Source organism: Schistocerca serialis, chromosome 1 (genome assembly GCF_023864345.2).
Source record: "Schistocerca serialis cubense isolate TAMUIC-IGC-003099 chromosome 1, iqSchSeri2.2, whole genome shotgun sequence".
NCBI classification, from domain to species: Eukaryota; Metazoa; Arthropoda; class Insecta; order Orthoptera; family Acrididae; genus Schistocerca; species Schistocerca serialis.
This window is the reverse complement of record NC_064638.1, coordinates 58,056,114-58,128,202: the sequence shown is the minus strand read 5'-3', so window position 1 is coordinate 58,128,202 and position 72,089 is coordinate 58,056,114.

Below are 72,089 nucleotides of genomic sequence, written 5' to 3'. Positions count from 1 at the left end.
TGTACTTAAGTCGTCATTGTGCCATTTGTATTAAATTCGAATACAATTTCTGTGTTTCATCGTCAATAAGAAGGTCCAAGGGATACTGTAAACCTGATGTGAAGCATCGGAAACTAAAACTAGACTCACAGGAGAGGTTCAAATCATAGAAAGTTAGAGTGTCAGTCCTCTTGTACTTAAGTCGGCATTGTGCCTTTTGTATTAAATTCGGATGCCAACTCAGCGTTTCGTCGTCAATAAGGAGGTCTAAGGGATACAGTATACCTGAAGTGAAGCATCAGAATCTAAAACTGGACTCACAGGAGAGTTTCAAATCATAGAAAGTGAGAGTGACAGTCCTCTTGTACTTAAGTCGGCATTGGGCCTTTTGTATTAAATTCGGTTTGCCATTTCTGTGTTTCATCGTCAATAAGAAGGTCGAAAGGATACAGTAAACCTGAAGTGAATCATCGGAACTAAAAACTGGACTCACAGGAGAGGTTCAAATAATGGAAAGTGAAAGTGTCAGTCCTCTTGTACTTAAGTCGGCATTGTGCCTTTTGTATTAAATTTGGATGCAATTTCTGTGTTTCATCGTCAATACGAGGATCCACGGGGTATAGTAAACCTGAAGTGAATCATGGGAACTAAAAACTGGACTCACAGGAGAGGTTCAAATAATGGAAAGTGAAAGTGTCAGTCCTCTTGTACTTAAGTCGGCATTGTGCCTTTTGTATTAAATTTGGATGCAATTTCTGTGTTTCATCGTCAATACGAGAATCCAAGGGGTATAGTAAACCTGAAGTGAAGCATCGGAATCAAAAACTAGACTCACAGGAGAGGTTCTAATCATAGAAAGTTAGAGAGTGTCAGTCCTCTTGTACTTTAGTCGGCATTGTGCCTGTTGTATTAAATTCGCATGCAATATCTGTGTTTCATCGTCAATAAGAATGTGCAAGGTATACAGTAAACTTGAAGTGAAGCATCGGAATCTAAAACTGGCCTCACAGGAGAGGTTCAAATCGTAGAAAGTGAGAATGTCAGACCTCTTGTACTTAAGTGGGCATTGTGCCTTTTGTATTAAATTCGGATGCAATTTCTGTCTTTCTTCGTCAATAAGAAGGTGCAAGGTATACAGTAAACCTGAAGTGAAGCATCGGAATCGAAAACTGGACTCACAGGAGAGGTACAAATCATAGAAATAGAGAGTGTCAATCCTCTTGTACTTAAGTCCGCATTGTGCTTTTTGTATAAAATTCGGATGCAATTTCTGTGTTTAATCGTCAATAAGAAGGACGAAAGGATACAGTAACCCTGAAGTGAATCATCGGAACTAAAAACTGGACTCACAGGAGAGGTTCAAATAATGGAAAGTGAAAGTGGCAGTCCTCTTGTACTTAAGTCGACATTGTGCCTTTTGTATTAAATTTGGATGAAATTTCTGTGTTTCATCGTCAATACGAGGATCCAAGGGGTATAGTAAACCTGAAGTGAAGCATCGGTATCTAAAACTGGACTCACTGGAGAGGTTCAAATCATAGAATGTGAGAGTGTCAGTCCTCTTGTACGTAAATCGGCATTGTGCATTTTGTATTAAATTCGGATGCAATTTCTGTGTTTCATCGTCAATAAGAAGGTGCAAGGTATACAGTAAACCTTAAGTGAAGCATCGGAATCTAGAACTGGACTCACAGGAGAAGTTCAAATCATAGAAAATGAGAGTGTGAGTCCTCTTGTACTTGAGTCGGCATTGTGCCTTTTGTATTAAATTCGGATGCAATTTCTGTGTTTCATCGTCAATAAGAAGGTCCATGGGATGCAGTAAACCTGAAGTGAAGCATCGGAATCTAAAACTCAACTCATAGGAGATGTTCAAATCATAGAAAGTGAGAGTGTCAGTCCCCTTGTACTTATGTCGGCATTGTGCCATTTGTATTAAATTCGGATGCAATTTATGTGTTTCATCGTCAATAAGAAGGTCCAAGGGATACAGTAAACCTGAAGTGAAGCATCGGAATCTAAAACTGGACTCACAGTAGAGTTACAAATCATAGAAAGTGAGAGTGTCAGTCCTCTTGTACTTAAGTCGGCATTGCGCCTTTTGTATTAAATTCGGTTTGCCATTTCTGTGTTTCATCGTCAATAAGAAGGTGCAAGGTATACAGTAATCTTGAAGTGAAGCATCGGAATCTAAAACTGGACTCACAGGAGAGGTTCAAATCGTTGATGGTGAGAGTGTCAGTCCTCTTGTACTTAAGTCGGCATTGTGCCTTTTGTATTAAATTCGGATGCAATTTCTGTGTTTCATCGTCAATAAGAAGGTCCAAGGGATACAGTAAACCTAAAGTGAAGCATCGGAACTAAAAACTGGACTCACAGGAGAGGTTAAAATAATAGAAAGTGAGAGTGTCAGTCCTCTTGCACTGAAATCGGCATTGTGCCTTTTGTATTAAATTCGGATGCAATTTCTGTGTTTCATCGTCAATACGAAGGTCCAAGAGATATAGTAAACCTGAAGTGAAGCATCGGAATCTAAAACTGGACTCACTGGAGAGTTTCACATCATAGAAAGTGAGAGTGTCAGTCCTCTTGTACTAAAGTCGGCATTGTGATTTTTGTACTATATTCTGAATAAATTTCTGTGATTCATCGTCAACAAGAAGGTGCAAGGTATACAGTTAACCTGAAGTGAAGCATCGGAATCCACAACTGGACTCACAGGAGAGGTTCAAATCATAGAAAGTGAGAGTGTCAGTCCTCTTGTACTTGAGTCGGCATTGTGCCTTTTGTATTAATTTCAGATGCAATTTCTGTGTTTCATCGTCAATAAGAAGGTCCAAGGGATACTGTAAACCTGATGTGAAGCATCGGAAACTAAAACTAGACTCATAGAAGAGGTTCAAATCATAGAAAGTTAGAGTGTCAGTCCTCTTGTACTTAAGTCGGCATTGTGCCTTTTGTATTAAATTCGGATGCCAACTCTGCGTTTCGTCGTCAATAAGAAGGTCTAAGGGATACAGTATACCTGAAGTGAAGCATCAGAATCTAAAACTGGACTCACAGGAGAGTTTCAAATCATAGAAAGTGAGAGTGACAGTCCTCTTGTACGTAAGTCGGCATTGTGCCTTTTGTATTAAATTCGGATGCAATTTCTGTGTTTCATCGTCAATAAGAAGGTGCAAGGTATACAGTAAATCTGAAATGATGCATCGGAATCTAAAACTGGACTCACAGGAGAGGTTCAAATCATAGAAAGTTAGAGTTTCAGTCCACTAGTACTTAAGTCAGCATTGTGCCTTTTGTTCCAAATTCGGATGCAATTTCTGTATTTCATCGTCAATAATAAGGTCCAAGGGATACAGTAAACCTGAAGTGAAGCATCGGAATCTAAAACTGGACTCACAGGAGAGGTTCAATTCATACAAAGTTTGAGTGCCAGTCCTCTTGTACTTAAGTCGATATTGTGTCTTTTATATATAATTTTCGGATGCAAACTCTGTGTTTCATCGTCAATAAGAAGGTCCAAGGGATACAGTAAACCTGAAGTGAAGCATCGGAATCTAAAACTGGACTCACAGTAGAGTTTCAAATCATAGAAAGTGAGAGTGTCAGTCCTCTTGTACTTAAGTCGGCATTGTGCCTTTTGTATTAAATTCGGTTTGCCATTTCTGTGTTTCATCGTCATAAGAAGGTCCAAGGGATACAGTAAACCTGAAGTGAGGCATCGGAATCTAAAACTGGACTCACAGGATAGGTTCATGTCATAGAAAGTGAGAGTGTCAGTCCACTTGTACTTAAGTCGGCATTGTGCCTGTTGTATTAAATTCGGATGCAATTTCTGTGTTTCATCGACAATAAGAAGGAGCAAGGTATACAGTAATCTTGAAGTGAAGCATCGGAATCTAAAACTGGACTCACAGGAGAGGTTCAAATCGTTGATAGTGATAGTGTCAGTCCTCTTGTACTTATGTCGGCATTGTGCCTTGTGTTTTAAATTCGGATGCAATTTCTGTGTTTCATCGTCAATAAGAAGGTCCAAGGGATACAGTAAACCTGAAGTGAAGCATCGGAATCTAAAACTGGACTCACAGTAGAGTTTCAAATCATAGAAAGTGAGAGTGTCAGTCCTCTTGTACTTAAGTCGGCATTGTGCCTTTTGTATTAAATTCGGTTTGCCATTTCTGTGTTTCATCGTCAATAAGAAGGTCCAAGGGATACAGTAAACCTGAAGTGAGGCATCGGAATCTAAAACTGGACTCACAGGATAGGTTCATGTCATAGAAAGGGAGAGTGTCAGTCCACTTGTACTTAAGTCGGCATTGTGCCTGTTGTATTAAATTCGGATGCAATTTCTGTGTTTCATCGACAATAAGAAGGAGCAAGGTATACAGTAATCTTGAAGTGAAGCATTGGAATCTAAAACTGGACTCACAGGAGAGGTTCAAATCGTTGATAGTGATAGTGTCAGTCCTCTTGTACTTATGTCGGCATTGTGCCTTGTGTTTTAAATTCGGATGCAATTTCTGTGTTTCATCGTCAATAAGAAGGTCCAAGGTATACAGTAAACCTGAAGTGAAGCATCGGAATCTAAAACTGGACTCACAGGAGAGGGTCAATTCATACAAAGTTAGAGTGTCAGTCCTCTTGTACTTATGTCGACATTGTGTCTTTTATATTATTTTCGGATGTAAACTCTGTGTTTCATCGTCAATAAGAAGGTCCAAGGGATGCAGAAAACCTGAAGTGAAGCATCGGAAACTGAAACTGGACTCACAGGAGAGGTACAATTCATAGAAAGTTAGAGTGACAGTCCTCTTGTACTTAAGTCGGCATTGTGCCTTTTGAATTTAATTCCGATGCAATATCTGTATTTCATCTTCAATAAGAAGATCCAAGGGATACAGTAAATCTGAAGTGAAGCATCGGGATCTAAAACTGGACTCACAGGAGAGGTTCAAATCATAGAAAGTCAGAGTGTCAGTCCTCTTTTACTTAGGTCGGCATTGTGCCTTTGGAATTTAATTCCGATGCAATTTCTGTGTTTCAACGTCAATCAGAAGGTGCAAGGGATACAGTAGATTTGAAGTGAAGCATCGGAATCTAAAACTGGACTCACAGGAGAGGTTCAAATCATAGAAAGTTAGAGTGTCAGTCCTTTGTACTAAAGTCGGCATTGTGCCTTTTGTATTAAGTTCGGATGCAATTTCTGTGTTTCATCCTCAATGAGAAGGTGCAAGGTATACAGTAAACCTGAAGTGAAGCATCGGAATCTAAAACTGGACTCACAAGAGAGGTTCAAGTCATAGAAAGTGAGAGTGTCAGTCCTCTTGTACTTAAGTCGGCATTGCGCCTGTTGTATTAAATTCGGATGCAATTTCTGTGTTTCATCGTCAATAAGAAGGTGCAAGGTATACAGTAATCTTGAAGTAAAGCATCGGAATCTAAAACTGGACTCACAGGAGAGGTTCAAATCGTACAAAGTGAGAGTGTCAGTCCTCTTGTACTTAAGTCGGCATTGGGCCTTTTGTATTAAATTCGGATGCAATTTCTGTGTTTCATCCTCAATAAGAAGGTGCAAGGTATACAGTAAACCTGAAGTGAAGCATCGGAATCTAAAACTGGACTCACAGCAGAGGTACAAATCATAGAAATAGAGAGTGTCAATCCTCTTGTACTTAAGTCGGCATTGTGCTTTTTGTATAAAATTGGGATGCAATTTCTGTGTTTCATCGTCAATAAGAAGGACGAAAGGATACAGTAAACCTGAAGTGAATCATCGGAACTAAAAACTGGTTCACAGGAGAGGTTCAAATAATGGAAAGTGAAAGTGTCAGTCCTGTTGTACTTAAGTCGGCATTGTGCCTTTTGTATTAAATTTGGATGCAATTTCTGTGTTTCATCGTCAATACGAGGATCCAAGGGGTATAGTAAACCTGAAGTGAATCTTCGGAACTAAAAACTGGACTCACAGGAGAGGTTCAAATAATGGAAAGTGAAAGTGTCAGTCCTCTTGTACTTAAGTCGGCATTGTGCCTTTTGTATTAAATTAGGATGCAATTTCTGTGTTTCATCGTCAATAAGAAGGTCCATGGGATGCAGTAAACCTGAAGTGAAGCATCGGAATCTAAAACTCAACTCATAGGAGATGTTCTAATCATAGAAAGTGAGAGTGTCAGTCCCCTTGTACTTATGTCGGCATTGTGCCATTTGTATTAAATTCGGATGCAATTTATGTGTTTCATCGTCAATGAGAAGGTCCAAGGGATACTATAAACCTGAAGTGAAGCATCGGAATCAAAAACTAGACTCACAGGAGAGGTTCAAATCATAAAAAGTTAGAGTGTCAGTCCTCTTGTACTTAAGTCGGCATTGTGCCTTTTGTTTTAAATTCGGATGCAAACTCTGTGTTTCATCGTCAATAAGAAGGTCCAAGGGATACAGTAAACCTGAAGTGAAGCATCGGAATCTAAAACTGGACTCACAGTAGAGTTTCAAATCATAGAAAGTGAGAGTGTCAGTCCTCTTGTACTTAAGTCGGCATTGCGCCTTTTGTATTAAATTCGGTTTGCCATTTCTGTGTTTCATCGTCAATAAGAAGGTCCAAGGGATACAGTAAACCTGAAGTGAAGCATCGGAATCTAAAACTGGACTCACAGGATAGGTTCATATCATAGAAAGTGACAGTGTCAGTCCACTTGTACTTAAGTCGGCATTGTGCCTGTTGTATAAAATTCGGATGCAATTTCTGTGTTTCATCGTCAATAAGAAGGTGCAAGGTATACAGTAATCTTGAAGTGAAGCATCGGAATCTAAAACTGGACTCACAGGAGGGGTTCAAATCGTTGATAGTGAGAGTGACAGTCCTCTTGTACTTAAGTCGGCATTGTGCTTTTTGTATTAAATTCGGATGCAATTTCTGTGTTTCATCGTCAATAAGAAGGTCCAAGGGATACAGTAAACCTGAAGTGAAGCATCGGAATCTAAAACTGAACTCACAGGAGAGGTTCAAATCATAGAAAATGAGAGTGTCAGTCCCCTGTACTTAAGTAGTCATTGTGCCATTTGTATTACATTCGAATACATATTCTGTGTTTCATCGTCAATAAGAAGTTCCAAGGGATACTGTAAACCTGATGTGAAGCATCGGAAACTAAAACTAGACTCACAGGAGAGGTTAAAATAATAGAAAGTGAGAGTGATAGTCCTCTTGCACTGAAGTCGGCATTGTGCCTTTTGTATTAAATCCGGATGCAATTTCTGTGTTTCATCGTCAATACGAAGGTCCAAGAGATAAAGTAAACCTGAAGTGAAGCATCGGAATCTAAAACTGGACTCACTGGAGAGGTTCAAATCATAGAAAGTGAGAGTGTCAGTCCTCTTGTACTAAAGTCGGCATTGTGATTTTTGTATTATATTCGGAATAAATTTCTGTGATTCATCGTCAACAAGAAGGTGCAAGGTATACAGTTAACCTGAAGTGAAGCATCGGAATCTACAACTGGACTCACAGGATAGGTTCAAATCATAGAAAGTGAGAGTGTCAGTCCTCTTGTAGTTGAGTCGTCATTGTGCCTTTTGTATTAAATTCAGATGCAATTTCTGTGTCTCATCGTCAATAAGAAGGTCCAAGGGATACAGTAAACCTGAAGTGAAGCATCGGAATCTAAAACTGAACTCACAGGAGAGGTTCAAATCATAGAAAATGAGAGTGTCAGTCCTCCTGTACTTAAGTCGTCATTATGCCATTTGTATTAAATTCGAATACAATTTCTGTGTTTCATCGTCAATAAGAAGGTCCAAGGGATACTGTAAACCTGATGTGAAGCATCGGAAACTAAAACTAGACTCACAGGAGAGGTTCAAATCATAGAAAGTTAGAGTGTCAGTCCTCTTGTACTTAAGTCGGCATTGTGCCTTTTGTATTCAATTCGGATGCCAACTCTGCGTTTCGTCGTCAATAAGAAGGTCTAAGGGATACAGTATACCTGAAGTGAAGCATCAGAATCTAAAACTGGACTCACAGGAGAGTTTCAAATCATAGAAAGTGAGAGTGACAGTCCTCTTGTACTTAAGTCGGCATTGGGCCTTTTGTATTAAATTCGGTTTGCCATTTCTGTGTTTCATCGTCAATAAGAAGGTCGAAAGGATACAGTAAACCTGAAGTGAATCATCGGAACTAAAAACTGGACTCACAGGAGAGGTTCAAATAATGGAAAGTGAAAGTGTCAGTCCTCTTGTACTTAAGTCGGCATTGTGCCTTTGTATTAAATTTGGATGCAATTTCTGTGTTTCATCGTCAATACGAGGATCCACGGGGTATAGTAAACCTGAAGTGAATCATGGGAACTAAAAACTGGACTCACAGGAGAGGTTCAAATAATGGAAAGTGAAAGTGTCAGTCCTCTTGTACTTAAGTCGGCATTGTGCCTTTTGTATTAAATTTGGATGCAATTTCTGTGTTTCATCGTCAATACGAGAATCCAAGGGGTATAGTAAACCTGAAGTGAAGCATCGGAATCAAAAACTAGACTCACAGGAGAGGTTCTAATCATAGAAAGTTAGAGAGTGTCAGTCCTCTTGTACTTTAGTCGGCATTGTGCCTGTTGTATTAAATTCGCATGCAATATCTGTGTTTCATTGTCAATAAGAATGTGCAAGGTATACAGTAAACTTGAAGTGAAGCATCGGAATCTAAAACTGGCCTCACAGGAGAGGTTCAAATCGTAGAAAGTGAGAATGTCAGACCTCTTGTACTTAAGTGGGCATTGTGCCTTTTGTATTAAATTCGGATGCAATTTCTGTCTTTCTTCGTCAATAAGAAGGTGCAAGGTATACAGTAAACCTGAAGTGAAGCATCGGAATCGAAAACTGGACTCACAGGAGAGGTACAAATCATAGAAATAGAGAGTGTCAATCCTCTTGTACTTAAGTCCGCATTGTGCTTTTTGTATAAAATTCGGATGCAATTTCTGTGTTTAATCGTCAATAAGAAGGACGAAAGGATACAGTAAACCTGAAGTGAATCATCGGAACTAAAAACTGGACTCACAGGAGAGGTTCAAATAATGGAAAGTGAAAGTGGCAGTCCTCTTGTACTTAAGTCGGCATTGTGCCTTTTGTATTAAATTTGGATGCAATTTCTGTGTTTCATCGTCAATACGAGGATCCAAGGGGTATAGTAAACCTGAAGTGAAGCATCGGTATCTAAAACTGGACTCACTGGAGAGGTTCAAATCATAGAATGTGAGAGTGTCAGTCCTCTTGTACGTGAGTCGGCATTGTGCATTTTGTATTAAATTCGGATGCAATTTCTGTGTTTCATCGTCAATAAGAAGGTGCAAGGTATACAGTAAACCTTAAGTGAAGCATCGGAATCTAGAACTGGACTCACAGGAGAAGTTCAAATCATAGAAAATGAGAGTGTGAGTCCTCTTGTACTTGAGTCGGCATTGTGCCTTTTGTATTAAATTCGGATGCAATTTCTGTGTTTCATCGTCAATAAGAAGGTCCATGGGATGCAGTAAACCTGAAGTGAAGCATCGGAATCTAAAACTCAACTCATAGGAGATGTTCAAATCATAGAAAGTGAGAGTGTCAGTCCCCTTGTACTTATGTCGGCATTGTGCCATTTGTATTAAATTCGGATGCAATTTATGTGTTTCATCGTCAATGAGAAGGTCCTAGGGATACTATAAACCTGAAGTGAAGCATAGGAATCAAAAACTAGACTCACAGGAGAGGTTCAAATCATAAAAAGTTAGAGTGTCAGTCCTCTTGTACTTAAGTCGGCATTGTGCATTTTGTTTTAAATTCGGATGCAAACGCTGTGTTTCATCGTCAATAAGAAGGTCCAAGGGATACAGTAAACCTGAAGTGAAGCATCGGAATCTAAAACTGGACTCACAGTAGAGTTTCAAATCATAGAAAGTGAGAGTGTCAGTCCTCTTGTACTTAAGTCGGCATTGCGCCTTTTGTATTAAATTCGGTTTGCCATTTCTGTGTTTCATCGTCAATAAGAAGGTCCAAGGGATACAGTAAACCTGAAGTGATGCATCGGAATCTAAAACTGGACTCACAGGATAGGTTCATATCATAGAAAGTGAGAGTGTCAGTCCACTTGTACTTAAGTCGGCATTGTGCCTGTTGTATTAAATTCGGATGCAATTTCTGTGTTTCATCGTCAATAAGAAGGTGCAAGGTATACAGTAATCTTGAAGTGAAGCATCGGAATCTAAAACTGGACTCACAGGAGAGGATCAAATCGTTCATAGTGAGAGTGTCAGTCCTCTTGTACTTAAGTCGGCATTGTGATTTTTGTATTATATTCGGAATAAATTTCTGTGATTCATCGTCAACAAGAAGGTGCAAGGTATACAGTTAACCTGAAGTGAAGCATCGGAATCCACAACTGGACTCACAGGATAGGTTCAAATCATAGAAAGTGAGAGTGTCAGTCCTCTTGTACTTGAGTCGGCATTGTGCCTTTTGTATTAAATTCAGATGCAATTTCTGTGTTTCATCGTCAATAAGAAGGTCCAAGGGATACAGTAAACCTGAAGTGAAGCATCGGAATCTAAAACTGAACTCACAGGAGAGGTTCAAATCATAGAAAATGAGTGTGTCAGTCCTCCTGTACTTAAGTCGTCATTGTGCCATTTGTATTAAATTCGAATACAATTTCTGTGTTTCATCGTCAATAAGAAGGTCCAAGGGATACTGTAAACCTGATGTGAAGCATGGGAAACTAAAACTAGACTCACAGGAGAGGTTCAAATCATAGAAAGTTAGAGTGTCAGTCCTCTTGTACTTAAGTCGGCATTCTGCCTTTTGTATTAAATTCGGATGCCAACTCTGCGTTTCGTCGTCAATAAGAAGGTCTAAGGGATACAGTATACCTGAAGTGAAGCATCAGAATCTAAAACTGGACTCACAGGAGAGTTTCAAATCATAGAAAGTGAGAGTGACAGTCCTCTTCTACTTAAGTCGGCATTGTGCCTTTTGTATTAAATTCGGATGCAATTTCTGTGTTTCATCGTCAATAAGAAGGTGCAAGGTATACAGTAAATCTGAAATGATGCATCGGAATCTAAAACTGGACTCAAAGGAGAGGTTCAAATCATAGAAAGTTAGAGTGTCACTCCTCTAGTACTTAAGTCAGCATTGTGCCTTTTGTTCCAAATTCGGATGCAATTTCTGTATTTCATCGTCAATAATAAGGTCCAAGGGATACAGTAAACCTGAAGTGAGGCATCGGAATCTAAAACTGGACTCACAGGAGAGGTTCAATTCAAACAAAGTTGGATTGTCAGTCCTCTTGTACTTAAGTCGATATTGTGTCTTTTATATATAATTTTCGGATGCAAACTCTGTGTTTAATCGTCAATAAGAAGGTCCAAGGGATACAGTAAACCTGAAGTGAAGCATCGGAATCTAAAACTGGACTCACAGTAGAGTATCAAATCATAGAAAGTTAGAGTGTCAGTCCTCTTGTACTTAAGTCGGCATTGTGCCTTTTGTATTAAATTCAGTTTGCCATTTCTGTGTTTCATCGTCAATAAGAAGGTCCAAGGGATACAGTAAACCTGAAGTGAAGCATCGGAATCTAAAACTGGACTCACAGGATAGGTTCATTTCATAGAAAGTGAGAGTGTCAGTCCACTTGTACTTAAGTCGGCATTGTGCCTGTTGTATTAAATTCGGATGCAATTTCTGTGTTTCATCGACAATAAGAAGGATCAAGGTATACAGTAATCTTGAAGTGAAGCATCGCAATCTAAAACTGGACTCACAGGAGAGGTTCAAATCGTTGATAGTGAGAGTGTCAGTCCTCTTGTACTTATGTCGGCATTGTGCCTTTTGTTTTAAATTCGGATGCAATTTCTGTGTTTCATCGTCAATAAGAAGGTCCAAGGTATACAGTAAACCTGAAGTGAAGCATCGAAATCTAAAACTGGACTCACAGGAGAGGTACAATTCATAGAAAGTTAGAGTGACAGTCCTCTTGTACTTAAGTCGGCATTGTGCCTTTTGAATTTAATTCCGATGCAATTTCTGTATTTCATCGTCAATAAGAAGATCCCAGGGATACAGTAAATCTGAAGTGAAGCATCGGGATCTAAAACTGGATTCACAGTAGAGGTTCAAATCATAGAAAGTCAGAGTGTCAGTCCTCTTTTACTTAGGTCGGCATTGTGCCTTTGGAATATAATTCCGATGCAATTTCTGTGTTTCAACGTCAATCAGAAGGTCCAAGGGATACAGTAAATCTGAAGTGAAGCATCGGAATCTAAAACTGGACTCACAGGGGAGGTTCAAATCATAGAAAGTTAGAGTGTCAGTCCTTTGTACTAAAGTCGGCATTGTGCCTTTTGTATTAAGTTCGGATGCAATTTCTGTATTTCATCGTCAATAAGGAGGTGCAAGGGATACAGTAAACCTGAAGTGAAGCATCGGAACCTAAAACTGGACTCACAAGAGAGGTTCAAGTCATAGAAAGTGAGAGTGTCAGTCCTCTTGTACTTAAGTCGGCATTGTGCCTGTTGTATTAAATTCGGATGCAATTTCTGTGGTTCAACGTCAATAAGAAGGTGCAAGGTATACAGTAATCTTGAAGTTAAGCATCGGAATCTAAACCTGGACTCACAGGAGAGGTTCAAATCGTACAAAGTGGGAGTGTCAGTCCTCTTGTACTTAAGTCGGCATTGGGCCTTTTGTATTAAATTCGGATGCAATTTCTGTGTTTCATCCTCAATAAGAAGGTGCAAGGTATACAGTAAACCTGAAGTGAAGCATCGGAATCTAAAACTGGACTCACAAGAGAGGTTCAAGTCATAGAAAGTGAGAGTGTCAGTCCTCTAGTACTTAAGTCGGCATTGTGCCTGTTGTATTAAAATCGGATGCAATTTCTGTGTTTCATCGTCAATAAGAAGGTGCAAGGTATACAGTAATCTTGAAGTAAAGCATCGGAATCTAAAACTGGACTCACAGGAGAGGTTCAAATCGTACAAAGTGAGAGTGTCAGTCCTCTTGTACTTAAGTCGGCATTGGGCCTTTTGTATTAAATTCGGATGCAATTTCTGTGTTTCATCCTCAATAAGAAGGTGCAAGGTATACAGTAAACCTGAAGTGAAGCATCGGAATCTAAAACTGGACTCACAGCAGAGGTACAAATCATAGAAATAGAGAGTGTCAATCCTCTTGTACTTAAGTCGGCATTGTGCTTTTTGTATTAAATTCGGATGCAATTTCTGTGTTTCATCGTCAATTAGAAGGCCCAAGGGATACAGTAAACCTGAAGTGAAGCATGAGAACTAAAAACTGGACTCACAGGAGAGGTTCAAATAATAGAAAGTGAAAGTGTCAGTCCTCTTGTACTTGAGTCGGCTTTGTGCCTTTTGTATTAAATACGGATGCAATTTCTGTGTTTCATCGTCAATAAGAAGGTCCATGGGATGCAGTAAACCTGAAGTGAAGCATCGGAATCTAAAACTCAACTCATAGGAGAGGTTCAAATCATCGAAAGTGAGAGTGTCAGTCCTCTTGTACTAAAGTCGGCATTGTGCCTTTTGTATTAAATTCGGATGCAATTTCTGTGTTTCATCGTCAATAAGAGGGTGCAAGGGATACACTAAACCTGAAGTGAAGCATCGGAATCTAAAACTGGACTCACAGGAGAAGTTCAAATCATAGAAAGTGAGAGTGTCAGTCCACTTGTACTTAAGTTGGCATTGTGCCTTTTGTATTAAATTCGGAAGCAATTTCTGTGTTTCATCGTCAATAAGAAGGTGCAAGGTATACAGTAAACCTCAAGTGAAGAATCGGAATCTAAAACTGGACTCACAGGAGAGGTTCAAATCATAGAAAGTTAGAGTGTCAGTCCTCTTTTACTTAAGTCGGCATTGTGCCTTTGGAATTTAATTCCTGTGCAATTTCTGTGTTTCATCGTCAATAAGAAGGTCCAAGGGATACAGTAAATCTGAAGTGAAGCATCGGAATCTAAAACTGGACTCACAGGAGAGGTTCAAATCATAGAAAGTTAGAGTGTCAATCCTTTGTACTAAGGTTGGAATTGTGCCTTTTGTATTAAATTCGGATGCAATTTCTGTATTTCATCGTCAACAAGGAGGTGCAAGGGATACAGTAAACCTGAAGTGAAGCATCCGAATCTAGAACTGGACTCACAGGAGAGGTTCAATTCATAGAAATTTAGAGTGTCAGTCCTCTTGTACTTAAGTCGGCATTGTGCCTTTTGTGTTAAATTCGGATGCAAACTCTGTGTTTCATCGTCAATTAGAAGGTCCAAGGGAACAGTAATCTTGAAGTGAAGCATCTGAATCTAAAACTTGACTCACAGGAGAGGTTCAAATCGTAGAAAGTGAGAATGTCAGACCTCTTGTACTTAAGTCGGCATTGTGACTTTTGTATTAAATTCGGATGCAATTTCTGTCTTTCATCGTCAATAAGAAGGTGCAAGGTATACAGTAAACCTGAAGTGAAGCATCGGAATCGAAAACTGGACTCACAGGAGAGGTACAAATCTTAGAAATAGAGGGTGTCAATCCTCTTGTACTTAAGTCGGCATTGTGCTTTTTGTGTTAAATTCGGATGCAATTTCTGCGTTTCATCGTCAATAAGAAGGTCAAAAGGATACAGTAAACCTGAAGTGAAGCATCGGAACTAAAAACTGGACTCACAGGAGAGGTTCAATTAATAGAAAGTGAAAGTGTCAGTCCTCTTGTACTTAAGTCGGCATTGTGCCTTTTGTATTAAATTTGGATGCAATTTCTGTGTTTCATCGTCAATACGAGGATCCAAGCGATATAGTAAACCTGAAGTGAAGCATCGGTATCTAAAACTGGACTCACTCGAGAGGATCAAATCATAGAATGTGAGAGTGTCAGTCCTCTTGTACGTAAGTCGGCATTGTGCCTATTGTATTAAATTCGGATGCAATTTCTGTGTTTCATCGTCAATAAGAAGGTGCAAGGTATACAGTAAACCTTAAGTGAGGCATCGGAATCTAATACTGGACTCACAGGAGAAGTACAAATCATAGAAAGTGAGAGTGTCAGTCCTCTTGTACTTGAGTCGGCATTGTGACTTTTGTATTAAATTCGGATGCAATTTCTGTGTTTCATCGTCAATAAGAAGGTCCATGGGATGCAGTAAACCTGAAGTGAAGCATCAGAATCTAAAACTCAACTCATACGAGAGGTTCAAATCATAGAAAGTGAGAGTGTCAGTCCTCTTGTACTTAAGTCGGCATTGTGCCATTTGTATTAAATTCGGATGCAATTTCTGTGTTTCATCGTCAATAAGAAGGTCCAAGGGATACAGTAAACCTGAGGTGAAGCATCGGAATCTAAAACTGGACTCACAGGATAGGTTCATATCATAGAAAGTAAGAGTGTCAGTTCTCTTGTACTTAAGTCGGCATTGTGCCAGTTGTATTAAATTCGGATGCAATTTCTGTGTTTCATCGTCAATAAGAAGGTGCAAGGTATACAGTAATCTTGAAGTGAAGCATCGGAATCTAAAACTGGACTCACAGGAGAGGTTCAAATCGTTGATAGTGAGAGTGTCAGTGCTCTTGTACTTAAGTCGGCATTGTGCCTTTTGTATTAAATTCGGATGCAATATCTGTGTTTCATCGTCAATAAGAAGGTCCAAGGGATACAGTAAACCTGAAGTGAAGCATCGGAACTAAAAACTGGACTCACAGGAGAGGTTAAAATAATAGAAAGTGGGAGTGTCAGTCCTCTTGTACTGAAGTCGGCATTGTGCCTTTTGTATTAAATTCGGATGCAATTTCTGTGTTTCATCGTCAACACGATGGTCCAAGGGATATAGTAAACCTGAAGTGAAGCATTGGAATCTAAAACTGGGCTCACTGGAGAGGTTCAAATCATAGAAAGTGAGAGTGTCAGTCCTCTTGTACAAAAGGCGGCATTGTGATTTTTGTATTATATTCGGAATAAATTTCTGTGATTCATCGTCAACAAGAAGGTGCAAGGTATACAGTTAACCTGATGTGAAGCATCGGAAACTAAAACTAGACTCACAGGAGAGGTTCAAATCATAGAAAGTTAGAGTGTCAGTCCTCTTGTACTGAAGTCGGCATTGTGCCTTTTGTATTAAATTCGGATGCAAACTCTGTGTTTCGTCGTCAATAAGAAGGTCTAAGTGATACAGTATACCTGAAGTGAAGCATCAGAATCTAAAACTGGACTGACAGGAGAGTTTCAAATCATAGAAAGTGAGAGTGACAGTCCTCTTGTACTTAAGTTGGCATTGTGCCTTTTGTATTAAATTCGGATGCAATTTCTGTGTTTCATCGTCAATAAGAAGGTGCAAGGTATACAGTAAATCTGAAATGGAGCATCGGAATCTAAAACTGGACTCACAGGAGAGGTTCAAATCATTGAAAGTTAGAGTGTCAGTCCTCTAGTACTTAAGTCGGCATTGTGCCTTTTGTACCAAATTCGGATGCAATTTCTGTATTTCATCGTCAATAATAAGGTCCAAGGGATACAGTAAACCTGAAGTGAAGCATCGGAATCTAAAACTGGACTCACAGGAGAGGTTCAATTCATACAAAGTTGGAGTGTCAGTCCTCTTGTACTTAAGTCGACATTGTGTCTTTTATATTATTTTCGGATGCAAACTCTGTGTTTCATCGTCAATAAGAAGGTCCAAGAGATACAGTAAATCTGAAGAGAAGCACCGGATTCTAAAACTGGACTCACAGGATAGGTTCATATCATAGAAAGAGAGGGTGTCAGTCCTCTTGTACGTAAGTCGGCAGTGTGCCAGTTGTATTAAATTCGGATGCAATTTCTGTGTTTCATCGTCAATAAGAAGGTGCAAGGTATACAGTAATCTTGAAGTGAAGCATCGGAATCTAAAACTGGACTCACAGGAGAGGTTCAAATCATAGAAAGTTAGAGTGACAGTCCTCTTGTACTTATGTCGGCATTGTGCCTTTTGAATTTAATTCCGTTGCATTTTCTGTATTTCATCGTCAATAAGAAGATCCAAGGGATACAGTAAATCTGAAGTGAAGCATCGGGATCTAAAACTGGACTCACAGGAGAGGTTCAAATCATAGAAAGTCAGAGTGTCAGTCCTCTTTTACTTAGGTCGGCATTGTGCCTTTGGAATTTAATTCCGATGCAATTTCTGTGTTTCAACGTCAATTGGAAGGTGCAAGGGATACAGTAAATCTGAAGTGAAGCATCGGAATTTAAAACTGGACTCACAGGAGAGGTTCAAATCATAGAAAGTTTGAGTGTCAGTTATTTGTACTAAGGTCGGCATTGTGCCTTTTGTATTAAATTCGGATGCAATTTCTGTATTTTATCGTCAATTAGAAGGCCCAAGGGATACAGTAAACCTGAAGTGAAGCATGAGAACTAAAAACTGGACTCACAGGAGAGGTTCAAATAATAGAAAGTGAAAGTGTCAGTCCTCTTGTACTTAAGTCGGCATTGTGCCTTTTGTATTAAATTTGGATGCTATTCCTGTGTTTCATCGTCAATACGAAGATCCAAGGGATATAGTAAACCGGAAATGAACCATCGGTATCTAAAACTGGATACACTAGAGAGGTTCAAATCATAGAAAGTGAGAGTGTCAGTCCTCTTGTACTAAAGTCGGCATGGTGCTCTTTGTATTAAATTCGGATGCAATATCTGTGTTTCATCGTCAAACAGAAGGTGCAAGGTATACAGTAATCTTGAAGTGAAGCATCGGAATCTAAAACTGGACTCACAGGAGAGGTTCAAATCGTAGAAAGTGAGAGTGTCAGTCCTCTTGTACTTAAGTCGGCATGGGGCATTTTGTACTAAATTCGGATGCAATTTCTGTGTTTCATCCTTAATAAGAAGGTGCAAGGTATACAGTAAACCTGAAGTGAAGCATCGGTATCTAAAACTGGACTCACAGGAGAGGTACAAATCATAGAAATAGAGAGTGTAAATCCTCTTGTACTTAAGTCGGCATTGTGCTTTTTGCACTAAATTCGGATGCAATTTCTGTGTTTTATCGTCAATTAGAAGGCCCAAGGGATACAGTAAACCTGAAGTGAAGCATGAGAACTAAAAACTGGACTCACAGGAGAGGTTCAAATAATAGAAAGTGAAAGTGTCAGTCCTCTTGTACTTAAGTCGGCATTGTGCCTTTTGTATTAAATTTGGATGCAATTTCTGTGTTTCATCGTCAACACGAAGATCCAAGGGATATAGTAAACCGGAAATGAAGCATCGGTATCTAAAACTGGACACACTAGAGAGGTTCAAATCATAGAAAGTGAGAGTGTCAGTCCTCTTGTACTAAAGTCGGCATGGTGCTCTTTGTATTAAATTCGGATGCAATATCTGTGTTTCATCGTCAATCAGAAGGCGCAAGGTATACAGTAAACCTGAAGTGATGCATCGGAATCTAAAACTGGACTCACAGGAGAAGTTCAAATCATAGAAAGTGAGAGTGTCAGTCCTCTTGTACTTGAGTCGGAATAGTGCCTTTTGTATTAAATTCGGATGCAATTTCTGTGTTTCATCGTCAATAAGAAGTCCATGGGATGCAGTAAACCTGAAGTGAAGCATCGGAATCTAAAACTAAACTCATAGGAGAGGTTCAAATCATAGAAAGTGAGAGTGTCAGTCCTCTTGTACTTCAGTAGGCATTGTGCCATTTGTATTAAATTCGGATGCTATTTCTGTGTTTCATCGTCAATAAGAAGGTCCAAGGGATACTGTAAACCTGAAGTGAAGCATCAAAATCAAAAACTAGACTGACAGGAGAGGGTCAAATCATAGAAAGTTAGAGTGTCAGTCCTCTTGTACTTAAGTCGGCATTGTGCCTTTTGTTTGAAATTCGGATGCAAACTCTGTGTTTCATCGTCAATAAGAAGGTCCAAGGGATACAGTAAACCTGAAGTGAAGCATCGGAATCTAAAATTGGACTCACAGTAGAGGTTCAAATCATAGAAAGTGAGAATGTAAGTCAACTTGTACTTAAGTCGGCATTGTGCCTTTTGTATTAAATTCGGATGCAATTTCTGTGTTTCATCGTCAATAAGAAGGTCCAAGGGATACTGTAAACCTGAAGTGAAGCATCAAAATCAAAAACTAGACTGACAGGAGAGGTTCAAATCATAGAAAGTTAGAGTGTCAGTCCTCTTATACTTAAGTCGGCATTGTGCCTTTTGTTTGAAATTCGGATGCAAACTCTGTGTTTCATCGTCAATAAGAAGGTCCAAGGGATACAGTAAACCTGAAGTGAAGCATCGGAATCTAAAATTGGACTCACAGTAGAGGTTCAAATCATAGAAAGTGAGAGTGTAAGTCAACTTGTACTTAAGTCGGCATTGTGCCATTTGTATTAAATTCGGATGCCATTTCTGTGTTTCATCGTCAATATGAAGGTCCAAGGGATTCAGTAAACCTACAGTGAAGCAACGGAATCTAAAACTGGACTCACAGGAGAGGTTCGAATCATAGAAAGTGAGAGTGTCAGTCCTCTTTTACTTAAGTCGGCGTTGTGCCTTTTGAAATTAATTCCGATGCAATTTCTGTGTGTCATCGTCAATAAGAAGGTCCATGGGATACAGTAAACCTGAAGCGAAGCATCGGAATAAAAAATTGGACTCACAGGAGAGATTCAAATCATAGATACATAGAGTGTCACTCCTCTTGTAGTTATGTCGGTATTGTGCCTTTTGTATTAAATTCCGATGCAATTTCTGTGTTTCATCGTCAATAAGAAGGTGCAAGGTATACAGTAATCTTGAAGTGAAGCATCGGAATCTAAAACTGGACTCACAGGAGAGGTTCAAATCATAGAAAGTTAGAGTGACAGTCCTCTTGTACTTAAGTCGGCATTGTGCCTTTTGAATTTAATTCCGTTGCATTTTCTGTATTTCATCGTCAATAAGATGATCCAAGGGATACAGTAAATCTGAAGTGAAGCATCGGGATCTAAAACTGGACTCACAGGAGAGGTTCAAATCATAGAAAGTCAGAGTGTCAGTCCTCTTTTACTTAGGTCGGCATTGTGCCTTTGGAATTTAATTCCAATGCAATTTCTGTGTTTCAACGTCAATTGGAAGGTGCAAGGGATACAGTAAATCTGAAGTGAAGCATCGGAATTTAAAACTGGACTCACAGGAGAGGTTCAAATCGTAGAAAGTGAGAGTGTCAGTCCTCTTGTACTTAAGTCGGCATTGGGCATTTTGTACTAAATTCGGATGCAATTTCTGTGTTTCATCCTCAATAAGAAGGTGCAAGGTATACAGTAAACCTGAAGTGAAGCATCGGTATCTAAAACTGGACTCACAGGAGAGGTACAAATCATAGAAATAGAGAGTGTAAATCCTCTTGTACTTAAGTCGGCATTGTGCTTTTTGCATTAAATTCGGATGCAATTTCTGTGTTTTATCGTCAATTAGAAGGCCCAAGGGATACAGTAAACCTGAAGTGAAGCATGAGAACTAAAAACAGGACTCACAGGAGAGGTTCAAATAATAGAAAGTGAAAGTGTCAGTCCTCTTGTACTTAAGTCGGCATTGTGCCTTTTGTATTAAATTTGGATGCAATTTCTGTGTTTCATCGTCAATACGAAGATCCAAGGGATATAGTAAACCGGAAAAGAAGCATCGGTATCTAAAACTGGACACACTAGAGAGGTTCAAATCATAGAAAGTGAGAGTGTCAGTCCTCTTGTACTAAAGTCGGCATTGTGCCTTTTGTATTAAATTCGGATGCAATATCTGTGTTTCATCGTCAATCAGAAGGCGCAAGGTATACAGTAAACCTGAAGTGAAGCATCGGAATCTATAACTCAACTCATAGGAGAGGTTCAAATCATAGAAAGTGAGAGTGTCAGTCCTCTTGTACTTCAGTCAGCATTGTGCCATTTGTATTAAATTCGGATGCAATTTCTGTGTTTCATCGTCAATAAGAAGGTCCAAGGTATACTGTAAACCTGAAGTGAAGCATCAAAATCAAAAACTAGACTGACAGGAGAGGTTCAAATCATAGAAAGTTAGAGTGTCAGTCCTCTTGTACTTAAGTCGGCATTGTGCCTTTTGTTTGAAATTCGGATGCAAACTCTGAGTTTCATCGTCAATAAGAAGGTCCAAGGGATACAGTAAACCTGAAGTGAAGCATTGGAATCTAAAATTGGACTCACAGTAGAGGTTCAAATCATAGAAAGTGAGAGTGTAAGTCAACTTGTACTTAAGTCGGCATTGTGCCTTTTGTATTAAATTCGGATGCCATTTCTGTGTTTCATCGTCAATAAGAAGGTCCAAGGGATACAGTAAACCTGAAGTGAAGCATCGGAATCTAAAAGTGGACTCACAGGAGAGGTTCAAATCACAGAATGTTAGAGTGTCAGTCCTGTTGTACTTAAGACGGCATTGTGCTTTTCGAATTTAATTCCGATGCAATTTCTGTGTTTCATCGTCAATAAGAAGGTCCAAGGGATTCAGTAAACCTAAAGTGAAGCAACGGAATCTAAAACTGGACTCACAGGAGAGGTTCGAATCATAGAAAGTGAGAGTGTCAGTCCTCTTCTACTTAAGTCGGCGTTGTGCCTTTTGAAATTAATTCCGATGCAATTTCTGTGTGTCATCGTCAATAAGAAGGTCCAAGGGATACAGTAAACCTGAAGCGAAGCATCGGAGTAAAAAATTGGACTCACAGGAGAGATTCAAATCATAGATACATAGAGTGTCACTCCTCTTGTAGTTATGTCGGTATTGTGCCTTTTGTATTAAATTCCGATGCAATTTCTGTGTTTCATCGTCAATAAGAAGGTCCAAGGGATACAGTAAACCTTAAGTGTAGCATCGGAATCTAAAACTGGACTCACAGTAGAGGTTCAAATCATAGAATGTTAGAGTGTCAGTCCTCTTTTACTTATGTCGGCATTGTGCCTTTTCTATTACATTCGGATGCAATTTCTGTGTTTCATCGTCAATAAGAAGGTCCAAGGGATACAGTAAACCTGAAGTGAAGCATCGGAATCTAAAACTGGACTCACAGGAGAGGTTCATATCATAGAAAGTTAGTGTCAGTCCTCTTGTACTTAAGTCGGCATTGTGCCATTTGTATTAAATTCCGATGCAATTTCTGTGTATCATCGTCAATAAGAAGGTCCAAGGGATACCGTAAACCTGAAGTGAAGCATCGGAATCTAAAACCGGTCTCACAGGAGATGTTCAAATCATAGAAAGTGAGAGTGTCAGTCCACTTGTACTTAAGTCGGCATTGTGCCATTTGTACTGAATTCGGATGCAATTTCTGTGTTTCATCGTCGATAAGAATGTCCAAGGGATACAGTAAACCTGAAGTGAAGCATCGGAATCTAAAACTGGACTCACAGGAGAGGTTCAAATCATTGAAAGTGAGAGTGTCAGTCCTCTTTTACTTAAGTCGGCATTGTGCGTTTGGAATATAATTCCGATGCAATTTTTGTGTTTCATTGTCAATATGAAGGTCCAAGGGATACAGTAAATCTGAAGTGAAGCATCGGAATCTAAAACTGGACTCACAGGAGAGGTTCAAGTCATAGAAAGTTAGAGTGTCAGTCCTTTGTACTAAGGTCGGCATTGTGCCTTTTGTTTTAAATTCGTATGCAAACTCTGTGTTTCATCGCCAATAAGAACGTCCAAGTGATACAGTACCCCTGAAGTGAAGCATCGGAATCTAAAACTGGACTCACAGTAGAGGTTCAAATCATAGAAAGTGAGAGTGTCAGTCCACTTGTACTTAAGTCGGCATTGTGCCTTTTGTATTAAATTCAGATGCCATTTCTGTGTTTCATCGTCAATAAGAAGGTGCAAGGTATACAGTAAACCTGAAGTGAAGCATCGGAATTTAAGACTGGTCTCACAGGAGAGGTTCAAATCACAGAAAGTGAGAGTGTCAGTCCTATTGTACTTAAGTCGGCATTGTGCCTTTTGTATTAAATTCGGATGCCATTTCTGTGTTTCATCGTCAATAAGAAGGTCCAAGGGATACAGTAAACCTGAAGTGAAGCATCGGAATCTAAAACTGGACTCACAGGAGAGGTTCAAATCACAGAATGTTAGACTGTCAGTCCTGTTGTACCTAAGACGGCATTGTGCTTTTTGAATTTAAATTCGATGCAATTTCTGTGTTTCATCGTCAATAAGAAGTTCCAAGGGATTCAGTAAACCTAAAGTGAAGCAACGGAATCTAAAACTGGATTCACAGGAGAGGTTCGAATCATAGAAAGTGAGAGTGTAAGTCCTCTTTTACTTAAGTCGGCGTTGTGCCTTTTGACATTAATTCCGATGCAATTACTGTGTGTCATCGTCAATAAGAAGGTCCAAGGGATACAGTAAACCTGAAGCGAAGCATCGGAATAAAAAATTGGACTCACAGGAGAGATTCAAATCATAGATACGTAGAGTGTCACTCCTCATGTACTTATGTCGGTATTGTGCCTTTTGTATTAAATTCCGATGCAATTTCTGTGTTTCATCGTCAATAAGAAGGTCCAAGGGATACAGTAAACCTTAAGTGTACCATCGGAATCTAAAACTTTACTCACAGGAGAGGTTCAAATCATAGAATGTTAGAGTGTCAGTCCTCTTTTACTTAAGTCGGCATTGTGCCTTTTCTATTACATTCGGATGCAATTTCTGTGTTTTATCGTCAATAAGAAGGTCCAAGGGATACAGTAAACCTGAAGTGAAGCATCGGAATCTAAAACTGGACTCACAGGAGAGGTTAAAATCATAGAAAGTTAGTGTCAGTCATCTTGTACTTAAGTCGGCATTGTGCCATTTGTATTAAATTCCGATGCAATTTATGTGTATCATCGTCAATAAGAAGGTCCAAGGGATACGGTAAACCTGAAGTCAAGCATCGGAATCTAAAACCGGTCTCACAGGAGATGTTCAAATCATAGAAAGTGAGAGTGTCTGTCCATTTGTACTTAAGTCGTCATTGTGCCTTTTGTATTAAATTCGGATGCAATTTCTGTGTTTCATCGTCAATAAGAAGGTGCAAGGGATACAGTAAACCTGAAGTGAAGCATCGGAATCTAAGACTGGACTCACAGGAGAGGTTCAAATCATAGAAAGTGAGAGTGTCAGTCTCCTTGTACTTAAGTCGGCATTGTGCCTTTTGTATTAAATTCGGATGCCATTTCTGTGTTTCATCGTCAATAAGATGGTCCAAGGGATACAGTAAACCTGAAGTGAAGCAACGGAATCTAAAACTGGACTCACAGGAGAGGTTCAAATCATAGAAAGTTAGAGTGTCAGTCCTCGTGTACTTATGTCGGCATTGTGCCTTATGTATTAAATTCGGATGCAAACTGTGTGTTTCATTGTCAATAAGAAGGTCCAAGGGATACAGTAAACCTGAAGTGAAGCATCGGAATCTAAAACTGGACTCACAGGAGAGGTTCAAATCATAGAAAGTTAGTGTCAGTCCTCTTGTACTTAAGTCGGCATTGTGCCATTTGTATTAAATTCCGATGCAATTTCTTTGTGTGTCATCGTCAATAAGAAGGTCCAAGGGATACTGTAAACCTGAAGCGAAGCATTGGAATAAAAAATTGGACTCACAGGAGAGATTCAAATCATAGATAGTTGGAGTGTCACTCCTCTTGTACTTCAGTCGGCATTGTGCCTTTTGTATTAAATTTGGATGCAATTTCTGTGTTTCATCGTCAATACGAAGATCCAAGGGATATAGTAAACCTGAAATGAAGCATCGGTATCTAAAACTGGACACACTGGAGAGGTTCAAATCATAGAAAGTGAGAGTGTCAGTCCTCTTGTACTAAAGTCGGCATTGTGCCTTTTGTATTAAATTCGGATGCAATATCTGTGTTTCATCGTCAATGAGAAGGTGCAAGGTATACAGTAAACCTGAAGTGAAGCATCGGAATCTAAAACTGGACTCACAGGAGAAGTTCAAATCATAGAAAGTGAGAGTGTCAGTCCTCTTTTACTTGAGTCGGCATTATGCCTTTTGTATTAAATTCGGATGCAATTTCTGTGTTTCATCGTCAATAAGAAGGTCCATGGGATGCAGTAAACCTGAAGTGAAGCATCGGAATCTAAAACTCAACTCATAGGAGAGGTTCAAATCATAGAAAGTGAGAGTGTCAGTCCTCTTGTACTTCATTCGACATTGTGCCATTTGTATTAAATTCGGATGCAATTTCTGTGTTTCATCGTCAATAAGAAGGTCCAAGGGATACTGAAAAACCTGAAGTGAAGCATCGGAATCAAAAACTAGACTCACAGGAGAGGTTCAAATCATAGAAAGTTAGAGTGTCAGTCGTCTTGTACCTAAGTCGGCATTGTGCCTTTTGTTTTAAATTCGGATGCAAACTCTGTGTTTCATCGTCAATAAGAAGGTCCAAGGGATACAGTAAACCTGAAGCGAAGCATCGGAATCTAAAATTGGACTCACAGTAGAGGTTCAAATCATAGAGAGTGAGAGTGTCAGTCAACTTGTACTTAAGTCGGCTTTGTGCCTTTTGTATTAAATTCGGATGCAATTTCTGTGATTCATCGTCAATAAGATGGTGCAAGGAATACAGTAAACCTCAAGTGAAGCATCGGAATCTAAGACTGGACTCACAGGAGTGGTTCAAATCATAGGAAGTGAGAGTGTTAGTCTTCTTGTACTGAAGTCGGCATTGTGCCTTTTGTACTAACTTCAGATGCAATTTCTGTGTTTCATCGTCGATAATAATGTCCAAGGGATACAGTAAACCTGAAGTGATGCATCGGAATCTAAAACTGGACTCACAGGAGAGGTTCAAATCATAGAAATTGAGAGTGTCAGTCCTCTTTTACTTAAGTCGGCATTGTGCGTTTGGAATTTAATTCCGATGCAATTTTTGTGTTTCATTGTCAATAAGAAGGTCCAAGGGATACAGTAAATCTGAAGTGAAGCATCGGAATCTAAAACTGGACTCACGGAAGAGGTTCAAATCATAGAAAGTTAGAGTGTCAGTCCTTTGCACTAAGGTCGGCATTGTGCCTTTTGTTTTAAATTCGGATGCAAACTCTGTGTTTCATCGTCAATAAGAAGGTCCAAGGGATACAGTAAACCTGAAGTGAAGCATCGGAATCTAAAACTGGACCCACAGTAGAGGTTCAAATCATAGAAAGTGAGAGTGTCAGTCCACATGTACTTAAGTCGGCAATGTGCCTTTTGTATTAAATTCAGATGCCATTTCTGTGTTTCATCGTCAATAAGAAGGTGCAAGGTATACAGTAAACCTGAAGTGAAGCATCGGAATCTAAGACTGGTGTCACAGGAGAGGTTCAAATCACAGAAAGTGAGAGTGTCAGTCCTCTTGTACTTAAGTCGGCATTGTGCCTTTTGTATTAAATTCGGATGCCATTTCTGTGTTTCATCGTCAATAAGAAGGTCCAAGGGATACAGTAAACCTGAAGTGAAGCATCGGAATCTAAAACTGCAATCACAGGAGAGGTTCAAATCACAGAATGTTAGAGTGTCAGTCCTCTTGTACTTAAGACGGCATTGTGCTTTTTGAATTTATTCCGATGCAATTTCTGTGTTTCATCGTCAATAAGAAGGTCCAAGGGATTCAGTAAACCTAAAGTGAAGCAACGGAATCTAAAACTGGACTCACAGGAGAGGTTCGAATCATAGAAAGTGAGAGTGTCAGTCCTCTTTTACTTAAGTCGGCGTTGTGCCTTTTGAATTTAATTCCGATGCAATTTCTGTGTGTCATCGTCAATAACATGGTCCAAGGGATACAGTAAACCTGAAGCGAAGCATCGGAATAAAAAATTGGACTCACAGGAGAGATTCAAATCATAGTTACATAGAGTGTCACTCCTCTTGTACTTATGTCGGTATTGTGCCTTTTGTATTAAATTCCGATGCAATTTCTGTGTTTCATCGTCAATAAGAAGGTCCAAGGGATACAGTAAACCTTAAGTGTAGCATCGGAATCTAAAACTGGACTCACAGGAGAGGTTCAAATCATAGAATGTTTGAGTGTCAGTCCTCTTTTACTTAAGTCGGCATTGTGCCTTTTCTATTACATTCGGATGCAATTTCTGTGTTTCATCGTCAATGAGAAGGTCCAAGGGATACAGTAAACCTGAAGTGAAGTATCGGGATCTAAAACTGGACTCACAGGAGAGGTTCAAATCATAGAAAATTAGAGTGTCAGTCCTCGTGTACTTATGTCGGCATTGTGATTTATGTATTAAATTCGGATGCAAACTGTGTGTTTCATTGTCAATAACAAGGTCCAAGGGATACAGTAAACCTGAAGTGAAGCATCGGACTCTAAAACTGGACTCACAGGAGAGGTTCAAATCATAGAAAATTAGAGTGCCAGTCCTCTTGTACTTAAGTCGGCATTGTGCCATTTGTATTAAATTCGGATGCAATTTCTGTGTTTCATCGTCAATAAGGAGGTCCAAGGGATACAGTAAACCTGAAGTGAAGCATCGGAATCTAAAACTGGACTCACAGGAGAGATTCAAATAATAGATAGTTTGAGTGTCAGTCCTCTTTTACATAAGTCGGCATTGTGCCTTTGGAATTAAATTCGGATGCAATTTCTGTGTTTCATCGTCAATAAGAAGGAGCAAGGTATACAGTAATCTTGAAGTAAAGCATCGGAATCTAAAACTGGACTCACAGGAGAGGTTCAAATCGTACAATGTGAGAGTGTCAGTCCTCTTGTACTTAAGTCGGCATAGGGCCTTTTGTATTAAATTCGGATGCAATTTCTGTGTTTCATCCTCAATAAGAAGGTGCAAGGTATACAGTAATCCTGAAGTGAAGCATCGGAAACTAAAACTGGACTCACAAGAGAGGTTCAAGTCATAGAAAGTGAGAGTGTCAGTCCTCTTGTACTTAAGTCGGCATTGTGCCTGTTGTATTAAATTCGGATGCAATATCTGTGTTTCATCGTCTATAAGAAGGTGCAAGGTATACAGTAATCTTGAAGTAAAGCATCGTAATCTAAAACTGGATTCACAGGAGAGGTTCAAATCGTACAAAGTGAGAGTGTCAGTCCTCTTGTACTTAAGTCGGCATTAGGCCTTTTGTATTAAATTCGGATGCAATTTCTGTGTTTCATCCTCAATAAGAAGGTGCAAGGTATACAGTAAACCTGAAGTGAAGCATCGGAATCTAAAACCGGACTCACAGGAGAAGTTCAAATCATAGAAAGTGAGAGTGTCAGTCCACTTGTACTTAAGTTGGCATTGTGCCTTTTGTATTAAATTCGGAAGCAATTTCTGTGTTTCATAGTCAAAAGAAGGTGCAAGGTATACAGTAATCTTGAAGTGAAGCATCTGAATCTAAAACTGGACTCACAGGAGAGGTTCAAATCGTAGAAAGTGAGAATGTCAGACCTCTTGTACTTAAGTCGGCATTGTGCCTTTTGTATTAAATTCGGATGCAATTTCTGTCTTTCATCGTCAATACGAAGGTGCAAGGTATAGAGTAAACCTGAAGTGAAGCATCGGAATCGAAAACTTGACTCACAGGAGAGGTACAAATCATAGAAATAGAGAGTGTCAATCCTCTTGTACTTAAGTCGGCATTGTGCTTTTTGTGTTAAATTCGGATGCAATTTCTGCGTTTCATCGTCAATAAGAAGGTCAAAAGGATACAGTAAACCTGAAGTGAAGCATCGGAACTAAAAACTGGACTCACAGGAGAGGTTTAATGAATAGAAAGTGAAAGTGTCAGTCCTCTTGTACTTAAGTCGGCATTGTGCCTTTTGTATTAAATTTGGATGCAATTTCTGTGTTTCATCGTCAATACGAGGATCCAAGGGATATAGTAAACCTGAAGTGAAGCATCGGTATCTAAAACTGTACTCACTGGAGAGGATCAAATCATAGAATGTGAGAGTGTCAGTCCTCTTGTACGTAAGTCGGCATTGTGCCTTTTGTATTGAATTCGGATGCAATTTCTGTGTTTCATCGTCAATAAGAAGGTGCAAGGTATACAGTAAACCTTAAGTGAGGCATTGGAATCTAAAACTGGACTCTCAGGAGAAGTTCAAATCATAGAAAGTGAGAGTGTCAGTCCTCTTGTACTTGAGTCGGCATTGTGCCTTTTGTATTAAATTCGGATGCAATTTCTGTGTTTCATCGTCAATAAGACGGTCCATGGGATGCAGTAAACCTGAAGTGAAGCATCGGAATCTAAAACTCAACTCATAGGAGAGGTTCAAATCATAGAAAGTGAGAGTGTCAGTCCTCTTGTACTTAAGTCGGCATTGTGCCATTTGTATTAAATTCGGATGCAATTTCTGTGTTTCATCTTCAATAAGAAGGTCCAAGGGATACAGTAAACCTGAAGTGAAGCATCGGAATCTAAAACTGGACTCACAGGATAGGTTCATATCATAGAAAGTGAGAGTGTCAGTTCTCTTGTACTTAAGTCGGCACTGTGCCAGTTGTATTAAATTCGGATGCATTTTCTGTGTTTCATCGTCAATAAGAAGGTGCAAGGTATACAGTAATCTTGAAGTGAAGCATCGGAATCTAAAACTGGATTCACAGGAGAGGTTCAAATCGTTGATAGTGAGAGTGTCAGTGCTCTTGTACTTAAGTCGGCATTGTGCCTTTTGCATTAAGTTCGGATGCAATTTCTGTGTTTCATCGTCAATAAGAAGGTCCAAGGGATACAGTAAACCTGAAGTGAAGCATCGCAACTAAAAACTGGACTCACAGGAGAGGTTAAAATAATAGAAAGTGGGAGTGTCAGTCCTCTTGTACTGAAGTCGGCATTGTGCCTTTTGTATTAAATTCGGATGCAATTTATGTGTTTCATCGTCAACACGAAGGACCAAGGGATATAGTAAACCTGAAGTGAAGCATCGGAATCTAAAACTGGACTCACAGGAGAGGTTCTAATCATAGAAAGTTAGAGAGTGTCAGTCCTCTTGTACTTTAGTCGGCATTTCGCCTGTTGTATTAAATTCGGATGCAATTTCTGTCTTTCTTCGTCAATAAGAAGGTGCAAGGTATACAGTAAACCTGAAGTGAAGCATCGGAATCTAAAACTGGACTAACAGGAGAGGTTCAAATCATAGAATGTGAGAGTGTCAGTGCGCTTTTACTTAAGTCGGCATTGTGCAATGTGAATTAAATTCGGATGCAATTTGTGTGTTTCATCGTCAATACGAAGGTCAAAGGGATACAGTAAACCTGAAGTGAAGCATCGGAATCTATAACTGGACCCACAGTAGAGGTTCAAATCATAGAAAGTGAGAGTGTCAGTCCACATGTACTTAAGTCGGCAATGTGCCTTTTGTATTAAATTCAGATGCCATTTCTGTGTTTCATCGTCAATAAGAAGGTGCAAGGTATACAGTAAACCTGAAGTGAAGCATCGGAATCTAAGACTGGTGTCACAGGAGAGGTTCAAATCACAGAAAGTGAGAGTGTCAGTCCTCTTGTACTTAAGTCGGCATTGTGCCTTTTGTATTAAATTCGGATGCCATTTCTGTGTTTAATCGTCAATAAGAAGGTCCAAGGGATACAGTAAACCTGAAGTGAAGCATCGGAATCTAAAACTGCAATCACAGGAGAGGTTCAAATCACAGAATGTTAGAGTGTCAGTCCTCTTGTACTTAAGACGGCATTGTGCTTTTTGAATTTATTCCGATGCAATTTCTGTGTTTCATCGTCAATAAGAAGGTCCAAGGGATTCAGTAAACCTAAAGTGAAGCAACGGAATCTAAAACTGGACTCACAGGAGAGGTTCGAATCATAGAAAGTGAGAGTGTCAGTCCTCTTTTACTTAAGTCGGCGTTGTGCCTTTTGAATTTAATTCCGATGCAATTTCTGTGTGTCATCGTCAATAACATGGTCCAAGGGATACAGTAAACCTGAAGCGAAGCATCGGAATAAAAAATTGGACTCACAGGAGAGATTCAAATCATAGTTACATAGAGTGTCACTCCTCTTGTACTTATGTCGGTATTGTGCCTTTTGTATTAAATTCCGATGCAATTTCTGTGTTTCATCGTCAATAAGAAGGTCCAAGGGATACAGTAAACCTTAAGTGTAGCATCGGAATCTAAAACTGGACTCACAGGAGAGGTTCAAATCATAGAATGTTTGAGTGTCAGTCCTCTTTTACTTAAGTCGGCATTGTGCCTTTTCTATTACATTCGGATGCAATTTCTGTGTTTCATCGTCAATGAGGAGGTCCAAGGGATACAGTAAACCTGAAGTGAAGTATCGGGATCTAAAACTGGACTCACAGGAGAGGTTCAAATCATAGAAAGTTAGGGTGTCAGTCCTCGTGTACTTATGTCGGCATTGTGCCTTATGTATTAAATTCGGATGCAAACTGTGTGTTTCATTGTCAATAACAAGGTCCAAGGGATACAGTAAACCTGAAGTGAAGCATCGGACTCTAAAACTGGACTCACAGGAGAGGTTCAAATCATAGAAAATTAGAGTGCCAGTCCTCTTGTACTTAAGTCGGCATTGTGCCATTTGTATTAAATTCGGATGCAATTTCTGTGTTTCATCGTCAATAAGGAGGTCCAAGGGATACAGTAAACCTGAAGTGAAGCATCGGAATCTAAAACTGGACTCACAGGAGAGATTCAAATAATAGATAGTTTGAGTGTCAGTCCTCTTTTACATAAGTCGGCATTGTGCCTTTGGAATTAAATTCGGATGCAATTTCTGTGTTTCATCGTCAATAAGAAGGAGCAAGGTATACAGTAATCTTGAAGTAAAGCATCGGAATCTAAAACTGGACTCACAGGAGAGGTTCAAATCGTACAATGTGAGAGTGTCAGTCCTCTTGTACTTAAGTCGGCATAGGGCCTTTTGTATTAAATTCGGATGCAATTTCTGTGTTTCATCCTCAATAAGAAGGTGCAAGGTATACAGTAATCCTGAAGTGAAGCATCGGAAACTAAAACTGGACTCACAAGAGAGGTTCAAGTCATAGAAAGTGAGAGTGTCAGTCCTCTTGTACTTAAGTCGGCATTGTGCCTGTTGTATTAAATTCGGATGCAATTTCTGTGTTTCATCGTCTATAAGAAGGTGCAAGGTATACAGTAATCTTGAAGTAAAGCATCGGAATCTAAAACTGGACTCACAGGAGAGGTTCAAATCGTACAAAGTGAGAGTGTCAGTCCTCTTGTACTTAAGTCGGCATTAGGCCTTTTGTATTAAATTCGGATGCAATTTCTGTGTTTCATCCTCAATAAGAAGGTGCAAGGTATACAGTAAACCTGAAGTGAAGCATCGGAATCTAAAACCGGACTCACAGGAGAAGTTGAAATCATAGAAAGTGAGAGTGTCAGTCCACTTGTACTTAAGTTGGCATTGTGCCTTTTGTATTAAATTCGGAAGCAATTTCTGTGTTTCATAGTCAATAAGAAGGTGCAAGGTATACAGTAATCTTGAAGTGAAGCATCTGAATCTAAAACTGGACTCACAGGAGAGGTTCAAATCGTAGAAAGTGAGAATGTCAGACCTCTTGTACTTAAGTCGGCATTGTGCCTTTTGTATTAAATTCGGATGCAATTTCTGTCTTTCATCGTCAATACGAAGGTGCAAGGTATAGAGTAAACCTGAAGTGAAGCATCGGAATCGAAAACTGGACTCACAGGAGAGGTACAAATCATAGAAATAGAGAGTGTCAATCCTCTTGTACTTAAGTCGGCATTGTGCTTTTTGTGTTAAATTCGGATGCAATTTCTGCGTTTCATCGTCAATAAGAAGGTCAAAAGGATACAGTAAACCTGAAGTGAAGCATCGGAACTAAAAACTGGACTCACAGGAGAGGTTTAATGAATAGAAAGTGAAAGTGTCAGTCCTCTTGTACTTAAGTCGGCATTGTGCCTTTTGTATTAAATTTGGATGCAATTTCTGTGTTTCATCGTCAATACGAGGATCCAAGGGATATAGTAAACCTGAAGTGAGGCATCGGTATCTAAAACTGTACTCACTGGAGAGGATCAAATCATAGAATGTGAGAGTGTCAGTCCTCTTGTACGTAAGTCGGCATTGTGCCTTTTGTATTGAATTCGCATGCAATTTCTGTGTTTCATCGTCAATAAGAAGGTGCAAGGTATACAGTAAACCTTAAGTGAGGCATTGGAATCTAAAACTGGACTCTCAGGAGAAGTTCAAATCATAGAAAGTGAGAGTGTCAGTCCTCTTGTACTTGAGTCGGCATTGTGCCTTTTGTATTAAATTCGGATGCAATTTCTGTGTTTCATCGTCAATAAGACGGTCCATGGGATGCAGTAAACCTGAAGTGAAGCATCGGAATCTAAAACTCAACTCATAGGAGAGGTTCAAATCATAGAAAGTGAGAGTGTCAGTCCTCTTGTACTTAAGTCGGCATTGTGCCATTTGTATTAAATTCGGATGCAATTTCTGTGTTTCATCTTCAATAAGAAGGTCCAAGGGATACAGTAAACCTGAAGTGAAGCATCGGAATCTAAAACTGGACTCACAGGATAGGTTCATATCATAGAAAGTGAGAGTGTCAGTTCTCTTGTACTTAAGTCGGCACTGTGCCAGTTGTATTAAATTCGGATGCATTTTCTGTGTTTCATCGTCAATAAGAAGGTGCAAGGTATACAGTAATCTTGAAGTGAAGCATCGGAATCTAAAACTGGATTCACAGGAGAGGTTCAAATCGTTGATAGTGAGAGTGTCAGTGCTCTTGTACTTAAGTCGGCATTGTGCCTTTTGCATTAAGTTCGGATGCAATTTCTGTGTTTCATCGTCAATAAGAAGGTCCAAGGGATACAGTAAACCTGAAGTGAAGCATCGCAACTAAAAACTGGACTCACAGGAGAGGTTAAAATAATAGAAAGTGGGAGTGTCAGTCCTCTTGTACTGAAGTCGGCATTGTGCCTTTTGTATTAAATTCGGATGCAATTTATGTGTTTCATCGTCAACACGAAGGACCAAGGGATATAGTAAACCTGAAGTGAAGCATCGGAATCTAAAACTGGACTCACTGGAGAGGTTCAAATCACAGAAAGTGAGAGTGTCAGTCCTCTTGTACAAAAGTCGGCATTTAATTTTTGTATTATATTCGGAATAAATTTCTGTGATTCATCGTCAACAAGAAGGTGCAAGGTATACAGTTAACCTGATGTGAAGCATCGGAAACTAAAACTAGACTCACAGAAGAGGTTCAAATCATAGAAAGTTAGAGTGTCAGTCCTCATGTACTGAAGTCGGCATTGTGCCTTTTGTATTAAATACGGATGCAAACTCTGTGTTTCGTCGTCAATAAGAAGGTCTAAGGGATACAGTATACCTGAAGTGAAGCATAAGAATCTAAAACTGGACTCACAGGAGAGTTTCAAATCATAGAAAGTGAGAGTGACAGTCCTCTTGTACTTAAGTCGGCATTGTGCCTTTTGTATTATATTCGGATGCAATTTCTGTGTTTCATCGTTAATAAGAAGGTGCAAAGTATACAGTAAATCTGAAATGAAGCATCGGAATCTAAAACTGGACTCACAGGAGAGGTTCAAATCATAGAAAGTTAGAATGTCAGTCCTCTAGTACTTAAGTCGGCATTGTGCCTTTTGTACCAAATTCGGATGCAATTTCTGTGTTTCATCGTCAATAAGAAGGTGCAAGGGATACAGTAAACCTGAAGTGAGGAATCGGAATCTAAAACTGGACTCACAGGAGAAGTTCAAATCATAGAAAGTGAGAGTGTCAGTCCTCTTGTACTTGTGTCGGCATTGTGCCTTTTGTATTAAATTCGGATGCAATTTCTGTGTTTCATCGTCAATAAGAAGGTCCATGGGATGCAGTAAATCTGAAGTGAAGCATCGGAATCTAAGACTCAACTCATAGGAGAGGTTCAAATCATAGAAAGTGAGAGTGTCAGTCCTCTTGTACTGAAGTCGGCATTGTGCCTTTTGTATTAAATACGGATGCAAACTCTGTGTTTCGTCGTCAATAAGAAGGTCTAACGGATACAGTATACCTGAAGTGAAGCATCAGAATCTAAAAATGGACTCACAGGAGAGTTTCAAATCATAGAAAGTGAGAGTGACAGTCCTCTTGTACTTAAGTCGGCATTGTGCCTTTCGTATTAGATTCGGATGCAATTTCTGTGTTTCATCGTCAATAAGAAGGTGCAAGGTATACAGTAAATCTGAAATGAAGCATCGGAATCTAAAACTGGACTCACAGGAGAGGTTCAAATCGTTGATAGTGAGAGTGTCAATCCTTTGTACTAAGGTCGGAATTGTGCCTTTTGTATTAAATTCGGATTCAATTTCTGTATTTCATCGTCAACAAGGAGGTGCAAGGGATACAGTAAACCTGAAGTGAAGCATCGGAATCTAAAACTGGACTCACAGGAGATGTTGCATTCATAGAAATTTAGAGTGTCAGTCCTCTTGTACTTAAGTCGGCATTGTGCCTTTTGTATTAAATTCGGATGCAAACTCTGTGTTTCATCGTCAATAAGAAGGTCCAAGGAAAACAGTAAACCTGAAGTGAAGCATCGGAATCTAAAACTGGACTCACAGGAGAGGTTCAAATCATAGAAAGTGAGAGTGTCAGTCCTCTTTTACTTAAGTCGGCATTGTGCGTTTGGAATTTAATTCCGATGCAATTTTTGTGTTTCATTGTCAATAAGAAGGTCCAAGGGATACAGTAAATCTGAAGTGAAGCATCGGAATCTAAAACTGGACTCACGGGAGAGGTTCAAATCATAGAAAGTTAGAGTGTCAGTCCTTTGCACTAAGGTCGGCATTGTGCCTTTTGTTTTAAATTCGGATGCAAACTCTGTGTTTCATCGTCAATAAGAAGGTCCAAGGGATACAGTAAACCTGAAGTGAAGCATCGGAATCTAAAACTGGACCCACAGTAGGGGTTCAAATCATAGAAAGTGAGAGTGTCAGTCCACATGTACTTAAGTCGGCATTGTGCCTTTTGTATTAAATTCAGATGCCATTTCTGTGTTTCATCGTCAATAAGAAGGTGCAAGGTATACAGTAAACCTGAAGTGAAGCATCGGAATCTAAGACTGGTGTCACAGGAGAAGTTCCAATCACAGAAAGTGAGAGTGTCAGTCCTCTTGTACTTAAGTCGGCATTGTGCCTTTTGTATTAAATTCGGATGCCATTTCTGTGTTTCATCGTCAATAAGAAGGTCCAAGGGATACAGTAAACCTGAAGTGAAGCATCGGAATCTAAAACTGCAATCACAGGAGAGGTTCAAATAGCAGAATGTTAGGGTGTCAGTCCTCTTGTACTTAAGACGGCATTGTGCTTTTTGAATTTATTTCGATGCAATTTCTGTGTTTCATCGTCAATAAGAAGGTCCAAGGGATTCAGTAAACCTAAAGTGAAGCAACGGAATCTAAAACTGGACTCACAGGAGAGGTTCGAATCATAGAAAGTGAGAGTGTCAGTCCTCTTTTACTTAAGTCGGCGTTGTGCTTTTTGAATTTAATTCCGATGCAATTTCTGTGTGTCATCGTCAATAACATGGTCCAAGGGATACAGTAAACCTGTAGCGAAGCATCGGAATAAAAAATTGGACTCACGGGAGAGATTCAAATCATAGTTACATAGAGTGTCACTCCTCTTGTACTTATGTCGGTATTGTGCCTTTTGTATTAAATTCCGATGCAATTTCTGTGTTTCATCGTCAATAAGAAGGTCCAAGGGATACAGTAAACCTTAAGTGTAGCATCGGAATCTAAAACTGGACTCACAGGAGAGGTTCAAATCATAGAATGTTAGAGTGTCAGTCCTCTTTTACTTAAGTCGGCATTGTGCCATTTCTATTACATTCGGATGCAATTTCTGTGTTTCATCGTCAATAAGAAGGTCCAAGGGATACAGTAAACCTGAAGTGAAGCATCGGAATCTAAAACTGGACTCACAGTAGAGGTTCAAATCATAGAAAGTGTGAGTGTCAGTCCACCTGTACTTAAGACGGCATTGTGCATTTTGTATTAAATTCGGATGCCATTTCTGTGTTTCATCGTCAATAAGAAGGTCCAAGGGATACAGTAAACCTGAAGTGAAGCATCGCAACTAAAAACTGGACTCACAGGAGAGGTTAAAATAATAGAAAGTGGGAGTGTCAGTCCTCTTGTACTGAAGTCGGCATTGTGCCTTTTGTATTAAATTCGGATGCAATTTATGTGTTTCATCGTCAACACGAAGGACCAAGGGATATAGTAAACCTGAAGTGAAGCATCGGAATCTAAAACTGGACTCACTGGAGAGTTTCAAATCATAGAAAGTGAGAGTGACAGTCCTCTTGTACTTAAGTCGGCATTGTGCCTTTTGTATTATATTCGGATGCAATTTCTGTGTTTCATCGTTAATAAGAAGGTGCAAAGTATACAGTAAATCTGAAATGAAGCATCGGAATCTAAAACTGGACTCACAGGAGAGGTTCAAATCATAGAAAGTTGGAATGTCAGTCCTCTAGTACTAAAGTCGGCATTGTGCCTTTTGTACCAAATTCGGATGCAATTTCTGTGTTTCATCGTCAATAAGAAGGTGCAAGGGATACAGTAAACCTGAAGTGAGGAATCGGAATCTAAAACTGGACTCACAGGAGAAGTTCAAATCATAGAAAGTGAGAGTGTCAGTCCACTTGTACTTGTGTCGGCATTGTGCCTTTTGTATTAAATTCGGATGCAATTTCTGTGTTTCATCGTCAATAAGAAGGTCCATGGGATGCAGTAAACCTGAAGTGAAGCATCGGAATCTAAGACTCAACTCATAGGAGAGGTTCAAATCATAGAAAGTGAGAGTGTCAGTCCTCTTGTACTGAAGTCGGCATTGTGCCTTTTGTATTAAATACGGATGCAAACTCTGTGTTTCGTCGTCAATAAGAAGGTCTAAGGGATACAGTACACCTGAAGTGAAGCATCAGAATCTAAAATTGGACTCACAGGAGAGTTTCAAATCATAGAAAGTGAGAGTGACAGTCCTCTTGTACTTAAGTCGGCATTGTGCCTTTCGTATTAAATTCGGATGCAATTTCTGTGTTTCATCGTCAATAAGAAGGTGCAAGGTATACAGTAAATCTGAAATGAAGCATCGGAATCTAAAACTGGACTCACAGGAGAGGTTCAAATCGTTGATAGTGAGAGTGTCAATCCTTTGTACTAAGGTCGGAATTGTGCCTTTTGTATTAAATTCGGATGCAATTTCTGTATTTCATCGTCAACAAGGAGGTGCAAGGGATACAGTAAACCTGAAGTGAAGCATCGGAATCTAAAACTGCAATCACAGGAGAGGTTCAAATAACAGAATGTTAGGGTGTCAGACCTCTTGTACTTAAGACGGCATTGTGCTTTTTGAAATTATTCCGATGCAATTTCTGTGTTTCATCGTCAATAAGAAGGTCCAAGGGATTCAGTAAACCTAAAGTGAAGCAACGGAATCTAAAACTGGACTCACAGGAGAGGTTCGAATCATAGAAAGTGAGAGTGTCAGTCCTCTTTTACTTAAGTCGGCGTTGTGCTTTTTGAATTAAATTCCGATGCAATTTCTGTGTGTCATCGTCAATAACATGGTCCAAGGGATACAGTAATCCTGTAGCGAAGCATCGGAATAAAAAATTGGACTCACGGGAGAGATTCAAATCATAGTTACATAGAGTGTCACTCCTCTTGTACTTATGTCGGTATTGTGCATTTTGTATTAAATTCCGATGCAATTTCTGTGTTTCATCGTCAATAAGAAGGTCCAAGGGATACAGTAAACCTTAAGTGTAGCATCGGAATCTAAAACTGGACTCACAGGAGAGGTTCAAATCATAGAATGTTAGAGTGTCAGTCCTCTTTTACTTAAGTCGGCATTGTGCCATTTCTATTACATTCGGATGCAATTTCTGTGTTTCATCGTCAATAAGAAGGTCCAAGGGATACAGTAAACCTGAAGTGAAGCATCGGAATCTAAAACTGGACTCACAGTAGAGGTTCAAATCATAGAAAGTGTGAGTGTCAGTCCACCTGTACTTAAGACGGCATTGTGCATTTTGTATTAAATTCGGATGCCATTTCTGTGTTTCATCGTCAATAAGAAGGTCCAAGGGATACAGTAAACCTGAAGTGAAGTATCGGAATCTAAAACTGGACTCACAGGAGTGGTTCAAATCATAGAAAGTTAGAGTGTCAGTCCTCGTGTACTTATGTCGGCATTGTGCCTTATGTATTAAATTCGGATGCAAACTGTGTGTTTCATTGTCAATAACAAGGTCCAAGGGATACAGTTAACCTGAAGTGAAGCATCGGACTCTAAAACTGGACTCACAGGAGAGGTTAAAATCATAGAAAGTTAGAGTGTCAGCCCTCTTGTACTTAAGTCGGCATTGTGCCATTTGTATTAAATTCGGATGCAATTTCTGTGTTTCATCGTCAATAAGGAGGTCCAAGGGATACAGTAAACCTGAAGTGAAGCATCGGAATCTAAAACTGGACTCACAGGAGAGATTCAAATAATAGATAGTTTGAGTGTCAGTCCTCTTTTACATAAGTCGGCATTGTGCCTTTGGAATTAAATTCGGATGCAATTTCTGTGTTTCATCGTCAATAAGAAGGAGCAAGGTATACAGTAATCTTGAAGTAAAGCATCGGAATCTAAAACTGGACTCACTGGAGAGGTTCAAATCGTACAAAGTGAGAGTGTCAGTCCTCTTGTACTTAAGTCGGCATTGGGCCTTTTGTATTAAATTCGGATGCAATTTCTGTGTTTCATCCTCAATAAGAAGGTGCAAGGTATACAGTAAACCTGAAGTGAAGCATCGGAAACTAAAACTGGACTCATAAGAGAGGTTCAAGTCATAGAAAGTGAGAGTGTCAGTCCTCTTGTACTTAAGTCGGCATTGTGCCTGTTGTATTAAATTCGGATGCAATTTCTGTGTTACATCGTCTATAAGAAGGTGCAAGGTATACAGTAATCCTGAAGTAAAGCATCGGAATCTAAAACTGGACTCACAGGAGAGGTTCAAATCGTACAAAGTGAGAGTGTCAGTCCTCTTGTACTTAAGTCGGCATTAGGCCTTTTGTATTAAATTCGGATGCAATTTCTGTGTTTCATCCTCAATAAGAAGGTGCAAGGTATACAGTAAACCTGAAGTGAAGCATCGGAATCTAAAACCGGACTCACAGGAGAAGTTCAAATCATAGAAAGTGAGAGTGTCAGTCCACTTGTACTTAAGTTGGCATTGTGCCTTTTGTATTAAATTCGGAAGCAATTTCTGTGTTTCATAGTCAATAAGAAGGTGCAAGGTATACAGTAAACCTCAAGTGAAGAATCGGAATCTAAAACTGGACTCACAGGAGAGGGTCAAATAATAGAAAGTTAGAGTGTCAGTCCTCTTGTACTTAAGTCGGCATTGTGCCTTTTGAATTTAATTCCGATGCAATTTCTGTGTTTCATCGTCAATAAGAAGATCCAAGGGATACAGTAAATCTGAAGTGAAGCATCGGAATCTAAAACTGGACTCACAGGAGGGTTCATATCATAGAAATTGTGATTGTCAGTCCTCTTTTACTTAAGTCGGCATTGTGCCTTTGGAATTTAATTCCGATGCAATTTCTGTGTTTCATCGTCAATAAGAAGGTCCAAGGGATACAGTAAATCTGAAGTGAAGCATCGGAATCTAAAACTGGACTCACAGGAGAGGTTCAAATCATAGAAAGTTAGAGTGTCAATCATTTGTACTAAGGTCGGAATTGTGCCTTTTATATTAAATTCGGATGCAATTTCTGTATTTCATCGTCAACAAGGAGGTGCAAGGGATACAGTAAACCTGAAGTGAAGCATCGGAATCTAAAACTGGACTCACTGGAGAGGTTCAATTCATAGAAATTTAGAGTGTCAGTCCTCTTGTACTTAAGTCGGCATTGTGCCTTTTGTATTAAATTCGGATGCAAACTCTGTGTTTCATCGTCAATAAGAAGGTCCAAGGGAAACAGTAAACCTGAAGTGAAGCATCACAATCTAAAACTGGACTCACAGGAGAGGTTGTAATCATAGAAAGTTAGAGAGTGTCAGTCCTCTTGTACTTAAGTCGGCATTGTGCCTGTTGTATTAAATTCGAATGCAATATCTGTGTTTCATCGTCAATAAGAAGGTGCAAGGTATACAGTAATCTTGAAGTGAAGCATCTGAATCTAAAACTGGACTCACAGGAGAGGTTCAAATCGTAGAAAGTGAGAATGTCAGACCTCTTGTACTTAAGTCGGTATTGTGCCTTTTGTATTAAATTCGGATGCAATTTCTGTCTTTCATCGTCAATACGAAGGTGCAAGGTATACAGTAAACCTGAAGTGAAGCATCGGAATCGAAAACTGGACTCACAGGAGAGGTACAAATCATAGAAATAGAGAGTGTCAATCCTCTTGTACTTAAGTCGGCATTGTGCTTTTTGTGTTAAATTCGGATGCAATTTCTGCGTTTCATCGTCAATAAGAAGGTCAAAAGGATACAGTAAACCTGAAGTGAAGCATCGGAACTAAAAACTGGACTCACAGGAGAGGTTCAATAAATAGAAAGTGAAAGTGTCAGTCCTTTTGTACTTAAGTCGGCATTGTGCCTTTTGTATTAAATTTGGATGCAATTTCTGTGTTTCATCGTCAATACGAGGATCCAAGGGATATAGTAAACCTGAAGTGAAGCATCGGTATCTAAAACTGGACTCATTGGAGAGGATCAAATCATAGAATGTGAGAGTGTCAGTCCTCTTGTACGTAAGTCGGCATTGTGCCTTTTGTATTGAAATCGGATGCAATTTCTGTGTTTCATCGTCAATAAGAAGGTGCAAGGTAAACCTTAAGTGAGGCATCGGAATCTAAAACTGGACTCACAGGAGAAGTTCATATCATAGAAAGTGAGAGTGTCAGTCCTCTTGTACTTGAGTCGGCACTGTGCCTTTTGTATTAAATTCGGATGCAACTTCTGTGTTTCATCGTCAATAAGAAGGTCCATGGGATGCAGTAAACCTGAAGTGAAGCATCGGAATCTAAAACTCAACTCATAGGAGAGGTTCAAATCATAGAAAGTGAGAGTGTCAGTCCTCTTGTACTTAAGTCGGCATTGTGCCATTTGTATTACATTCGGATGCAATTTCTGTGTTTCATCGTCAATAAGAAGGTGCAAGGTATACAGTAATCTTGAAGTGAAGCATCGGAATCTAAAACTGGATTCACAGGAGTGGTTCAAATCGTTGATAGTGAGAGTGTCAGTGCTCTTGTACTTAAGTCGGCATTGTGCCTTTTGTATTAAATTCGGATGCAAATTCTGTGTTTCATCGTCAATAAGAAGGTCCAAGGGATACAGTAAACCTGAAGTGAAGCATCGCAACTAAAAACTGGACTCACAGGAGAGGTTAAAATAATAGAAAGTGGGAGTGTCAGTCCTCTTGTACTGAAGTCGGCATTGTGCCTTTTGTATTAAATTCGGATGCAATTTCTGTGTTTCATCGTCAACACGAAGGTCCAAGGGATATAGTAAACCTGAAGTGAAGCATCGGAATCTAAAACTGGACTCACTGGAGAGGTTCATATCATAGAAAGTGAGAGTGTCAGTCCTCTTGTACATAAGTCGGCATTTGATTTTTGTATTATATTCGGAATAAATTTCTGTTATTCATCGTCAACAAGAAGGTGCAAGGTATACAGTTAACCTGATGTGAAGCATCGGAAACTAAAACTAGACTCACAGAAGAGGTTCAAATCATAGAAAGTTAGAGTGTCAGTCCTCATGTACTGAAGTCGGCATTGTGCCTTTTGTATTAAATACGGATGCAAACTCTGTGTTTTGTCGTCAATAAGAAGGTCGAAGGGATACAGTATACCTGAAGTGAAGCATCAGAATCTAAAACTGGACTCACGGGAGAGTTTCAAATCATAGAAAGTGAGAGTGACAGTCCACTTGTACTTAAGTCGGCATTGTGCCTTTTGTATTAAATTCGGATGCAATTTCTGTGTTTCATCGTTAATAAGAAGGTGCAAGGTATACAGTAAATCTGAAATGAAGCATCGGAATCTAAAACTGGACTCACAGGAGAGGTTCAAATCATAGAAAGTTAGAATGTCAGTCCTCTAGTACTTAAGTCGGCATTGTGAATTTTGTACCAAATTCGGATGCAATTTCTGTGTTTCATCATCAATAAGAAGGTGCAAGGGATACAGTAAACCTGAAGTGAGGCATCGGAATCTAAAACTGGACTCACAGGAGAAGTTCAAATCATAGAAAGTGAGAGTGTCAGTCCTCTTGTACTTGAGTCGGCATTGTGCCTTTTGTATTAAATTCGGATGCAATTTCTGTGTTTCATCGTCAATAAGAAGGTCCATGGGATGCAGTAAACCTGAAGTGAAGCATCGGAATCTAAGACTCAACTCATAGGAGAGGTTCAAATCATAGAAAGTGAGAGTGTCAGTCCTCTTGTACTTAAATCGGCATTGTGCCATTTGTATTAAATTCGGATGCAATTTCTGTGTTTCATCGTCAATAAGAAGGTCCAAGAGATACAGTAAACCTGAAGTGAAGCATTGGAATCTAAAACTGGACTCACAGGATAGGTTCATATCATAGAAAGTGAGAGTGTCAGTTCTCTTGTACTTAAGTCGGCACTGTGCCAGTTGTATTAAATTCGGATGCAATTTCTGTGTTTCATCGTCAATAAGAAGGTGCAAGGTATACAGTAATCTTGAAGTGAAGCATCGGAATCTAAAACTGGATTCACAGGAGAGGTTCAAATCGTTGATAGTGAGAGTGTCAGTGCTCTTGTACTTAATTCGGCATTGTGCCTTTTGTATTAAATTCGGATGCAATTTCTGTGTTTCATCGTCAATAAGAAGGTCCAAGGGATACAGTAAACCTGAAGTGAAGCATCGCAACTAAAAACTGGACTTACAGGAGAGGTTAAAATAATAGAAAGTGGGAGTGTCAGTCCTCTTGTATTGAAGTCGGCATTGTGCCTTTTGTATTAAATTCGGATGCAAATTCTGTGTTTCATCGTCAACACGAAGGTCCAAGGGATATAGTAAACCTGAAGTGAAGCATCGGAATCTAAAACTGGACTCACTGGAGAGGTTCAAATCATAGAAAGTGAGAGTGTCAGTCCTCTTGTACAAAAGTCGGCATTGTGATTTTTGTATTATATTCGGAATAACTTTCTGTGATTCATCGTCAACAAGAAGGTGCAAGGTATACAGTTAACCTGATGTGAAGCATCGCAAACTAAAACTAGACTCACAGGAGAGGTTCAAATCATAGAAAGTTAGAGTGTCAGTCCTCTTGTACTGAAGTCGGCATTGTGCCTTTTGTATTAAATACGGATGCAAACTCTGTGTTTCGTCGTCAATAAGAAGGTCTAAGGGATACAGTATACCTGAAGTGAAGCATCAGAATCTAAAACTGGACTCACAGGAGAGTTTCAAATCATAGAAAGTGAGAGTGACAGTCCTCTTGTACTTAAGTCGGCATTGTGCCTTTCGTATTACATTCGGATGCAATTTCTGTGTTTCATCGTCAATAAGAAGGTGCAAGGTATACAGTAAATCTGAAATGAAGCATCGGAATCTAAAACTGGACTCACAGGAGAGGTTCAAATCGTTGATAGTGAGAGTGTCAATCCTTTGTACTAAGGTCGGAATTGTGCCTTTTGTATTAAATTCGGATGCAATTACCGTATTTCATCGTCCACAAGGAGGTGCAAGGGATACAGTAAACCTGAAGTGAAGCATCGGAATCTAAAACTGGACTCACAGGAGAGGTTGAATTCATAGAAATTTAGAGTGTCAGTCCTCTTGTACTTAAGTCGGCATTGTGCCTTTTGTATTAAATTCGGATGCAAACTCTGTGTTTCATCGTCAATAAGAAGGTCCAAGGAAAACAGTAAACCTGAAGTGAAGCATCACAATCTAAAACTGGACTCACAGGAGAGGTTCTAATCATAGAAAGTTAGAGAGTGTCAGTCCTCTTGTACTTAAATCGGCATTGTGCCTGTTGTATTAAATTCGAATGCAAAATCTGCGTTTCATCGTCAATAAGAAGGTGCAAGGTATACAGTAATCTTGAAGTGAAGCATCTGAATCTAAAACTGGACTCACAGGAGAGGTCAAATCGTAGAAAGTGAGAATGTCAGACCTCTTGTACTTAAGTCGGCATTGTGCCTTTTGTATTAAATTCGGATGCAATTTCTGTCTTTCATCGTCAATAAGAAGGTGCAAGGTATACAGTAAACCTGAAGTGAAGCATCGGAATCGAAAACTGGACTCACAGGAGAGGTACAAATCAGAGAAATAGAGAGTGTCAATCCTCTTGTACTTAAGTCGGCATTGTGCTTTTTGTGTTAAATTCGGATGCTATTTCTGCGTTTCATCGTCAATAAGAAAGTCAAAAGGATACAGTAAACCTGAAGTGAAGCATCGGAACTAAAAACTGGACTCACAGGAGAGGTTCAATTAATAGAAAGTGAAAGTGTCAGTCCTCTTGTACTTAAGTCGGCATTGTGCCTTTTGTATTAAATTTGGATGCAATTTCTGTGTTTCATCGTCAATAAGAAGGTCCAAGGGATACAGTAAACCTGAAGTGAAGCATCGCAACTAAAAACTGGACTCACAGGAGAGGTTAAAATAATAGAAAGTGGGAGTGTCAGTCCTCTTGTACTGAAGTCGGCATTGTGCCTTTTGTATTAAATTCGGATGCAATTTCTGTGTTTCATCGTCAACACGAAGGTCCAAGGGATATAGTAAACCTGAAGTGAAGCATCGGAATCTAAAACTGGACTCACTGGAGAGGTTCATATCATAGAAAGTGAGAGTGTCAGTCCTCTTGTACATAAGTCGGCATTTGATTTTTGTATTATATTCGGAATAAATTTCTGTTATTCATCGTCAACAAGAAGGTGCAAGGTATACAGTAAACCTTAAGTGAGGCATCGGAATCTGAAACTGGACTCACAGGAGAAGTTCAAATCATAGAAAGTTAGAGTGTCAGTCCTCATGTACTGAAGTCGGCATTGTGCCTTTTGTATTAAATACGGATGCAAACTCTGTGTTTTGTCGTCAATAAGAAGGTCTAAGGGATACAGTATACCTGAAGTGAAGCATCAGAATCTAAAACTGGACTCACAGGAGAGTTTCAAATCATAGAAAGTGAGAGTGACAGTCCACTTGTACTTAAGTCGGCATTGTGCCTTTTGTATTAAATTCGGATGCAATTTCTGTGTTTCATCGTTAATAAGAAGGTGCAAGGTATACAGTAAATCTGAAATGAAGCATCGGAATCTAAAACTGGACTCACAGGAGAGGTTCAAATCATAGAAAGTTAGAATGTCAGTCCTCTAGTACTTAAGTCGGCATTGTGAATTTTGTACCAAATTCGGATGCAATTTCTGTGTTTCATCATCAATAAGAAGGTGCAAGGGATACAGTAAACCTGAAGTGAGGCATCGGAATCTAAAACTGGACTCACAGGAGAAGTTCAAATCATAGAAAGTGAGAGTGTCAGTCCTCTTGTACTTGAGTCGGCATTGTGCCTTTTGTATTAAATTCGGATGCAATTTCTGTGTTTCATCGTCAATAAGAAGGTCCATGGGATGCAGTAAACCTGAAGTGAAGCATCGGAATCTAAGACTCAACTCATAGGAGAGGTTCAAATCATAGAAAGTGAGAGTGTCAGTCCTCTTGTACTTAAATCGGCATTGTGCCATTTGTATTAAATTCGGATGCAATTTCTGTGTTTCATCGTCAATAAGAAGGTCCAAGAGATACAGTAAACCTGAAGTGAAGCATTGGAATCTAAAACTGGACTCACAGGATAGGTTCATATCATAGAAAGTGAGAGTGTCAGTTCTCTTGTACTTAAGTCGGCACTGTGCCAGTTGTATTAAATTCGGATGCAATTTCTGTGTTTCATCGTCAATAAGAAGGTGCAAGGTATACAGTAATCTTGAAGTGAAGCATCGGAATCTAAAACTGGATTCACAGGAGAGGTTCAAATCGTTGATAGTGAGAGTGTCAGTGCTCTTGTACTTAATTCGGCATTGTGCCTTTTGTATTAAATTCGGATGCAATTTCTGTGTTTCATCGTCAATAAGAAGGTCCAAGGGATACAGTAAACCTGAAGTGAAGCATCGCAACTAAAAACTGGACTCACAGGAGAGGTTAAAGTAATAGAAAGTGGGAGTGTCAGTCCTCTTGTATTGAAGTCGGCATTGTGCCTTTTGTATTAAATTCGGATGCAAATTCTGTGTTTCATCGTCAACACGAAGGTCCAAGGGATATAGTAAACCTGAAGTGAAGCATCGGAATCTAAAACTGGACTCACTGGAGAGGTTCAAATCATAGAAAGTGAGAGTGTCAGTCCTCTTGTACAAAAGTCGGCATTGTGATTTTTGTATTATATTCGGAATAACTTTCTGTGATTCATCGTCAACAAGAAGGTGCAAGGTATACAGTTAACCTGATGTGAAGCATCGCAAACTAAAACTAGACTCACAGGAGAGGTTCAAATCATAGAAAGTTAGAGTGTCAGTCCTCTTGTACTGAAGTCGGCATTGTGCCTTTTGTATTAAATACGGATGCAAACTCTGTGTTTCGTCGTCAATAAGAAGGTCTAAGGGATACAGTATACCTGAAGTGAAGCATCAGAATCTAAAACTGGACTCACAGGAGAGTTTCAAATCATAGAAAGTGAGAGTGACAGTCCTCTTGTACTTAAGTCGGCATTGTGCCTTTCGTATTAAATTCGGATGCAATTTCTGTGTTTCATCGTCAATAAGAAGGTGCAAGGTATACAGTAAATCTGAAATGAAGCATCGGAATCTAAAACTGGACTCACAGGAGAGGTTCAAATCGTTGATAGTGAGAGTGTCAATCCTTTGTACTAAGGTCGGAATTGTGCCTTTTGTATTAAATTTGGATGCAATTACCGTATTTCATCGTCCACAAGGAGGTGCAAGGGATACAGTAAACCTGAAGTGAAGCATCGGAATCTAAAACTGGACTCACAGGAGAGGTTGAATTCATAGAAATTTAGAGTGTCAGTCCTCTTGTACTTAAGTCGGCATTGTGCCTTTTGTATTAAATTCGGATGCAAACTCTGTGTTTCATCGTCAATAAGAAGGTCCAAGGAAAACAGTAAACCTGAAGTGAAGCATCACAATCTAAAACTGGACTCACAGGAGAGGTTCTAATCATAGAAAGTTAGAGAGTGTCAGTCCTCTTGTACTTAAATTGGCATTGTGCCTGTTGTATTAAATTCGAATGCAAAATCTGCGTTTCATCGTCAATAAGAAGGTGCAAGGTATACAGTAATCTTGAAGTGAAGCATCTGAATCTAAAACTGGACTCACAGGAGAGGTCAAATCGTAGAAAGTGAGAATGTCAGACCTCTTGTACTTAAGTCGGCATAGTGCCTTTTGTATTAAATTCGGATGCAATTTCTGTCTTTCATCGTCAATAAGAAGGTGCAAGGTATACAGTAAACCTGAAGTGAAGCATCGGAATCGAAAACTGGACTCACAGGAGAGGTACAAATCAGAGAAATAGAGAGTGTCAATCCTCTTGTACTTAAGTCGGCATTGTGCTTTTTGTGTTAAATTCGGATGCTATTTCTGCGTTTCATCGTCAATAAGAAGGTCAAAAGGATACAGTAAACCTGAAGTGAAGCATCGGAACTAAAAACTGGACTCACAGGAGAGGTTCAATTAATAGAAAGTGAAAGTGTCAGTCCTCTTGTACTTAAGTCGGCATTGTGCCTTTTGTATTAAATTTGGATGCAATTTCTGTGTTTCATCGTCAATACGAGGATCCAAGGGATATAGTAAACCTGAAGTGAACATCGGTATCTAAAACTGGACTCACTGGAGAGGATCAAATCATAGAATGTGAGAGTGTCAGTCCTCTTGTACGTAAGTCGGCATTGTGCCTATTGTATTAAATTCGGATGCAATTTCTGTGTTTCATCGTCAATAAGAAGGTGCAAGGTATACAGTAAACCTTAAGTGAGGCATCGGAATCTGAAACTGGACTCACAGGAGAAGTTCAAATCATAGAAAGTGAGAGTGTCAGTCCTCTTGTACTTGAGTCGGCATTGTGCCTTTTGTATTAAATTCGGATGCAATTTATGTGTTTCATCGTCAATACGAAGGTCCATGGGATGCAGTAAACCTGAAGTGAAGCATCGGAATCTAAAACTCAACTCATAGGAGAGGTTCAAATCATAGAAAGTGAGAGTGTCAGTCCTCTTGTACTTAAGTCGGCATTGTGCCATTTGTATTAAATTCGGATGCAATTTCTGTGTTTCATCGTCAATAAGAAGGTCCAAGGGATACAGTAAACCTGAAGTGAAGCATCGGAATCTAAAACTGGTCTCACAGGATAGGTTCATATCATAGAAAGTGAGAGTGTCAGTTCTCTTGTACTTAAGTCGGCATTGTGCCAGTTGTATTAAATTCGGATGCAATTTTTGTGTTTCATCGTCAATAAGAAGGTGCAAGGTATACAGTAATCTTGAAGTGAAGCATCGGAATCTAAAACTGGACTCACAGGAGAGGTTCAAATCGTTGATAGTGAGAGTGTCAGTGCTCTTGTACTTAAGTCGGCATTGTGCCTTTTGTATTAAATTCGGATGCAATTTCTGTGTTTCATCGTCAATAAGAAGGTCCAAGGGATACAGTAAACCTGAAGTGAAGCATCGCAACTAAAAACTGGACTCACAGGAGAGGTTAAAATAATAGAATGTGGGAGTATCAGTCCTCTTGTACTGAAGTCGGCATTGTGCCTTTTGTATTAAATTCGGATGCAATTTCTGTGTTTCATCGTCAACACGAAGGTCCAAGGGATATAGTAAACCTGAAGTGAAGCATCGTAATCTAATACTGGACTCACTGGAGAGGTTCAAATCATAGAAAGTGAGAGTGTCAGTCCTCTTCTACAAAAGTCGGCATTGTGATTTTTGTATTATATTCGGAATAAAATTCTGTGATTCATCGTCAACAAGAAGGTGCAAGGTATACAGTTAACCTGATGTGAAGCATCGGAAACTAAAACTAGACTCACAGGAGAGGTTCAAATCACAGAAAGTTAGAGTGTCAGTCCTCTTGTACTGAAGTCGGCATTGTGCCTTTCGTATTAAATTCGGATGCAATTTCTGTGTTTCATCGTCAATAAGAAGGTGCAAGGTATACAGTAAATCTGAAATGAAGCATCGGAATCTAAAACTGGACTCACAGGAGAGGTTCAAATCGTTGATAGTGAGAGTGTCAATCCTTTGTACTGAGGTCGGAATTGTGCCTTTTGTATTAAATTTGGATGCAATTACCGTATTTCATCGTCCACAAGGAGGTGCAAGGGATACAGTAAACCTGAAGTGAAGCATCGGAATCTAAAACTGGACTCACAGGAGAGGTTGAATTCATAGAAATTTAGAGTGTCAGTCCTCTTGTACTTAAGTCGGCATTGTGCCTTTTGTATTAAATTCGGATGCAAACTCTGTGTTTCATCGTCAATAAGAAGGTCCAAGGAAAACAGTAAACCTGAAGTGAAGCATCACAATCTAAAACTGGACTCACAGGAGAGGTTCTAATCATAGAAAGTTAGAGAGTGTCAGTCCTCTTGTACTTAAATCGGCATTGTGCCTGTTGTATTAAATTCGAATGCAAAATCTGCGTTTCATCGTCAATAAGAAGGTGCAAGGTATACAGTAATCTTGAAGTGAAGCATCTGAATCTAAAACTGGACTCACAGGAGAGGTCAAATCGTAGAAAGTGAGAATGTCAGACCTCTTGTACTTAAGTCGGCATTGTGCCTTTTGTATTAAATTCGGATGCAATTTCTGTCTTTCATCGTCAATAAGAAGGTGCAAGGTATACAGTAAACCTGAAGTGAAGCATCGGAATCGAAAACTGGACTCACAGGAGAGGTACAAATCAGAGAAATAGAGAGTGTCAATCCTCTTGTACTTAAGTCGGCATTGTGCTTTTTGTGTTAAATTCGGATGCTATTTCTGCGTTTCATCGTCAATAAGAAGGTCAAAAGGATACAGTAAACCTGAAGTGAAGCATCGGAACTAAAAACTGGACTCACAGGAGAGGTTCAATTAATAGAAAGTGAAAGTGTCAGTCCTCTTGTACTTAAGTCGGCATTGTGCCTTTTGTATTAAATTTGGATGCAATTTCTGTGTTTCATCGTCAATACGAGGATCCAAGGGATATAGTAAACCTGAAGTGAACATCGGTATCTAAAACTGGACTCACTGGAGAGGATCAAATCATAGAATGTGAGAGTGTCAGTCCTCTTGTACGTAAGTCGGCATTGTGCCTATTGTATTAAATTCGGATGCAATTTCTGTGTTTCATCGTCAATAAGAAGGTGCAAGGTATACAGTAAACCTTAAGTGAGGCATCGGAATCTGAAACTGGACTCACAGGAGAAGTTCAAATCATAGAAAGTGAGAGTGTCAGTCCTCTTGTACTTGAGTCGGCATTGTGCCTTTTGTATTAAATTCGGATGCAATTTCTGTGTTTCATCGTCAATAAGAAGGTCCATGGGATGCAGTAAACCTGAAGTGAAGCATCGGAATCTAAAACTCAACTCATAGGAGAGGTTCAAATCATAGAAAGTGAGAGTGTCAGTCCTCTTGTACTTAAGTCGGCATTGTGCCATTTGTATTAAATTCGGATGCAATTTCTGTGTTTCATCGTCAATAAGAAGGTCCAAGGGATACAGTAAACCTGAAGTGAAGCATCGGAATCTAAAACTGGTCTCACAGGATAGGTTCATATCATAGAAAGTGAGAGTGTCAGTTCTCTTGTACTTAAGTCGGCATTGTGCCAGTTGTATTAAATTCGGATGCAATTTTTGTGTTTCATCGTCAATAAGAAGGTGCAAGGTATACAGTAATCTTGAAGTGAAGCATCGGAATCTAAAACTGGACTCACAGGAGAGGTTCAAATCGTTGATAGTGAGAGTGTCAGTGCTCTTGTACTTAAGTCGGCATTGTGCCTTTTGTATTAAATTCGGATGCAATTTCTGTGTTTCATCGTCAATAAGAAGGTCCAAGGGATACAGTAAACCTGAAGTGAAGCATCGCAACTAAAAACTGGACTCACAGGAGAGGTTAAAATAATAGAATGTGGGAGTATCAGTCCTCTTGTACTGAAGTCGGCATTGTGCCTTTTGTATTAAATTCGGATGCAATTTCTGTGTTTCATCGTCAACACGAAGGTCCAAGGGATATAGTAAACCTGAAGTGAAGCATCGTAATCTAATACTGGACTCACTGGAGAGGTTCAAATCATAGAAAGTGAGAGTGTCAGTCCTCTTCTACAAAAGTCGGCATTGTGATTTTTGTATTATATTCGGAATAAAATTCTGTGATTCATCGTCAACAAGAAGGTGCAAGGTATACAGTTAACCTGATGTGAAGCATCGGAAACTAAAACTAGACTCACAGGAGAGGTTCAAATCACAGAAAGTTAGAGTGTCAGTCCTCTTGTACTGAAGTCGGCATTGTGCCTTTTGTATTAAATTCGGATGCATACTCTGTGTTTCGTTGTCAATAAGAAGGTCTAAGGGATACAGTATACCTGAAGTGAAGCATCAGAATCTAAAACTGGACTCACAGGAGAGTTTCAAATCATAAAAAGTGAGAGTGACAGTCCTCTTGTACTTAAGTCGGCATTGTGCCTTTTGGATTAAATTCGGATGCAATTTCTGTGTTTCATCGTTAATAAGAAGGTGCAAGGTATACAGTAAATCTGAAATGAAGCATCGGAATCTAAAACTGGACTCACAGGAGAGGTTCAAATCATAGAAAGTTAGAGTGTCAGTCCTCTAGTACTTAAGTCGGCATTGTGCCTTTTGTACCAAATTCGGATGCAATTTCTGTATTTCATCGTCAATAATAAGGTCCAAGGGATACAGTAAACCTGAATTGAAGCATCGGAATCTAAAACTGGACTCACAGGAGCGGTTCAATTCATACAAAGTTGGAGTGTCAGTCCTCTTGTACTTAAGTCGACATTGTGTCTTTTATATTATTTTCGGATGCAAACTCTGGGTTTCATCGTCAATAAGAAGGTTCAAGAGATACAGTAAACCTGAAGAGAAGCACCGGATTCTAAAACTGGACTCACAGGATAGGTTCATATCAAAGAAAGAGAGGGTGTCAGTCCTCTTGTACGTAAGTCGGCATTGTGCCTGTTGTATTAAATTCGGAAGCAATTTCTGTGTTTCATCGTCAATAAGAAGGTGCAAGGTATACAGTAATCTTGAAGTGAAGCATCGGAATCTAAAACTGGACTCACAGGAGAGGTTTAAATCGTTGATAGTGAGAGTGTCAGTCCTCTTGTACTAATGTCAGCATTGTGCCTTTTGTTTTAAATTCGGATGCAATTTCTGAGTTTCATCGTCAATAAGAAGGTCCAAGGTATACAGTAAACCTGAAGTGAAGCATCGGAACTAAAAACTGGACTCACAGGGAAGGTTCAAATAATAGTAAGTGAGAGTGTCAGTCCTCTTGTACTTAAGTCGGCATTGTGCTTTTTGTATTAAATTCGGATGCAATTTCTGTGTTTCATCGTCAATAAGAAGGTCCAAGGGATACAGTAAACCTGAAGTGAAGCATCCGAATCTAAAACTGGACTCACAGGAGATGTTCAAAACATAGAAAGTTAGAGTGACAGTCCTCTTGTACTTAAGTCGGCATTGTGCCTTTTGTTTTTAATTCCGTTGCAATTTCTGTATTTCATCGTCAATAAGAAGATCCAAGGGATACAGTAAATCTGAAGTGAAGCATCGGGATCTAAAACTGGACTCACAGGAGAGGTTCAAATCATAGAAAGTCAGAGTGTCAGTCCTCTTTTACTTAGGTCGGCCTTGTGCCTTTGGAATTTAATTCCGATGCAATTTCTGTGTTTCATTGTCAATAAGAAGGTCCAAGGGATACAGTAAATCTGAAGTGAAGCATCGGAATCTAAAACTGGACTCACAGGAGAGGTTCAAATCATAGAAAGTTAGAGTGTCAGTCCTTTGTATTAAGGTCGGCATTGTGCCTTTTGTTTTAAATTCGGATGCAAACTCAGTGTTTCATCGTCAATAAGATGGTTTAAGTGATACAGTACCCCTGAAGTGAAGCATCGGAATCTAAAACTGGACTCACAGTAGCGGTTCAAATCATAGAAAGTGAGAGTGTCAGTCCACTTGTTCTTAAGTCGGCATTGTGCCTTTTGTATTAAATTCAGATGCCATTTCTGTGTTTCATCGTCAATAAGAAGGTGCAAAGTATACAGTAAACCTGAAGTGAAGCATCGGAATTTAAGACTGGTCTCACAGGAGAGGTTCAAATCACAGAAAGTGAGAGTGTCAGTCCTCTTGTACTTAAGTCGGCATTGTGCCTTTTGTATTAAATTCGGATGCCATTTCTGTGTTTCATCGTCAATAAGAAGGTGCAAGGTATACAGTAAACCTGAAGTGAAGCATCGGAATCTAAAACTGGACTCACAGGAGAGGTTCAAATCACAGAATGTTAGAGTGTCAGTCCTCTTGTACTTAAGACGGCATTGTGCTTTTTGAATTTAATTCCGATGCAATTTCTGTGTTTCATCGTCAATAAGAAGGTCCAAGGGATTCAGTAAACCTAAAGTGAAGCAACGGTATCTAAAACTGGACTCACAGGAGAGGTTCAAATCATAGAAAGTGAGAGTGTCAGTCCTCCTTACTTCAGTCGGCATTGTGCCATTTGTATTAAATTCGGATGAAATTTCTGTGTTTCATCGTCAATAAGAAGGTCCAAGGTATACTGTAAACCTGAAGTGAAGCATCGAAATTAAAAACTAGACTCACAGGAGAGATTCAAATCATAGATACATAGAGTGTCACTCCCCTTGTACTTATATCGGTATTGTGCCTTTTGTATTAAATTACGATGCAATTTCTGTGTTTCATCGTCAATAAGAAGGTCCAAGGGATACAGTAAACCTTAAGTGTAGCATCGGAATCTAAAACTGGACTCACAGGAGAGGTTCAAATCATAGAATGTTACAGTGTCAATCCTCTTTTACTTAAGTCGGCATTGTGCCTTTTCTATTACATTCGGATGCAATTTCTGTGTTTCATCGTCTATAAGAAGGTCCAAGGGATACAGTAAACCTGAAGTGAAGCATCGGAATCTAAAACTGGATTCACAGGAGAGGTTCAAATCATAGAAAGTTAGTGTCAGTCCTCTTGTACTTAAGTCGGCATTGTGCCATTTATATTAAATTCCAATGCAATTTCTGTGTATCATCGTCAATAAGAAGGTCCAAGGGATACGGTAAACCTGAAGTGAAGTATCGGAATCTAAAACCGGTCTCACAGGAGATGTTCAAATTATAGAAAGTGAGAGTGTCAGTACACTTGTACTTAAGTCGTCATTGTGCCTTTTGTATTAAATTCGGATGCAATTTCTGTGTTTCATCGTCAATAAGAAGGTGCAAGGTATACAGTAATCTTGAAGTGAAGCATCGGAATCTAAAACTGGACTCACAGGAGAGGTTCAAATCGTTGATAGTGAGAGTGTCAGTCCTCTTGTACTAATGTCAGCATTGTGCCTTTTGTTTTAAATTCGGATGCAATTTCTGAGTTTCATCGTCAATAAGAAGGTCCAAGGTATACAGTAAACCTGAAGTGAAGCATCGGAACTAAAAACTGGACTCACAGGGAAGGTTCAAATAATAGTAAGTGAGAGTGTCAGTCCTCTTGTACTTAAGTCGGCATTGTGCTTTTTGTATTAAATTCGGATGCAATTTCTGTGTTTCATCGTCAATAAGAAGGTCCAAGGGATACAGTAAACCTGAAGTGAAGCATCCGAATCTAAAACTGGACTCACAGGAGATGTTCAAAACATAGAAAGTTAGAGTGACAGTCCTCTTGTACTTAAGTCGGCATTGTGCCTTTTGTATTTAATTCCGTTGCAATTTCTGTATTTCATCGTCAATAAGAAGATCCAAGGGATACAGTAAATCTGAAGTGAAGCATCGGGATCTAAAACTGGACTCACAGGAGAGGTTCAAATCATAGAAAGTCAGAGTGTCAGTCCTCTTTTACTTAGGTCGGCCTTGTGCCTTTGGAATTTAATTCCGATGCAATTTCTGTGTTTCATTGTCAATAAGAAGGTCCAAGGGATACAGTAAATCTGAAGTGAAGCATCGGAATCTAAAACTGGACTCACAGGAGAGGTTCAAATCATAGAAAGTTAGAGTGTCAGTCCTTTGTATTAAGGTCGGCATTGTGCCTTTTGTTTTAAATTCGGATGCAAACTCTGTGTTTCATCGTCAATAAGAAGGTTTAAGTGATTCAGTACCCCTGAAGTGAAGCATCGGAATCTAAAACTGGACTCACAGTAGCGGTTCAAATCATAGAAAGTGAGAGTGTCAGTCCACTTGTACTTAAGTCGGCATTGTGCCTTTTGTATTAAATTCAGATGCCATTTCTGTGTTTCATCGTCAATAAGAAGGTGCAAAGTATACAGTAAACCTGAAGTGAAGCATCGGAATTTAAGACTGGTCTCACAGGAGAGGTTCAAATCACAGAAAGTGAGAGTGTCAGTCCTCTTGTACTTAAGTCGGCATTGTGCCTTTTGTATTAAATTCGGATGCCATTTCTGTGTTTCATCGTCAATAAGAAGGTGCAAGGTATACAGTAAACCTGAAGTGAAGCATCGGAATCTAAAACTGGACTCACAGGAGAGGTTCAAATCACAGAATGTTAGAGTGTCAGTCCTCTTGTACTTAAGACGGCATTGTGCTTTTTGAATTTAATTCCGATACAATTTCTGTGTTTCATCGTCAATAAGAAGGTCCAAGGGATTCAGTAAACCTAAAGTGAAGCAACGGTATCTAAAACTGGACTCACAGGAGAGGTTCAAATCATAGAAAGTGAGAGTGTCAGTCCTCCTTACTTCAGTCGGCATTGTGCCATTTGTATTAAATTCGGATGAAATTTCTGTGTTTCATCGTCAATAAGAAGGTCCAAGGTATACTGTAAACCTGAAGTGAAGCATCGAAATTAAAAACTAGACTCACAGGAGAGATTCAAATCATAGATACATAGAGTGTCACTCCCTTTGTACTTATATCGGTATTGTGCCTTTTGTATTAAATTACGATGCAATTTCTGTGTTTCATCGTCAATAAGAAGGTCCAAGGGATACAGTAAACCTTAAGTGTAGCATCGGAATCTAAAACTGGACTCACAGGAGAGGTTCAAATCATAGAATGTTAGAGTGTCAATCCTCTTTTACTTAAGTCGGCATTGTGCCTTTTCTATTACATTCGGATGCAATTTCTGTGTTTCATCGTCTATAAGAAGGTCCAAGGGATACAGTAAACCTGAAGTGAAGCATCGGAATCTAAAACTGGATTCACAGGAGAGGTTCAAATCATAGAAAGTTAGTGTCAGTCCTCTTGTACTTAAGTCGGCATTGTGCCATTTATATTAAATTCCAATGCAATTTCTGTGTATCATCGTCAATAAGAAGGTCCAAGGGATACGGTAAACCTGAAGTGAAGTATCGGAATCTAAAACCGGTCTCACAGGAGATGTTCAAATTATAGAAAGTGAGAGTGTCAGTCCACTTGTACTTAAGTCGTCATTGTGCCTTTTGTATTAAATTCGGATGCAATTTCTGTGTTTCATCGTCAATAAGAAGGTGCAAGGGATACAATAAATCTGAAGTGAAGCATCGTTATCTAAGACTGGACTCACAGGAGAGGTTCAAATCATAGAAAGGGAGAGTGTCAGTCCTCTTGTACTTAAGTCGGCATTGTGCCTTTTGTATTAAATTCGGATGCCATTTCTGTGTTTCATCGTCAATAAGAAGGTCGAAGGGATACAGTAAACCTGAAGTGAAGCAACGGAATCTAAAACTGGACTCACAGGAGAGGTTCAAATCATAGAAAGGTAGAGTGTCAGTCCTCGTGTACTTATGTCGGCATTGTGCCTTATGTATTAAATTCGGATGCATACTGTGTGTTTCATTGTCAATAAGAAGGTCCAAGCGATACAGTAAACCTGAAGTGAAGCATCGGACTCTGAAACTGGACTCACAGGAGAGGTTCAAATCACAGAAAGTTAGAGTGTCAGTCTTCTTGTACTTAAGTCGGCATTCTGCCTTTTGAATTTAATTCCGATGCAATTTCTGTGTTTCATCGTCAATAAGAGGGACCAAGGGATACAATAAACCTGAAGTGATGCAACGGAACCTGAAACTGGAATCACAGGAGAGGTTCGAGTCATAGAAAGTGAGAGTGTCAGTCCTCTTTTACTTAAGTCGGCGTTGTGCCTTTTGAATTTTGTTCCGATGCAATTTCTGTGTGTCATCGTCAATAAGAATGTCCATGCGATGCAGTAAACCTGAAGTGAAGCATCGGAATCTAAAACTCAACTCATAGGAGAGGTTCAAATCATAGAAAGTGAGAGTGTCACTCCTCTTGTACTTCTGTCGACATTGTGCCTTTTGTATTAAATTTGGATGCAATTTCTGTGTTTCATCGTCAATACGAAGATCCAAGGGATATAGTAAACCTGAAATGAAGCATCGGAATCTAAAACTGGACCCACAGGAGAAGTTCAAATCATAGAAAGTGAGAGTGTCAGTCCTCTTGTACTTGAGTCGGCATTGTGCCTTTTGTATTAAATTATGATGCAATATCTGTGTTTCATCGTCAATAAGAATGTCCATGCGATGCAGTAAACCTGAAGTGAAGCATCGGAATCTAAAACTCAACTCATAGGAGAGGTTCAAATCATAGAAAGTGAGAGTGTCACTCCTCTTGTACTTCAGTCGACATTGTGCCATTTGTATTAAATTCGGATGCAATTTCTGTGTTTCATCGTCAATAAGAAGGTCCAAGGGACACAGTAAACTTGAAGTGAAGCATCGGAATCTAAAATTGGACTCACAGTAGAGGTTCAAATCATAGACAGTGAGAGTGTCAGTCACTTGTACTTAAGTCGGCATTGTGCCTTTTGTATTAAATTCGGATGCAATTTCTGTGATTCATCGTCAATAAGAAGGTGCAAGGAATACAGTAAACCTCAAGTGAAGCATCGGAATCTAAGACTGGACTCACAGGAGAGGTTCAAATCATAGGAAGTGAGAGTGTTAGTCTTCTTGTACTTAAGTCGGCATTGTGCCTTTTGTACTAAATTCGGATGCAATTTCTGTGTTTCATCGTCGATAATAATGTCCAAGGGATACAGTAAACCTGAAGTGAAGCATCGGAATCTAAAACTGGACTCACAGGAGATGTTGAAATCATAGAAAGTGAGAGTGTCAGTTCTCTTTTACTTAAGTCGGCATTGTGCGTTTGGAATTTAATTCCGATGCAATTTTTGTGTTTCATTGTCAATAAGAAGGTCCAAGGGATACAGTAAGTCTGAAGTGAAGCATCGGAATCTAAAACTGGACTCACAGGAGAGGTTCAAATCATAGAAAGTTAGAGTGTCAGTCCTTTGTACTAAGGTCGGCATTGTGCCTTTTGTTTTAAATTCGGATGCCATTTCTGTGTTTCATCGTCAATAAGAAGGTCGAAGGGATACAGTAAACCTGAAGTGAAGCAACGGAATCTAAAACTGGACTCACAGGAGAGGTTCAAATCATAGAAAGTTAGAGTGTCAGTCCTCGTGTACTTATGTCGGCATTGTGCCTTATGTATTAAATTCGGATGCAAACAGTGTGTTTCATTGTCAATAAGAAGGTCCAAGGGATACAGTAAACCTGAAGTGAAGCATCGGACTCTGAACCTGGACTCACAGGAGAGGTTCAAATCACAGAAAGTTAGAGTGTCTGTCTTCTTGTACTTAAGTCGGCATTCTGCCTTTTGAATTTAATTCCGATGCAATTTCTGTGTTTCATCGTCAATAAGAGGGACCAAGGGATACAGTAAACCTGAAGTGATGCAACGGAACCTGAAACTGGAATCACAGGAGAGGTTTGAATCGTAGAAAGTGAGAGTGTCAGTCCTCTTTTACTTAAGTCGGCGTTGTGAATTTTGAATTTAGTTTTGATGCAATTTCTGTGTGTCATCGTCAATAAGAAGGACCAAGGGATACTGTAAACCTGAAGCGAAGCATTGGAGTAAAAAATTGGACTCACAGGAGAGATTCAAATCATAGATATTTGGAGTGTCACTCCTCTTGTACTTCAGTCGGCATTGTGCCTTTTGTATTAAATTTGGATGCAATTTCTGTGTTTCATCGTCAATACGAAGATCCAAGGGATATAGTAAACCTGAAATGAAGCATCGGAATCTAAAACTGGACTCACAGGAGAAGTTCAAATCATAGAAAGTGAGAGTGTCAGTCCTCTTGTACTTGAGTCGGCATTGTGCCTTTTGTATTAAATTCGGATGCAATTTCTGTGTTTCATCGTCAATAAGAAGGTCCATGCGATGCAGTAAACCTGAAGTGAAGCATCGGAATCTAAAACTCAACTCATAGGAGAGGTTCAAATCATAGAAAGTGAGAGTGTCACTCCTCTTGTACTTCAGTCGACATTGTGCCATTTGTATTAAATTCGGATGCAATTTCTGTGTTTCATCATCAATAAGAAGGTCCAAGGGATACTGTAAACCTGAAGTGAAGCATCGGAATCAAAAACTAGACTCACAGGAGAGGTTCAAATCATAGAGAGTTAGAGTGTCAGTCGTCTTGTACTTAAGTCGGCATAGTGCCTTTTGTTTTAAATTAGGATGCAAACTCTGTGTTTCATCGTCAATAAGAAGGTCCAAGGGACACAGTAAACCTGAAGTGAAGCATCGGAATCTAAAATTGGACTCACAGTAGAGGTTCAAATCATAGACAGTGAGAGTGTCAGTCACTTGTACTTAAGTCGGCATTGTGCCTTTTCTATTACATTCGGATGCAATTTCTGTGTTTCATCGTCTATAAGAAGGTCCAAGGGATACAGTAAACCTGAAGTGAAGCATCGTAATCTAAAACTGGATTCACAGGAGAGGTTCAAATCATAGAAAGTTAGTGTCAGTCCTCTTGTACTTAAGTCGGCATTGTGCCATTTATATTAAATTCCAATGCAATTTCTGTGTATCATCGTCAATAAGAAGGTCCAAGGGATACGGTAAACCTGAAGTGAAGTATCGGAACCTAAAACCGGTCTCACAGGAGATGTTCAAATCATAGAAAGTGAGAGTGTCAGTCCACTTGTACTTAAGTCGTCATTGTGCCTTTTGTATTAAATTCGGATGCAATTTCTGTGTTTCATCGTCAATAAGAAGGTGCAAGGGATACAGTAAACCTGAAGTGAAGCATCGTTTTCTAAGACTGGACTCACAGGAGAGGTTCAAATCATAGAAAGTGAGAGTGTCAGTCCTCTTGTACTTAAGTCGGCATTGTGCCTTTTGTATTAAATTCGGATGCCATTTCTGTGTTTCATCGTCAATAAGAAGGTCGAAGGGATACAGTAAACCTGAAGTGAAGCAACGGAATCTAAAACTGGACTCACAGGAGAGGTTCAAATCATAGAAAGTTAGAGTGTCAGTCGTCGTGTACTTATGTCGGCATTGTGCCTTATGTATTAAATTCGGATGCATACTGTGTGTTTCATTGTCAATAAGAAGGTCCAAGCGATACAGTAAACCTGAAGTGAAGCATCGGACTCTGAAACTGGACTCACAGGAGAGGTTCAAATCACAGAAAGTTAGAGTGTCAGTCTTTTTGTACTTAAGTCGGCATTCTGCCTTTTGAATTTAATTCCGATGCAATTTCTGTGTTTCATCGTCAATAAGAGGGACCAAGGGATACAGTAAACCTGAAGTGATGCAACGGAACCTGAAACTGGAATCACAGGAGAGGTTCGAGTCATAGAAAGTGAGAGTGTCAGTCCTCTTTTACTTAAGTCGGCGTTGTGCCTTTTGAATTTAGTTCCGATGCAATTTCTGTGTGTCATCGTCAATAAGAAGGTCCAAGGGATACTGTAAACCTGAAGCGAACCATTGGAGTAAAAAATTGGACTCACAGGAGAGATTCAAATCATAGATAGTTGGAGTGTCACTCCTCTTGTACTTCAGTCGGCATTGTGCCTTTTGTATTAAATTTGGATGCAATTTCTGTGTTTCATCGTCAATACGAAGATCCAAGGGATATAGTAAACCTGAAATGAAGCATCGGAATCTAAAACTGGACTCACAGGAGAAATTCAAATCATAGAAAGTGAGAGTGTCAGTCCTCTTGTACTTGAGTCGGCATTGTGCCTTTTGTATTAAATTCGGATGCAATTTCTGTGTTTCATCGTCAATAAGAAGGTCCATGCGATGCAGTAAACCTGAAGTGAAGCATCGGAAACTAAAACTCAACTCATAGGAGAGGTTCAAATCATAGAAAGTGAGAGTGTCACTCCTCTTGTACTTCAGTCGACATTGTGCCATTTGTATTAAATTCGGATGCAATTTCTGTGTTTCATCGTCAATAAGAAGGTCCAAGGGATACTGTAAACCTGAAGTGAAGCATCGGAATCAAAAACTAGACTCACAGGAGAGGTTCAAAACATAGAAAGTTAGAGTGTCAGTCGTCTTGTACTTAAGTCGGCATTGTGCCTTTTGTTTTAAATTCGGATGCAAACTCTGTGTTTCATCGTCAATAAGAAGGTCCAAGGGACACAGTAAACCTGAAGTGAAGCATCGGAATCTAAAATTGGACTCACAGTAGAGGTTCAAATCATAGACAGTGAGAGTGTCAGTCACTTGTACTTAAGTCGGCATTGTGCCTTTTGTATTAAATTCGGATGCAATTTCTGTGATTCATCGTCAATAAGAAGGTGCAAGGAATACAGTAAACCTCAAGTGAAGCATCGGAATCTAAGACTGGACTCACAGGAGAGGTTCAAATCATAGGAAGTGAGAGTGTTAGTCTTCTTGTACTTAAGTCGGCATTGTGCCTTTTGTACTAAATTCGGATGCAATTTTTGTGTTTCATCGTCGATAATAATGTCCAAGGGATACAGTAAACCTGAAGTGAAGCATCGGAACCTAAAACTGGACTCACAGGAGATGTTGAAATCATAGAAAGTGAGAGTGCCAGTCCTCTTTTACTTAAGTCGGCATTGTGCGTTTGGAATTTAATTCCGATGCAATTTTTGTGTTTCATTGTCAATAAGAAGGTCCAAGGGATACAGTAAATCTGAAGTGAAGCATCGGAATCTAAAACTGGACTCACAGGAGAGGTTCAAATCATAGAAGGTTAGAGTGTCAGTCCTTTGTACTAAGGTCGGCATTGTGCCTTTTGTTTTAAATTCGGATACCATTTCTGTGTTTCATCGTCAATAAGAAGGTCGAAGGGATACAGTAAACCTGAAGTGAAGCAACGGAATCTAAAACTGGACTCACAGGAGAGGTTCAAATCATAGAAAGTTAGAGTGTCAGTCCTCGTGTACTTATGTCGGCATTGTGCCTTATGTATTAAATTCGGATGCAAACTGTGTGTTTCATTGTCAATAAGAAGGTCCAAGGGATACAGTAAACCTGAAGTGAAGCATCGGACTCTGAACCTGGACTCACAGGAGAGGTTCAAATCACAGGAAGTTAGAGTGTCTGTCTTCTTGTACTTAAGTCGGCATTCTGCCTTTTGAATTTAATTCCGATGCAATTTCTGTGTTTCATCGTCAATAAGAGGGACCAAGGGATACAGTAAACCTGAAGTGATGCAACGGAACCTGAAACTGGAATCACAGGAGAGGTTCGAATCGTAGAAAGTGAGAGTGTCAGTCCTCTTTTACTTAAGTCGGCGTTGTGAATTTTGAATTTAGTTTTGATGCAATTTCTGTGTGTCATCGTCAATAAGAAGGTCCAAGGGATACTGTAAACCTGAGGCGAAGCATTGGAGTAAAAAATTGGACTCACAGGAGAGATTCAAATCATAGATAGTTGGAGTGTCACTCCTCTTGTACTTCAGTCGGCATTGTGCCTTTTGTATTAAATTTGGATGCAATTTCTGTGTTTCATCGTCAATACGAAGATCCAAGGGATATAGTAAACCTGAAAAGAAGCATCGGAATCCAAAGCTGGACTCACAGGAGAAGTTCAAATCATAGAAAGTGAGAGTGTCAGTCCTCTTGTACTTGAGTCGGCATTGTGCCTTTTGTATTAAATTCGGAAGCAATTTCTGTGTTTCATCGTCAATAAGAAGGTCCATGTGGTGCAGTAAACCTGAAGTGAAGCATCGGAATCTAAAACTCAACTCATAGGAGAGGTTCAAATCATAGAAAGTGAGAGTGTCACTCCTCTTGTACTTCAGTCGACATTGTGCCATTTGTATTAAATTCGGATGCAATTTCTGTGTTTCATCGTCAATAAGAAGGTCCAAGGGATACTGTAAACCTGAAGTGAAGCATCGGAATCAAAAACTAGACTCACAGGAGAGGTTCAAATCATAGAAAGTTAGAGTGTCAGTCGTCTTGTACTTAAGTCGGCATTGTGCCTTTTGTTTTAAATTCGGATGCAAACTCTGTGTTTCATCGTCAATAAGAAGGTCCAAGGGACACAGTAAACCTGAAGTGAAGCATCGGAATCTAAAATTGGACTCACAGTAGAGGTTCAAATCATAGACAGTGAGAGTGTCAGTCAACTTGTACTTATGTCGGCATTGTGCCTTTTGTATTAAATTCGGATGCAATTTCTGTGATTCATCGTCAATAAGAAGGTGCAAGGAATACAGTAAACCTCAAGTGAAGCATCGGAATCCAAGACTGGACTCACAGGAGAGGTTCAAATCATAGGAAGTGAGAGTGTTAGTCTTCTTGTACTTAAGTCGGCATTGTGCCTTTTGTACTAAATTCGGATGCAATTTCTGTGTTTCATCGTCGATAATAATGTCCAAGGGATACAGTAAACCTGAAGTGAAGCATCGGAATCTAAAACTGGACTCACAGGAGATGTTCAAATCATAGAAAGTGAGAGTGTCAGTCCTCTTTTACTTAAGTCGGCATTGTGTGTTTGGAATTTAATTCCGATGCAATTTTTGTGTTTCATTGTCAATAAGAAGGTCCAAGGGATACAGTAAATCTGAAGTGAAGCATCGGAATCTAAAACTGGACTCACAGGAGAGATTCAAATCATAGATACATAGAGTGTCACTCCTCTTGTACTTATGTCGGTATTGTGCCTTTTGTATTAAATTCCGATGCAATTTTTGTGTTTCATCGTCAATAAGAAGGTCCAAGGGATACAGTAAACCTTAAGTCTAGCATCGGAATCTAAAACTGGACTCACAGGAGAGGTTCAAATCATAGAATGTTAGAGTGTCAGTCCTCTTTTACTTAGGTCGGCATTGTGCCTTTTCTATTACATTCGGATGCAATTTCTGTGTTTCATCGTCAATAAGAAGGTCCAAGGGATTTAGTAAACCTGAAGTGAAGCATCGGAATCTAAAACTGGACTCACAGGAGAGGTTCAAATCATAGAAAGTTAGTGTCAGTCCTCTTGTACTTAAGTCGGCATTGTGCCATTCGTATTAAATTCCGATGCAATTTCTGTGTATCATCGTCAATAAGAAGGTCCAAGGGATACGGTAAACCTGAAGTGAAGCATCGGAATCTAAAACCGGTCTCACAGGAGATGTTCAAATCATAGAAAGTGAGAGTGTCAGTCCACTTGTACTTAAGACGGCATTGTGCCTTTTGTATTAAGTTCCGATGCAATTTCTGTGTTTCATCGTCAATAAGAAGGTGCAAGGGATACAGTAAACCTGAGGTGAAGCATCGGACTCTAAAACTGGACTCACAGGAGAGGTTCAAATCACAGAAAGTTAGAGTGTCAGTCCTCTTGTACTTAGGTCGGCATTCTGCCTTTTGAATTTAATTCCGATGTAATTTCTGTGTTTCATCGTCAATAAGAAGGACCAAGGGATACAGTAAACCTGAATTGATGCAACGGAACCTGAAACTGGAATCACAGGAGAGGTTCGAATCATAGAAATTGAGAGTGTCAGTCCACTTTTACTTAAGTCGGCGTTGTGCCTTTTGAAATTAGTTCCGATGCAATTTCTGTGTGTCATCGTCAATAAGAAGGTCCAAGGGATACTGTAAACCTGAAGCGAAGCTTTGGAATAAAATATTGGTGTCACAGGAGAGATTCAAATCATAGATAGTTAGAGTGTCACTCCTCTTGTACTTAAGTCGGTATTGTGCCTTTTGTATTAAATTCCGATGCAATTGCTGTGTTTCGTCGTCAATAAGAAGGTCCAAGGGATACAGTAAACCTTAAGTGAAGCATCGGAATCTAAAACTGGAATCACAGGAGAGGTTCAAATCATAGAATGTTAGAGTGTCAGTCCTCTTTTACTTAAGTCGGCATTGTGCCTTTTGTATTACATTCGAATGATATTTCTGTGTTTCATCGTCAACAGAAGGTCCAAGGAAACAGTAAACCTGAAGTGAAGCATCGGAATCTAAAACTGGTCTCACAGGAGAGGTTCAAATCATAGGAAGTTAGAATGTCTGTCCTCTTGTACTTAAGTCGGCATTGTGCCTTTTGTATTCAATTAGGATGCTATTTCTGTGTTTCATCGTCAATAAGAAGGTCAAGGGATACAGTAAACCTGACGTGAAGCATCGGAATTTAAAACTGGACTCACAGGAGAGGTTCAAATCATAAAATGTTAGAGTGTCACTCCTCTTGTACTTAAGTCGGTATTGTGCCTTTTGTATTAAATTCGGATGCAATTTCTGTGTTTCATCGTCAATAAGGAGGTCCAAGGGAAACAGTAAACCTGAAGTGAAGCATCGGAATCTAAAACCGGACTCACAGGAGAGGTTCAAATCATAGAAAGTTAGAATGTCTGTCCTCTTGTACTTAAGTCGGCATTGTGCCTTTTGTATTCAATTCGGATGCTATTTCTGTGTTTCATCGTCAATAAGAAGGTCAAGGGATACAGTAAACCTGACGTGAAGCATCGGAATTTAAAACTGGACTCACAGGAGAGGTTCAAATCATAAAATGTTAGAGTGTCACTCCTCTTGTACTTAAGTCAGTATTGTGCCTTTTGTATTAAATACGGATGCAAATTCTACGTTTCATCGTCAATAAGAAGGTCCAAGGGATACAGTAAACCTGAAGTGAAGCATCGGAATCTAAAACTGGACTAACTGCAGAGGTTCAAATCATAGAAAGTTATAATGTCAGTCCTCTTGTACTTAAGTCGGCATTGTGCCTTTTCTATTAAATTCGGATAAATTTCTGTTTCATCGTCAATAAGAAGGTGCAAGGTATACAGTAAACCTGAAGTGAAGCATCGGAATCTAAAAGTGGACTCACAGGAGAGGTTCAAATCATAGGAAGTTAGAATGTCAGTCCTCTTGTACTTAAGTCGGCATTGTGCCTTTTGTAATAAATTCGGATGCAATTTCTGTGTTTCATCGTCAATAACAAGTTCCAAGGGATACAGTAAACCTGAAGTGGTGCATCGGAATCTAAAACGGGACTCACAGGAGATATCAAATCATAGATAGTTAGAGAGTCACTCCTCTAGTACGTAAGTCGGTATTGTGCCTTTTGTATTAGATTCGGATGCAATTTCTGTGTTTCATCGTCAATAAGAAGGTCCAAGGGATACAGTGAACCTTAAGTGAAGCATCGGAATCTAAAACTGGACTCACAGGAGAGGTTCAAATCATAGTAAGTGAGAGTGTTCCAGACTCTTGTACTTAAATCAGCATTGTGCCTTTTCTATTAAATGAGAATGCAAATTCTGTGTTTCATCGTCAATTTGAAGGTCCAAGGGATACAGTAAACCTGAAGTGAAGCATCGGAATCTAAAACTGGACTCACAGGACAGGTTCAAATCATAGAAAGTTAGAGTGTCAGTCCTCTTTTACTTAAGTCGGCATTGTGAATTTTGTATTAAATTCGGATCCAAACTCTGTGTTTCATCGTCAATAAGAAGGTCCAAGGGATACAGTAAACCTGAAGTGAAGCATCGGAATCAAAAACTGGACTCACAGGAGAGGTTCAAAGCATAGCAAGTTAGAGTGTCAGTCCTCTTTTACATAAGTCGGCATTGTGCGCTTTGTATTAAGTTCGGATGCAATATCTGTGTTTCATCGTGAATAAGAAGGTACAAGGAATACAGTAAACCTGAAGTGAAGCAGCGGAATCTAAAATTGGACTCACAGGAGAGGTTAAAATCGTAGAAAGTGAGAGTGACAGTCCTCTTGTATTTAAGTCGGCGTTGTGCCTTTTGTATTGATTTCGGATGCAATTTCAGTAGTTCATCGTCAATAAGAAGGAGCAAGGTATACAGTAAACCTGAAGTGAAGTATCGGAATCTAATACTGGACTCACAGGAGAGGTTCAAATCATAGAAAGTGAGAGTGTCAGTACTCTTTTACTTAAGTCGGCATTCTGCCTTTTGTATTAAATTCGGATTGCAATTTCTGTGTTTCATCGTCTATAAGAAGCGGCAAGGTATACAGTAAACCTGAAGTGAAGCATCGGAATCTAAAACTGGACTCACAGGAGAGTTTAAAATCGTAGAACGTGAGAGTGTCTGTCCTCTTGTACTTAAGTCGACATTGTGCCTTTTGCATTGAATTCGGATGCAATTTCTGTGTTTCATCGACAATAAGAAGGTCCAAGGGATACAGTAAACCTGAAGTGAAGCATCGTAATCTAATACTGGACTCACTGGAGAGGTTCAAAACAAAGTAAGTTAGAGTGTCAGTCCTCTTTCACATAAGTGGCCATTGTGCCATTTGTATTAAATTCCGATGAAATTTCTGTGTCTCATCGTCAATAAGAAGGTCCAAGGGATACAGTAAACCTGAAGAGAAGCATCGGAATTATAAAACTGGACTCACAGGAGAGGTTCAAATCATAGAAGGTGAGAGTGTCAGTCCTCTTGTAATTATGTCGGCATTATGCCATTTGAATTAAATTCGGATACAATGTCTGTGTTTCATCGTCAATACGAAGGTGCAAGGGATACAGTAAATCTCAAGTGAAGCATCGGAATCTAAAACTGGACTCACAGGAGAAATTCAAATCATTGAAAGTTAGAGACTCTCTGCTCTTGTACCTAAGTCGGTATTGTGCCTTTTGTATTAAATTCGGAAGCACTTTCTGTGTTTCATTGTCAATAAGAAGGTCCAAGGGATACAGTGAACCTAATGTCAAGCATCGAAATCTAAAACTGGACTCACAGGAGAAGTTCAAATCATAGAAAGAATGTCAGTCCTCTTGTAATTAGGTCGGCATTGTGCCTTTTGTAATAAATTCGGATGCAACTTCTGTGTTTCATTTTCAATAAGAAGGTGCAAGGTATACTGTAAACCTGAAGTGAAGCATTGGAATCTAAAACTGGACTCACTGGAGAGGTTCAAATCATAGAAAGATTGTCAGTCCTCTTGTACTTAAGTCGGCATTGTGCCTTTTGTATTAGTTTCGGATGCAATTTCTGTGTTTCATCGTCAATAAGAAGGTCCAAAGGATACAGTAAACCTGAAGTGAAGCATAGGAATCTAAAACTGGACTCCCAGGAGAGGTTCAAATCATAGAAAGTTAGAGTGTCAGTCCTCTTGTACCTAAGTCGGCATTGTGCCTCTTGAATTTAATTCCGATGGAATTACTGTGTTTCATCGTCAATATGAAGGTGCAAGGTATACAGTAAAACTGAAGTGAAGCATTGGAAGCTAAAACTGGACTCTCAGGAAAGGTTGAAATCATGGAAAGTGAGAGTGTCAGTCCTCTTGCACTTAAGTCGCCATTGTGGCTTTTGTACTAATTTTGGATGCAATTTCTGTGTTTCATCGTCAATAAGTAGGTCCAAGGGATACAGTAAACCTGAAGTGAAGCATCGGAATCTAAAACTGGACTCACAGGAGAGGTTCAAATCATAGAAAGTGAGAGTGTCAGTCCTCTTTTACTTAAGTCGGCATTGTGCCTTTTGAATTTAATTCCGATGCAATTTCTATGTTTCATCGTCAATAAGAAGGTCCAAGGGATACAGTGAACCTGAAGTGATGCATCGGAATCTAAAACTGGACTCACAGGAGAGGTTCCAATCTTTGAAAGTGTGAGGGTCAGACCTCTTGTACTTAAGTCGGCATTGTGCCATTTGTGTTAAATTCGGATGCAATTTCTGTGTTTCATCGTCAATAAGAAGGTCCAAGGGATACAGTAATCCTGAAGTGAAGCATCGGAATCTAAGACTGGACTCACAGGAGAGATTCAAATCATAGAATGTTAGAGTGTCACTCCTCTTGTACTAAAGTCGGTATTGTGCTTTTTGTATTAAAATCGGATGCAATTACTGTGTTTCATCGTCAATAAGAAGGTCCAAGGGATACAGTAAACCTGAAGTGAAGCATCGGAATCTAAAACTGGACTCACAGGAGAGGTTCAAATCATAGAAAGTGAGAGTGTCAGTCCTCTTGTAATTACGTCGGCATAATGCCATTTGTATTAAATTAGGATGCAATTTCTGTGTTTCATCGTCAATATGAAGGTCCAAGGAATACAGTAAACCTGAAGTGTAGCATCGGAATCTAATACTGGACTCACAGGAGAAGTTCAAATCATAGAAAGTTAGAGACTCACTCCGCTTGTACTGAAGTCGGTATTGTGCCTTTTGTATTAAATTCGGATGCAATTTCTGTGTTTCATCGTCAATAAGAAGGTCCAAGTGATACAGTAAACCTGATGTGCAGCATCGGAATCTAAAACTGTACTCACAGGACAGGTTCTAACCATAGAAAGTTAGAATGTCAGTCCTCTTGTACTTAAGTCGGCATAGTGCCTTTTCTATTAAATTCGGATGCAATTTCTGTGTTTCATCGTCGATAAGATTATGCAAGGTATACAGTAATCCTGAAGTGAAACATCGGAATCTAAAACTGGACGCACAGGAGAGGTTCAAATCATAGAAAGTAAGAGTGTCACTCCTCTTGTACTTAAGTCGGTAATGTGCCTTTTGTATTAAATTCGGATGCAATTTCTGTGTTTCATCGTCAGTATGATGGTCCAAGGGATACAGTAAACCTAAAGTGAAGCATCGGAATCTAAAAATGGACTCACAGGAGAGGTTCAAATCATAGAAAGTTAGAAAGTCAGTCCTCTTGTACTTAAGTTGGCATTGTGCCTTTTGTATTAAATTCGGATGCAATTTCTGTGTTTCATCGTCAATAAGAAGGTGCAAGGTATACAGTAAACCTGAAGTGAAGCATCGGAATCTAAAACTGGACTCACAGGAGAGGTTCAAATCATAGAAAGTGAGAGTGTCAGTCCTCTTGTACTTAAGTCGGCATTGTGCCTTTTGTATTAATTTCGGATGCAATTTCTGTGATTCATCGTCAATAAGAAGGTGCAAGGTATACAGTATACCTGAAGTGAAGCATCGGAATCTAAAACTCGACTCACAGGAGAGGTTCAAATCATAGATAGTGAGAGTGTCAATCCTCTTCAACTTAAGTCGGCATTGTGGCTTTTGTATTAAATTCGGATGCAATTTCTGTGTTTCTTCGTCAATAACAAGGTCCAAGGGATGCAGTAAAGCTGAAGTGAAGCATCGGATACTAAAACTGGACTCACGTTAGAGGTTCAAATCGTAGAAAGTGAGAGTGTCTGTCCTCTTGTACTTAAGTCCGCATTGTGCCTTTTGTATTCATTTCAGATGCAATTTCTGTTATTCATCGTCAATAAGAAGGTGCAGGGTATACAGTAAACCTGAAGTGAAGCATCGGAATCGAAAACTGGACTCACAGGAGAGGTTCAAATCATAGGAAGTGAGTGTCTGTCTAATTTTACTTCAGTCGGCATTGTGCCATTTGTATTAAATTCGGATGCAATTTCGGTGTTTCATCGTCAATAAGACTGACCAAGGGATACAGTAAACCTGAAGTGAAGCATCGAAATCTAAAACTGGACTCACAGGAGTAGTTCAAATCATAGTAAGTCAAAGACTCACTCCTCTTGTGCTTAAGTCGGTATTGTGCCTTTTGTATTAATTTCGGATGCAATTTTTGTGTTTCTTCGTCAATAAGAAGGACCGAGGGATACAGTAAACCTGAAGTAAAGCATCGGAATCTAAAACTGGACTCACAGCGGCGGTTGAATTCAG